Below are 71,678 nucleotides of genomic sequence, written 5' to 3' on the forward strand. Positions count from 1 at the left end.
TTAAACAAGACAGGAGCAATGAGTAGACACTGTAAACCACTTGACATATTTGGGGAAATTAATTGGGACCGGTTGTCATCCCACAAGAATATATTATTACCCTTCACTTTGTCATATGTTCCTTACCAGAGCCTTGCCCTGGGCCAGGGGACAATGCCAGGCATCAGGAGCCCTGCTTTCTAGCTTTGTGGCTATCTTTGTGCTTGGTTGGGTCATGTCACATCCCTGTGCCTCAGTTTCCCCTGTTTGTAAAATGTTTCTCGCATTATGAAATGCTTTGAGATCTTTTCCGAGCATAGATAGCTCTTTAATATAGCAGAAAAAGCATAATGAGATCCAGCCATTGAAAGTGGGAGTGAGACAAATTCAGACTAGACAGAAGGCACGAAGTCTCAGCTGGGAGGGTAATTAACCATTGGAACAACTTAACTTACTTTGGCATGTTATAGCCTCGCCATACCTGGTGGGCTTTAAATGGAGACTGGACAGTGTTCAAAATGATATGATGTAGTTCAAACAGATGGTCTTAATGCAGGAATTATTGGTTAAAATTCTCTGAGCTACCTATGCAGGACGTTGAACTCGATCAGTGTTTGTCAACTCGAGGGGCAGGGGCACATGGTGACTGCCTAAGGAGGGTGATGGGACTGGTTTGGGGGGATTGCAAGCAGGGCTGGAGTTAGGGGCAGGAAGCAGGGCAATGCCTGGGGCCCCTCACCCCAGGGGGCCACGTGAAGGTAATTTACTTGTTTCAGCTCTGAGTGGGGGTGGGGACTAAAGCCCCAAACTCCACAGACGCTCAGCCCCATGGGGGTGGGGGGCTGAAATCCCAAGTGTAAGGTGGAGGGGTTGCCATTTTTTTTAATGTGGGGGGGGGTCACTTTTTTTTTTTTAAGTCCAAAGAGGGTTGCCAGCACAAAAAGGTTGAGACACACCAGACTAGATTCTCATAATGGTACTTTCTGGCAGTAAACTCGATGACTAGATGCGCCAAGTAATAGCTAAATATTGTTCCTGGCCAAAAGCTTTGCTAAACTGACATTACTAGATATCAGTAACTCTCAGGTGCAAAAACTTTGTCCAAACATTGTAGTTGTCCCTACATAATAGAGGCTCAACTTAAATATATACCCCAAATTAAAAAACATAGTAAAAGAACTAAAAAAGAGCCACTGTGGCTTAACAACCAGGTAAAAGAAGCAGTGAAGATAAAAAGGCATCTTTTAAAAAGTGGAAGTCAAATCCTAGTGAGGTAAATAAAAAAGGAGCATAAACACTGCCAAATTAAATGTAAACATGTAATAAGAAAAGCCAAAAAGGAGTTTGAAGAACAGCTAGCCAAAAACTCAAAAGGTAATAACAAAAAGTTTTTTAAGTACATCAGAAGCAGGAAGTCTGTTAAACAAGCAGTGGGGCCCCTGGACGATTGAGATACAAAAGGAGCCCTTAAAGACGATAAAGTCATCACGGAGAAACTAAATGAATTCTTTGATTCAGTCTTCATGGCTGAGGATGTTAGGGAGATTCCCAAACCTGAGCCGTCTTTAGTAGGTGACAAATCTGAGGAATTGTCACAGATTGAAGTGACACTAGAGGAGGTTTTGGAATTAACTGAGAAACTTAACAGTAACAAGTCACCGGGACCAGATGGCATTCACCCAAGAGTTCTGAAAGAACTCAAATGTGAAATTGCAGAACTATTAACTATGGTTTGTAACTTGTCCTTTAAATCAGCTTCCGTACCCAATGACTGGAAGATAGCTAATGTAACGCCAATATTTAAGAAGGGCTCTAGAGGTGATCCTGGCAATTACAGACAGGTAAGTCTAATGTCAGTACCGGGAAAATTAGTTGAAACAATAGTAAAGAATAAAATTGTCAGACACATAGAAGAACATAAATTGTTGCGCAAAAGTCAACATGGTTTCTGTAAAGGGAGATCAGAGTTCTTTGAGGGGGTCAATAAACATGTGGACAAGGAGTATCCAGTGGACATAGTGTACTTAGATTTCCAGAAAGCCTTTGACAAGGTCCCTCACCAAAGGCTCTTACGTAAATTAAGTTGTCATGGGATAAGAGGGAAGATCCTTTTGTGGACTGAGAACTGGTTAAAAGACAGGGAACAAAGGGTTGGAATAAATGGTAAATTTTCTGAATGGAGAGGGGTAACTAGTGGTGTTCCCCAAGGGTCAGTCCTTGGGCCAATCCTATTCAACCTATTCATAAATGATCTGGAGAAAGGGATAAACAGTGAGGTGGCAAAGTTTTCAGATGATACTAAACTACTCAAGATAGATAAGACCAAAGCAGACTGTGAAGATCTCACCAAACTAAGTGATTGGGCATCAAAATGGCAAATGAAATTTGATGTGGATAAATGTAAAGTAATGCACATTGGAAAAAAGAACCCCAACTATACATACAATATGATGGGGGCTAATTTAGCTACAATTAATCAGGAGAAAGATCTTGGAGTCATCGTGGATAGTTCTCTGAAGACGTCCACGCAGTGTGCAGCAGCAATCAAAAAAGCAAACGGGATGTTACAAATCATTTAAAAAGGGATAGAGAATAAGATGGAGAATATCTTATTGCCCTTATATAAATCCGAGGTATGCTCACATCTTGAATACTGGGTACAGATGTGGTCCCCTCATCTCAAAAAAGATATACTGGCATTAGAAAAGGTTCAAAAAAGGGCACCTAAAATGATTAGGGGTTTGGAACGGGTCCCATCTGAGGAGAGATTAAAGAGGCTAGGACTTTTCAGCTTGGAAAAGAGAAGACTAAGGGGGGATATGATAGAGGTTTATAAAATCATGAGTGGTGTGGAGAAAGTGAATAAGGAAAAGTTATTTACTTGTTCCCATACTATAAGAACTAGGGGCCACCAAATGAAATTAATGGGTAGCAGGTTTAAAACAAATAAAAGGAAGTTCTTCTTCACTGAGCGCACAGTTAACCTGTGGAACTCCTTGCCAGAGGAAGTTGTGAAGGCTAGGACTATAACAGGGTTTAAAAGAGAACTGGATAAATTCATGGAGGCTAAGTCCATTAATGGCTATTAGCCAGAATGGGTAAGGAATGGTGTTCCTAGCCTCTGTTTGCCATCCAGGACTAGCCCTCAAGGTCTGCTGGTGGGTCTCTAGCGGCTTTTCTTTTTTGTTCTGTGGACTGGCAAGGCTGGGTTGTTTCTTTTTTCTAAAGCTCCCCTGAAGATGCAAGCGTACGCTTAGTGCTGTAGAGATGAAATGTCTTGTTAAACGCCAGCCAGCTGAGCTGGTGTGTGTTTTGTTGCCCCTCTGTGATACAGCAAAGCACATGCCGAATGCCTCTTGTAACCATGTAATCACTTTGCAACTGCGGCAGCTGGAGGTCAGAAAAAAAAATAACTATTTTTTTTTACTTGGGTTCACAACATTGCTTCTAACCAGGTGGCTCAGTGAGCTAAGATGCGTACCCAGAAGGAAGGATGGCTTTTTGTTATTTTCTGGCTGAGACACACTTGCCAATACAAAATACAAAATCGTTTTAACCAAACCCCTGGGGCACTAGCACAGTGCCAAATAGTTTGCTTTCCACTGTGAGGATGAAAGCAGTTCTCTGCCTTCTTTCAGGGCAGCGACAGCAGGGATGGAGAATTGTTAAAGCTAGTAATAGGGTTAATTAAGGGCCCAATCCTGAATACACAGACAAAGGTGAGTATAGGGGACTACTTGTGTAAGTAAAATTACTCATGTCCTTGTGTGGCTGAGACTCAGGCCCAATCAGAAGGAAAGGTCAGGTTCAGAATCAGGAAAAACTTCCTGTCATGAAGAAAGTGGAATAGTCAGATGGGGGAAGCCCCATTGTCGGGACACTGAAGTCTAGGCAGAGCTGGGAAAATGATCTACCGAGGGCAAGCCTGCATTAAAAGACCCTGGACACAACTGCATTCAGCAACATGCATCCCCCTCCCCCCGCCAAGAGATTCAACTGGCTATCCTCACATCCCACCTTAATTGTCTTCTGTCATGCCCATAAATAAACCCAGGTGTTCTCAGTTGCCCCATCCCCTGGGAAACCCCATTTCACCTAGCCCAGTCGGAGCCGGTTTTCTGCTGAGCACTGGGGGAAGAGCAGAGCAGTTGAAAAATCCTTCGCTAATCCACATCAGTTATCAGGCTGTTACTAACCAACTAGCAAAGCAAAAGCACCCACCTCCTCCAGCATGAACCAAAACCCATGAACAGCCCCCACCACCCAAAGGCCAGAGCGAGATCACCCCAGGATATGATGTTCTCAAAGCACATGCCAGCAGGTGCTTCACTATTAACTTCAATGGGGCCCAATAGAGAAAGCCACAGCAGATCACTCTCTGAGTCGCCCACTGGCTCTCAAGCATCTAATCTCCTGGGCCAGAGATTTTACACTGGGGCCAAAGCTTGTGGCATTTTCATTGGGAGGCTTTTTGCAGTTGGGGGCAGTGGAGTCAGGTGGACGGGGCATTGACTGGGGAATGGAAAGGACACCAGTTCTCTTCCCAGCTGACTGTCTGCTCTCGCTGCTTCCTTTGCCACCCATTGTCTGTCTTGGCTAGACTGAAAGCTCTTAGGGGCAGGGGCTCTTAGTATTGTATGTATCTGCCCTGATTCTTCTCACCTCTCCTTTTACTAGACATAGCCCCTGGCTGTCTTAGTAGGGTGGTCAGGTGCCTGGTTTTCAACTGGAAATTCTGCTCAAAAAGGGGACTTGACAGTGTCCGGTCTGCTCTACTGACCAGCTACCCAAAGTCTGGTTACTGCAGGTGGGGGAAGCCGGGGCCATCACCCGCGCCAGCCTCTACTCAGCTGGGGTCACCTCCTACCTTCACTGGCTGGCTTCAGCTCCCAGCCCTGTCTCTGCAGGCAACTCCCTCCTGACTTGGATGGGGCTGGGAGAGGAAAAGTAGCGCGCAACAGGGGAGAGGGAGGAAGAGGTGTGGATTGGGACAGGGCCTCCGGCAAAGAGGTGGGGCAGAGGCAGGGGCTCAGTGGGATAGGGGAGGGGCTTTGGTGTGGAATCGGCGGGGTGGGTTGGGGTCTCAGGGGGAAGAGATGAGGCAGGGGAGGTTCCAGCACCCCTGCTGGAGTGTCTGGTTTTTAAATATTACCAAGTTGGCAGCCCTATGATTTAGCTGTAATGTTGGTACAGTGATTTGGAGAGGTAAAGCACCGTATCAGTCCTAAATAGTACTAGTCGCATATGCTCATGTTCCCATGGGAGCTGCTAATGTGCAGCCATTTTGTGATGACATCAAAGAGGAACTGGATTTGTAATTATACTACTCCTGCCTGGAAGCCAGGAACCATTGGGTTTGGTTGGTTGTGTGGGACTTTTATGACCCAAATCACAGAGTCCTTACCTTTCATCTCAGTGATCTAAAAGAGAACGTGGAGGAAAGGAAAATGAAAGCACTAATCCAGCTGCAGTGTACTTCCTTTTGTTGTAGAGCCTGTAGTAGGCCATTGGAGGATAGACGTAATGTAATTCTGCTTGCCACAGCCCCTCTCTCCCCCACCTTGTACCTCCTTTCCTGCCATGATCCTGATGCCGCCACCAGTTTCGCACCAGCACGCTGTTCATCTAGGCGAGGGAATTTTCTGATGGCTACTTACAGCTGGATGCTGGTTCCTTTGTGGCACCTGAGTGATGCAAAGGGCTTTGAACTCAGTAATGGATCTGATTGTCTTCGTTAAATGCTTTTTTGATCCTCATTTGTCACCCCCCCTTGCCGGAGTTCATCCCAAGGTTGTTGGTAAGATTGTCTGTGCAGACTGACTTGAGGGGAGACCCTTCTTTCTTTCTTTTTCTTTCTTTCTTTCTTTCTTTCTTTCTTTCTTTCTTTCTTTCTCTTAGAAAATCTAGGCAAAGATTATTTACAGGAAAAATGGCTCCATGTTTGCTAACTTGCTGTCCATCCCCTTAGAATTTATGGAGTTTCCTTTTTATGTAAAAAAATCTGCCTACCACAGTGAACATTTTAAAATATTTTCTGGTAAATTAAAGTGGTGACATGTTTGTAGAGTTCATTGTTAATTTAATTTCCTTTGACTCTGCCAGTCAGACAAACCGCCAAGTCATTAATCTTTGTTTAAAGGACAATCCTTTGCTGAACAATCATGAATGATCTTGGTAGATTTGTGAGGAAAATGAATGATAATCATTTGCTGATAGACACAAGCCTAGCAGGGAGGATAAATAAGAAAATACACATTGGCATGATTAATAATGTCTGCTGCCAATGGACCGTGTATCCATTATAATTCTGAGTGCAATGCAGTCTTGTTCAGCTATTGCCATTTATCACAGGCTCTGAGCAACAAGGATGTACAAGGCCTTGCAATGCAGACAAGTTATTCCGTGAGAAACGCTGGCATGGAAGATAAAGCTTTACCCTTCAAGGATGGATCTGTGTGTATTTTTCGTCTCTCCTTTTTCGTCATTCCCCCTTTCCTATGCCACTTGAACATATTACATAGAGGTCCAATTGTACTATTCTCTAACCTGGAGCAATTCTCTGTTAAAGTGTTTCTGAAGCACGCACAGGCTTCATCCGGGCAGTATTCTGCAAAACCACAACTGCTCGAGCTCGATCCACGACTGGTGTAAATCCACATAGCTCCTTTGATGATAGTGGAGCATTGCCAATTTGCACCAGCTGAGCTACCGAAGCCTAGGTGAAAATAGCTCAGATCTCAGTGTTTGCAAACACACTGTCCTGTGTGCTAGCCCCGACGTGTGGATCACAAAAAGCTCCCGCCAATCTCTGCCCCAGACGTTTAAGCACTCATGCGTCTTCCTCTGTAAAAGCAAAAGTAAAAGCATCTCTACTGTCTTGGACATACAATGTTCTGAGAGGCAGAACGCCTCCGTGTTGCAGTGACACTGGGGCTTGTGGTGTGTCCGAGAATCTCTATTACTGCCCAGTCGTATTTATTCCTGCCTAACAATCATGCCACTGGTGAAAGACATGCTTGGGAATTGTATTTTACAAACCTGTCACACACGCTTTTAAATTGCACAAGTCTTTCTCCACTCATCGTTGACTCCTTATGCGGTCATACCTGAATCCCGGCCATGTTACCTTGCCTTCGTCTGAGCTTGTGCTAGGGCCAGTACTCTATGTACCAGCCCCAGATAAGATAGGAAAAGAAAACACACCATTGCATGGCAATGCTCTGATACTTGTAAGGATGGCCTGTTCCATCCACCTCCTAGTACGACTGAGAGGGCTCGCATGGGCTTATTGGCACCAGTGGCGGCGTCCTTGGCCCCCGCTGCCGTAACACAGAGAAACCTGGCACAGATGCAGAATTGGCACTCGGCTGCTAGGAGGCCACCACAATGCTAGATGAGTCCCAGAGCGGATGGTCCTGGTTCCCCAGTGGGAGTGCTGGCTGCAGGGGGGCTCAGTGAGCTGCAAAGCCCCTATGTGCCCATTCCACAGAGCAAGCATTTCACACTGTCTCTTAAGTAAGGCCACCCGAGCGCAGCGAGAAGTCTCAGCAGGGGGGCCCCCCTTCCCCCCCACCCCCGGGATTGCAAAGCCCGGCCCAGCAGCCTGTGCAGTGTCACCAGCCAGCACAAAATATGCTCATTTTAATATGAAAAGCACAGGCCCTAGCCCACCTGTCTGTGATAAGCATGGTAGCCCAGGAGACTGTCTGGCTGCAGCTCTGGCCCTGGGTCTGGCTATATCACACTGGTTGCAGCATGTTTAGCTGTGAGGCCGGATAAGTCGCTTCATTCACCATCACAGTGCTGACAGCAGCAGGAAACAGACACTCTAAAAACCCTCTTTTTTTTTTAAGCTCCATTATTTCCAATAGGGAGTCTTGGTAATTAAATAATGATGCAGCCCTAGACAGGAGTGTGACCCCCTTCTCGGGAAGCCCCACAATACCGGCTGGCTGAGGGCCCCCCACACTGTAACTCACATCAGGTCTGACACATTAATTGCCCCCACAGTATAGGTGAGTATTAGAATCAGACTCTGAGGATGAAGGTATTGTAGGAAGAGAGCCTGAGACATAAGCCTTTTTATTAGAGGCTTGGTACGAGGCAGGACCTGCTCTCAGAATCTGGCAAGAACAGGGCAGATATTGTAGAAATACACATTCCTAAGAAGTCACAGAGTACTCACGCAAATACATCCCGATATCAAGTGGTACCAGAACATCCCGATATCAAGCATGGTACAAAAACATTCCCCCAGGATAACAGGAACATACTGACCCCTCCTAAAAGATAAGGTCAGGATGACAGTACATAATAGAAATGTTTTGATCGAACCAACATGTGCAAGGTAATGGGTAAAACTAACTATGTCAGGGGGCAGTAACTAACTGTGTCAGAAGGGCAGTATGTAAATTGTTTGTATCAGGGTATAAAGATATATCTCAGAAGGAATATTTTTGTCTGGCACAGGAATGGAAAATCCCACCGTTCACTGACCTGGTCCATTGTTATGGGCATACATATATTAGTGGTCTGGGATACTGGTACCATGCTTCATTGACAATAAACCTGGCTGAGTGCCTTTGTCCCTTACCGGATCTTGTGGTCATTGGGTGGTTCGATTGAGGTCTGCCATGCCAGCTGTCTGTGCAGGTCTGGGGTGGCACACAGAGGGAACTCACACACGCAGCCAAACATCTATCAACAGCTAACCACAGAAGGTACAGATAATAGTGCATTGCTATTGCCAAGAGCAGCAAGAGAAAGGCAGATCCACATCAGCCAAAGACAATGAGGAGGAAGTGTCACAGTTTTTCAATCACACATGCATATGTTTGTCAGGAAAACAATGCCAGAACTGAAACAAAAGGTAGCCCTGAAAACTGCAGAACTGTTTTATGGCTGTACTATTCCCTTTTCAGTGACTGAACAGCCACTTTTTTCAAGCACTGATCAGCTGCCTAGGCCAAAGCACCCAGCTGAAAGCAGGTAAATGGTTAGATGCAGTTACTGATGGCTTAAGGGTGGAAACACACAGCAAATTATATGGAAAAGCAGTTCCATGACTAAAAGATGGCTGGCATAACGTGCGCATTGTCCCAGTGATAGCTGACTGTGGTTTCCTTAGCAGCAGTTGATATAAGAAGACTGGAAAGTATTGTGCTACTCTGATAAGAGAAGCCAAGGCATTAGCAACGAACGGTATAGTTGTGTTAAGAGCTACCCGACAGACAATGAGGAAAAAATGCCAAGTATGGGCAGTGATTTGGAACAAGCTAATCACACTTTGGCTAAGTATGGATGTGCATCACATTGGCTCAATCTACTTGGACAAGCCCTTATACAGAGTGCTTTGAAGAAACATGTTGGCGATTTACAAAAGTATTTTCATAATTACCTGGAGCCTGGTTAAAAGACTGTCAAGTTCTGTAAATCCCTGGTAACACATATTGGAACAGTCAAACAACATGTCTGGAAACATATATTCAAAAACTGGCCACATTATCTCAGGATTATGAGTAAGCTAGAGGAGGAATTTAAAGATAGAGTGGTCAGTGAAATTAATAATCACAGGATTTACCGAGAAGCAAATAACTTGATCAATCAGTTCAATTCAGTTTCTGTGGCACTTGATTCAGTGTAGCAGCCGTGTTAGTCTGTATTCGCAAAAAGAAAAGGAGTATTTGGACATGAGACGGATCTACTGATAAATGAAGATCTTGCCCCACATAAAGCAGACGTACCAAAGAGATTTCATGAGGCAATTACAAATGTTGTCCGACCTCCTTCAGCCAAAATACAGAGGCAAGAAATGTGTCATCAGAACAAGAAGAAAATCCCGACTTTCTACCATATTTACTTGCATTTAACATAGAAGACTCACTGCAGCTAAAATTGACGTTTTCATCTGCTACAAGGAAAAAGATTTCCCCTTTAGCATGGTGGAAAAAAATCTAAGAATGCCAAGATTCTTTCTGATGTCACAGAACCGGTGGTGCAAGTCCATCGGTGTTCAGCAAGCATAGAATTAATCTTCTCAGACTTTGGATACATCCATTCAAAACTGAGAAATAGGTTCAGTCTACCCACTGCATCAAAGTTCGTCTGCTACAGCAGGCTCCATGGCCAACCAGACCTGGACAGGTTGTCTGCAGCGCTGCATGCTTCTGATTGCTTAATGCTTCATGGCTACAACTCTGCATTATTGTCATTGAAGGCTTTTGACTTTAGGTTATATAATATAGAAAACTGAAAGTTGTCATGGCCTGTATAACTTCCTGGAGAAAATACCAAACTAAATTGTCTACAGACATTCTGACACTATTCTCATTACATATATTAGTATTATGCTCACTGCAATTTTACTTCTTTATTTGTACAACCCTAAATTAATCTCCTAATCTAGTGCCTTATTTGACTATGTAATGCAATTTGAATGTGTAACTACAACTAAGTGTGATGTGTGTGATAGTAAAATAATTTTAAAAATAGAAAATATCATAAACTGGGCCCAATTAATTTTTCCCTAGGTGACAAAAAACATGATTTTACCTGATAAAAACGCTCTCTGGTAAATGCTATGCTATCCCTGCCCACTAGGTTTGGTCTTCTAGATTGTAAACTCTTTGGGGCAGGGAATTCCATTTACTGTATGCATGGCATCAAGAACAATGTGGTCGTGACCTGCTTGAGGTCTCTAAGCATTACTGCTATATTCTAAATCAAAGCCAAGCCAGCCTGTCTGCAGCCCTGTCTTCAGCCAAAGTATCCCCACAGAAAGACGTTAATAGCTAGCAGAATTATAGCATTAATGTTGCAAACAATCTTTGATAAGGGTTTTTCCACAATGCTGGTGAGTTTCCTTTCCAGGACTGCTTTCTCTTCGTTGGTCAGTGTGGGTCCTGGGCTGCTGGAGATCCCGCAGAACCAGAAATATAACTTCTTCCAGCAAGGAGGGCTCACTGCTGTAGGAAATACATACAGAGAGGGGGAATTAGTCCCATATTCTAAACGCTGGGGTATTCCACTCGCCTCACCTCTGTCCCATGCTCTAAATACACCGTGTCACCTGTCTGCACAGCTCCCATGCAGCACTATTGCTTGAGGTGTACAGGGTGAAAACCAACCACACTGAGCCACATCCTCAATGGAAGGGAACGCTTCACCCTCTCAGCTGATGATAGGTCCAGGAACCAATGGCTGCAGCTCAGGAACGGCTCTGTGCAGGGGCTATGCCCACCCCCTTTTTACTGGCCGTAAATGCGAGTGACAGGGGGAGGGGTGGAGAGGAATGAGAGGGGGAAGGGGGGGGTCTTGGGGAGAAGAGGCAACACGAGGGAGGGGCCTCATGGGGAAGGGGCAGTGTGAGGGCGGGGCCTTGAGGGAAGCAGTGGTGCAAAGGCGGGGCCTCTGTGGAAGGGGCAACGTGAGGGTGGGGACCCAGGGGGAAGGGGCAGCATAATGGGGTAGGGCCACAGTTCGGATGCCCATGGATCCCCCCCACTTTTAGGGACATTCCGGCGACCCTGGCTCCGCATTAAAGGATTCACCCCAACCAGAGGAATTAATAGTCCAAAAATGACCATGACTGTGGTTAAAAAGCTGTTCTCTTCTAAGAGCACAGAGCAAAAGCCAGACCTTGTCAGTGCTGCAGAGGAAGTGAATGGGTAAGCTGGTTAAACAGCATGGCCCTGTTCACCCTCACAGCACAACTAAGCTAGCTGAAACCCAGATGAAAGGACATTTAAAATAGCACATTACATCAGTAGCACTTGATATGTTCCAAGAGCTGGGCAAGCATGAATCAGTCCTTTTCACTGGCTGGAGGTAGCCAAGTGAGTATAACGTTGTACAGAAACTGAGCTGCAAAGAGGTTAGGTGATTTGCCAAAGTGGCTGCTGATTTTCCGCACCTACGTTTTTGGATGCGCCGCTTGAACCGTTTCAAGAAGTTCCACATGCCCATATCTCCCAGAAGCTGACCAGACGCTACAAGTACTCAGCTACTTGGACAATCAGGCATAAAGAATCTCAACGTGAGCACCCAAAACCAGTGGTCACTTTGGAAAATAGTTGTCCTAAATCAGTGGCCCAGCCACCATTAGGATTGAGATGTTCCTGGATCCCAGCCCCGCACTCAGGCCCCAAATCCAACCTACCCTACTTGGCCCCAGCATTCTTAAAATGAAACTAAAAATGACAATGAAAATCTGTTCTCCAAAGAGGTTAAATAAGCCCTGTTGATTGACATATGAAGTATTTGTTGTTTAATGAATAAAAACCCTTCTTATTTCTCCACCGCCCAACTTCCACCAAGCTCCACAAAACTTGTAGGATTTCATGGTCTCCGACACAGAACTTATGGCTTGTTTATCAGGAGTGAAGCGCTGTGTGAATTATGCCTTTTAATTGTCACTTGCTGTTCCTTCCATGCTTTGAAAGGTAGCATGTCTTAACAGCTTGAAAAAAACACGTTACCAAAATCTCATTAAACTGTTGTATAAACTGTTCTGCATTTCCTTTCCCATCATTGCTAATTACCAAATTACCAAGACGTCAGGCTATAAAAAGATGAGCTGGGTCAGGTATAATAAGAATTGATAAGAAACAACATCAGCACCCTGAACAGCTACACTAAACTTGAATCCCAACTGCCTCCTTTTCAAAAAAATGGAGGAGAACTTTTGTAGTTTCTCACTTCTTCATTCTGAGGCTGTGGTGAGAACTAATTCAAGCATGGCTAGTCTAGACTAAGGAAATGTAGAAAAATCTCACGAGAGAGTTCCCATCTTGCGAAATCACCAGTTTTGTGGACTCAGGAGAGTTAGGTTCAAAATGTGCACCTGAAATTTTGGATGGTTTTCCAAAGGAAACCTCTGACCATGTTGAGAAGGAGCGGGGGGCAATTTTCATTCTAATAAACAATAATTAGAAGTGTGCTAATGAAATTTGCTGATACAGTTGGCAGGCCTTGTCAATACAGAGGAGGATTGGAATATTAGACAGGACGATCAGGCTGACCATGAAGGCTTGAGTAACAGAAACGGGATGAAATTCAATAGTGCAAAGTGCAAAGTTATGCATTTAGGGTCTAATAAGAATTTTATTAACAAACTGGAGGCTCATCAGTTGGAAGTGATAGAGGAGAAGGAAGACCTGGTTATGGGGGTTGATCTCAGAATGACTATGAGTCACTAATATGATGCAGGTGGAAAAAAGACCAATGTGCTCCTAGGATGTACCTGGCGAGGCATTTCCAGTAGAGACAGGGCAGTATTAATGCCATTGTACAAGGCACTGGTAAGACCATATTTGGAATACTGTGTACCATACTGGTCACCCGTGTTCAAGAAAGACTAATTCAAACTGGCACAGGTGCAGAGAAGAGGATGATCAGGGGAATGGAGGACCTAGCTTATGAGAAGGGACTGAAAAAGCTTGGCTTTTATAAACTAGCAAAAAGAAGACTGAGAGGGACTATGATTACTCTCTGTAAATACCAGGGAGGGTGAAGAGCGATTTGAGCTAAATAGTTGGTTAAGCACTGGAACAAATTACCTTGTGGAATCTCTTTCACTGGAGGCTTTTAGCAGCAAGTTAGACAAACATCTGTCTGGGATGGTATAGATCAGCAGTTCTCAACTGAGGGGGGGATGTGAGCTATTTCAGGGGGAGCCACGGGACCCCACAGATGAAGCCTGGTGCCCCAAGTCCTGGAACCCCAAAGCCTCAACAAATTACCTAAAATGGTGTGTCTGCATCTAAAAATGTCCTGGTTTTAAAGTCCATATCTCAGGCCCTCTAGGGCTTAAAAGCAGGTGCTTGGTTGGTCTGTCTCAGTGGTTCTCTGGTCCCCATCATTGGTCTATCTCAGGCTCTGCTGGGAAGTTTCCACATTCAGCTGGCCTGGCAGATGCAGGGATCTGCCAGGCCAGAAAAGCTGGGATACTTTTAAAGTCTAAAAATGCTGTTGCTGCCCCTGGCTCTGAGGCCAAGGCCATGTGGGAGAAGGAAATTCCACATTTAGGGGGAGAGAAAGGAAATATGTCTCTGGAAAGTTGGGGTTTTTTTTTGGTTTTAAATGGAAGCTCTCTGGAATGAAACAGAGGGTTGGAATGTTAGAATAAACCCGAGGGGGGATGGGGTATCAGGCAGAGTGCAGGTGCGGTGGTCAAAGATAAATTAATTTAGCATGTAGCTGTCACCGCCACAAATGTGGTACCATCAGATCCATGGGACGGATGCCACTGAAGCCACTGGAAGGATGCTGGTGGGTCTTGGACCAGGTCCCCTACACCCACACATGCATATATTTGGAAGACCCAGCTAACCTACCTCCATGTTCTTTGCTCCCTGAATCCATGTTCTCCCACGCTGGTGCATCCCCATCACTCTCGCCCACTGAAGGATTTACCTCCGCCGACTCACTCTTGTAGCTCACCAGGTCAATTGCGGGAGGTTTGCTGTGTCTAGTCCACCACGTCAGGCTAGCCAGCTAGATGCAGCGATGCAAAACAAGACAGGGAAAGCAATTTAAACAGCTGTCAGTTCATCGAACAAGACCAGTGTTGGTGACTGGCTGGCAACAGGAGCTGAGATTAGAATGGAGAGGGTTTGACTTCACAAAAATTTGTGTTGCTTTTTTCCAATAGTTCTTGTATTTTCAGTTGACTTGTGCCATTTTAATCCTTTTGAGACAAGCACACTTCTCGATGTGAAGGCTCCTCTCTTTGGGAAATTACATGATCAGTACAGGTCGAGATCTGGATTGGGGGCCCAAAAGATGTATGTGTTGATGATGCAGGCAGGGCCAGTACACTTTGTAGTCATATATGGTGCTCCCTTCTCAGACACTCCCTTCTCCCCAAAATATGATCTAGTTAAAGGAAATATTCAGCTTTAATTAATTAAGTTGCTGATTTCTGTCCGTCCCCCCCGCAATCTGCCAAATCACGGTCTACGGCATAGGTTATTAACTGCTGGTGAAGCAAGCTTCCAGTACAATAACACAACCGGCTGGATCTTCATAGAAATGCAAAGGGACAACAGCAGTATCCAGCACCTCAATCCTACTGATATGGAATGATCTTTCACAGTGAAACCCCATCAAAGGAACCAAGCCCAAATCCTAGGCACAAAGGTCCAGAAGCTTAAGGTTACCGCAAAGGAACAACCAATGGAAGGAACAACAACAGGCTAGGGCATGGCAGAGACAGGACCTCTACCCCTCCCACACCCAGGGCATTGGGCCAAGACAGACCTTGACAACATCATGTTCATTCAGGGTCCCTTATTTGGGCACACAGGAGAGAAAGAGAGAATGTCCCTCAGATCCCCTGCCTGGCTTGTGACTCCAGCTGCAATATGCCCTGCTGTGATGGGGGTGGAGGGCGAGGGGTAGGGAGCGGGGCCAGCCCTCCCTCTCTTTCTTGCTGGCTATGTGCACTCCTCCCCTGGAGCAAGGGGAAAGCAGTGGGGAGGAAGTGGGACTGCCTGAAACACAATCCACTCTCTGCTAAGGCTAGGTGCTGTCCCTTGTGCAAGGCAGATTATAAAATTACAGCGTAGGTGTCCCAGTTCAGGGCAACTTCACCTGTATTCCCCATGGTCCAGCAAAGGCACCCATTCTAGGGTCCTGGTTCCCCCACCATCACCTCTCTTGGGCAGAGATTTGTGTGTCTCTGTCTCTCCCTCCTGATCCAGACTTTTCCAGGCTGCGCAGTTCTTTGTCTACACTGTGCTATTCCTAGCAAGCAACACTAGCTAACTGGGCCAGCGTCTGCACTTAGCTTTCTATTCAAAGGCTTACGGATAGCATATATGCCCACAGTTATAAGTTACCACATAGCCTTTTCTAAGCAAGCACATTTTATTCTTAAGGTGAAAGCACAACAGAGAAATCGTTTTAGAAACAACAAAAGAACCTACATGCATGCTAGAAAACTGATGAGAGACCAGCTCCCCCACTACAAGCTCTGGTAGGTATCAGTGCTTCCAACCCTTCCTTAAGAATTTGGGGTCCCCTGGCCCTTGGACAAAAGATCCTGTCCATTTGCTGGATCAGAAAGCAGGTCCTGTGTCCATTTAAATGCTGGCTATTAATCCACAAGTCTGCTGGCCTCTGTAGAATCCGGTTTGACTAGTAAAGGTGAGCCTCGCCAAGAGGTGATACAATCTGAGTCAATTTGCCTAATTCTCTCTCTCTCTCTCTCTCTCACACACACACAGAGGTCACCTGCCCCCCATGGAATTATATACAGTCCCTGGCCCACAACAATACACGAATGTAATGCAGTCAGATCTCCCAGACATATTGTAGGAAATTGCCATATCTGCCACACTAGGCCTCAGGGAAAGTCGGCAACCGGGACAGGGACCTGGCACTATACAGATCCATGGCCATTCCCAGCAAAAGGATGGCAGCGTTGGCATCACAGAGGATGCTGCAACTGCTCTTTGACAACTTGCTGCGGAGGAGTTCTCTCCTCCCTATCTGTCTGTGGCACCCATCCAGGTCCAATATGCACCCAGGGATTCAAGGCACCCTGGCATTTTGTGCTAAGTTCTGAAAAAGTACTAATAGCCGTAGGAACCGATTGCAGAGAAAGGAGAAAGCTGCATCATCACTGTAACTTTACAGAGCAGCGTCTTGGCCTGGCACTTTGCATGTGCATTGACTTGGCACAAACAAAAGAGACATTCAGATAAGCAATCTCTTGCTTTCAACAGAGCCAGCTGATGTCTGCCCACCTCCTTTTTATGAAAAGCCCGGAGGTTTTACACTCGCAGCCTAGGACTTGCCACTTCCCCATTTCTCACTGGCTTTTGGCAGGCTTGGGAGGCCTTCTCCTGCCTCAGTAAGGAGCAGAGCAGCGGCTGACTCCAGAAACGTGTGCTCTCATTCACCCTCCCTTTTGAAGCACACGGCAATGCCAGGATAGTCCAAACGCTCAGCTCGTAGCAAGAGACTCGACGCCTGGCTCATGTGTGTGGTGTGTAAGCTCAGGAGTCAAAAAGTCTGGACCTTCCAGGGAAATGCAGTGTGGGCTTGAACTGGGCTAGGATTTTAATGGACCTGGGTCCTTAACTATTAACACACTGTGGTTTATATGGTCATACCCTACACAGCCTATTCCCAGCTGGAGGTGTTGGTGTTTGCACTTGCAATTTCCTTCCCATTCTGTCCTGGAGTGGTGGGGGAAGGGAATTGCTGCTTTCCTTTGGCATCCCTTCCCAGGTAACATTACTGAGAGAGAGATGGTAAAGTTAATTCTGATCTGCTGAATTCCCATGTGTTTGTGAGAGGGGAACAGAAGCCACTGGGAGCAGCTGACACTGGCCAACCACACCCATCGGAGCGGCTCTTCTGCCAGACAGCTCAGGAGAGGGCAAAGTCACTCATTTCTCCCAACAGCAGATTTCTCCTCTGCCTCCATGGAAATTAAGTTCTCCATTGGGTTGCACACACAATATCACCAGTTTAAATGTAGATTTTTTTTTTTGTAAACACGCAAAGTCTAGATGGCAATTTCCAGCTGACACAAAATGTTCCAGAAGATTTATAGCTTTATTTAAATCATTTTCAACCAAGATGAGCATCAGGCAAGGCTAATCTTTCTTGTCACATTTTGCTAAATTACTTTGATTTGATGATCCTCATCTTTACTGAGCATTTTTTTTAATCACTTAGGAAATGTAACTGAAATGTTGCAAAGTTTCTGAGCACAAAAGAATTCAAGATCCATCACCCCCACTTCCTCCCCAAACACAAATGGCTGCTTGTGCATGAGGTTTCTCTTGGAATTAATTTATTAAGGCCAGAATTTTCCTAAGAGCTCAGAACTAATCACCTATTTTCAAAACAGGCCCATTCCAATTTAGGCCTCAAAATATGGCCAGATTTTCAAAAGAACTTGGTAGACTGGGAGCTAAGGCCCAGATCCTCAAAAGTAGGCTCCCAACTTTCATTGAAATCAGTGCAAATTCAGAGCCTATCTTTGGCCTGAGCTCTGGCTATGCTATATACCTCTTTTGAAAGCCTGGGATGGAGGGTGTGTGTGTCTGAAATCCTGGCCCCCCACTGAAGTCAATGGGAGATTTGCCCTTGATGTCAAGATTTCACTCCTGACCTTTACCTCCCTGCCTAAATGAAAGCGAAGCTTTGTGGAGAGCTGCTGGTGCTGAACACTTGAGAAATCTGATTCTCAATTTTTGGGAAGGGGGGAAACCCAGTTTGGTAGAGAGGGGAAGGAAGGGGAAGTTACGGAGCAGAGCCTAGATATTCAAGGTGCATTGAGCTTCGTGCTCCCCCCCAAAAAAACTTTACTTTCCGAAGTAAAGTTTTTACGGGGCAAGAGTTGCAAAGTCACTAATGGGAGTTCAGTGCCTAACTCCCATGGCCAGTCATTTGGAATTAGGCACCTTGAAAATCTTCCCTTTCAGGTTTAGCTGAGTTGCCATGAAATGCCTTCCCCTGCATCCCTGTGCCCCAGTTCTTCCTCCACCTCTCATCTTTACATTCAGGAGTTTGTCGACAGGCTGTCATGTTGGGGACAAGCCCTTATCGTGTGTCCTACATGCCCAGCAATGTCCTAAAAACTGCAACGGTGGCAGCTTGCCTTCAGCACTGACAAACCAAGGACACAGCAGTGGCATATCTAGTGAGCTGTAATCTCATTAAGCTCAGTCGGCAGGGATTTACTAAAGGGAGATCATGTCTAACAGGACAGCTATTTTGGAGTAAGCAAAAAAAACCAAACCAACAACTGCTGACGGGGGAAAGTTAGCAGCATAATTTACATGGACCTTAGGACAGTATTTGACTTAATAGACTGGGTGTAGCAGAAGAGCTGGAATGCAGAGAGAACAGACTTGAATACTGAAGGCAGGTGGTATTCCTGATTGAAAGCTGGGCATGAATCAGTAAAGCTACAAAGAGCACTTTGTTTTAGCATCACGGCAGGGTCTAGATCCGCTCAGGGGACCTAGATTCAGTGTTGCAGTGCCTTGCTTTTAGGCCCCCTGCCACTTTGTGGAAGCTGCAGCCCCACGTTAGACACCCAGGCTTCCTACACATGACATGGAGGGCGTTAGGTGCCTGAGAACGGGTTTCACAAAAGCCAGCACAAGTTGAGTAGGAAACTGCCTAAGCTAGCCAACAGGAAATGCTGAGGAGAGGGGCATGACTGAAGCTCCTGCCAGAAGGTGCCTCCCTCCACTTAGGATTCACAACTGTGAACCTTCTCTGGGAGTTAGGCAACTAAGCCAGGTCAGTCCTGTCTCACAAATAACAAAAAGGAGTTAGCAGTGCCTGCCTTATACTCAACGGCCCAGTGGTTTGCTCACTCACCCAAGCTGGGTTTAAATCCTTCCTCTGCCAAATGTAGAGGAGGGGCTTGACACCAGGTCTCCCAAGCGAGTGCCCTAACAACCGGGCTATAGCATGTTCTCATAGGGATCTCTCGCTCAATCTCTCCCGTGAAAGCTGGTCTATACATCTCCAGTCTGGGAGCATTTGGATCCCAGACTTTAGTCTGAGCCTGTGTCTCTTCTGCACACTTTGAAGGGCTGATTTTCAGAGGAAAGGAGCATTTCCAGTTTCCATTGGCTGCACCTGGCACTGTGGGAACTCAGCAACTTGGAAAACAAGCCACCTAATGTATCAATCTCACTCTCTGGAGCAGAACAGTTGAAGTTCCTAGTGCACTAGGCCTCTAGAAAAGCAAAGGCCCTGGAAGTGTTGCAGGCGATCAGCCCAGGTGGCCCTGTTCATTTGCAGAATGTTGCCATGTTACTGTACCATTTCCTTCCCTCCTTGGCACCTCTCCCCCACGTTCTCCTTGCCCGAGAGACTTTGAGAGAAGTCGGCAAAGTGAGAATAAATCCTTCTGTTCCAAAATGCCATCTGGCACCTGACAGTTGCATTTCAGCTTCACCGTCTCAAATTTAATTGTAAGCTTTTTTGCAAGGTTTTCAAGGACGGTGTGACACAATATGGACTACCTACAATGAAGACATATGAACTTTGTAGCATACCAAACAAATTCTTTGCATATTTGTTTCCAAGCACAGCATCAATCACCCACAGGGATGGGACAGTGTCCAAAACAGCAGGGAGAAATGCTACTGCTGGCAGTTCTTGGATTGTAATTCATTTAAAGCCTCAGCACATTAACTGTACCACTCTAACATCAGCTACAAATTGCTCTTTCCCCTTCTATGTGTAAAGCATTGAGTCATTAAAGATGGCTGGGCTACATCCTCCACTGGTGTAAATCGGCATAGCTTCACTGAAGAGCTGTTCTTAATATTTTAAATCAATGCCGCTATGCCAATGTACACCAGAGCTGAGAGTCTGACTCGTCGGTATTTTTCTTGGGCTTTTTGGTGGCATGTCTTTTTTAGTTCACTTGACAGAATAATAATAATTCCTAGCTCTTATCTGGCAGTTTTCCTCAGTAGATCTCGATGCATTTTACAAAGGAGCTGAGCAGCAATCAGAGCTCTCTCTAATGCATCACACTGCCTTCCAGTGATACTAGCTGGGATGGACCTGGCAAGGAGATATGAAGCCCTTTCATCACAAGGTTATCGGTTCAAACCCATGCCAGGCAGGGGGCATAAAAAAACCTCAATGTTTAAATAAATTTTTTTTAAAAATCCAGGTTTCTAAATTGTTATTTAATTTAAATTAAAAACACATTTATTTTTATTTTTTTTAAAACCAACCTATTTAAAACAAAATTTGAAATAATGACAACCTACGTTAAGGCCTAAATTTGTCATGACTCTTTAAAACATTTAAATTAAATGCAAAAAATAATAATATTGAGTAGTATAGAATTGGTGCCAACTTTTAAAACATGTCTGGTGGATGTCACTGGCTAAGAACCTGGAACAAGTGTATGAAGTGCGAAACCAGCTTTTGACAGCCGTAGCCTTTTCTACAAATGCAGAGAGAATATTTTCTTCATCTCAGTTTATTCAGCTAGCTCAGTTCAGTGACTGGTTCAGTCAAAGTTAAGAAACCAAGGAAAACCTGTGTGTCTCTTTCAATCAGTGAATAAAAACTAAGTGTGAGAGGACCAGATCAGCTAGTTCTAAAATCTTAAAGGATACAGTGGCAAGAAATAATCAGTTCAGTTCCCTAACTACCGATAATGCAGCCTTTGTTGAATAAAGTAGTTAGTTTTAAATGCAAAACCATGTTTTGATAAACATTTTTCGTACATATCCAGCACATGTAAGGTAGCTTTATTTAATAATAAATAATAAATAAAATATCATCATAATACAAATTAATAATAATACAAAATTTAAAATGCTGGTTTGGAGCATTTTAACTGAATTTGAATTTCCATCCAAATAGAGTTTGACACAATTCACAAGTAAAAAATGAATAATCATCTAGCAAATAAAAAAATGCATCATTTTCTAACATAATGTCCAAATTAAGAATCCGAATAAATGCACGTTAAGCTATATAATTAAGGCTAAGTTTTTATCATGGGTATTTTTAGTAAAAGTCAGGGACCGGTCACGGGAAATAAACAAAAATTCATGGCAGCCCATGACCGGTCCCTGACTTTCACTAAAAATATTGCTGACAAAAGGGAGAGGTGGGATCAGCACCCACTGTTGCTGGGGCTCCCAGGTCCCCCTCTGATGCAATGCCTGGGAGCTTCAGGGTTCCCCTGCCCTGGGGCTGGGCTGCTGCTGGGTGCCCTCGCCTGGGCAGCTGGTAGCTACAGGGTCCCCCAGCTGCTGACTCTGGCCAGCTTATTTAGCCTTCAGAAGAGAAGAGTGAGGGGGGATTTGATAGCTGCTTTCAACTACCTGAAAGGGGGGTTTCAAAGAGGATGGATCTAGACTGTTCTCAGTAGTGGCAGATGACAGAACAAGGATCAATGGTCTCCAGTTGCAGTGGGGGAGGTCTAGGTTGGACATTAGGAAACACTATTTCACTAGGAGGGTGGTGAAGCACTGGAATGGGTTATCTAGGGAGGTAGTGGAATCTCCACCCTTAGAGGTTTTTAAGGCCAGGCTTGACAAAGGCCTGGCTGGGATGATTTAGTTGGTGTTGGTCCTGCTTTGAGCAGGGTGGTTTTGACTAGATGACCTACTGAGGTCTCTTCCAACTCTAATCTTCCATGATTTATGGGCAGCACTGATTCTATGATTTATGCGCCATGGGTGGGCAGCTGTGCGGGGTCCCCCCCACTAGGTTGGGGGCTGGGGGCTGCAAGCTCGGGGCTGGGTGGGAGCTCCAGCCCCAGGGCAGAAAATGTCACGGAGGTCAATGTCATGTGTCATAATCACAGCCTTACATATAATTGATTAAATAAATGTGTTTAAGTTTGGTGCATCCTGGTCAGCAAAAATTTCATGTAAAGGCTATATTTGCAAATTGACATGTTTTAATGGTTATCAACCAATGAGAATCAATAGGAAAATAACTAAAATGTATAAATGCAAGACTCAATTAAACATCAGGATTTAAATCAAAGTTTCCTGCCTACTGATTTAAATCATGAGTAATGTTGGTGATTTCAATCACTTGGATTTAAATCTATCCCCCTGAAGCCAGGTTGCAGTAACAAAAAGTCACTAACATCTGAATACTGCTCTATGGGCGATGTCCAGCCAGTGGTCTCAGCTCAGTGAGCACTGCATAGGCAATTCCATCTCTAGTGACACTTCCCATGCCATCTGCCCAGTCTCAGCACATAGCCCACAGACTGACTCTGACAGGAAAAAGCTCCCTTCTGAATACCCCTGAAGCACCAGGGTGGGATAACGTAGGGAAGCAGTCAACTCTGTGCAGGGCTGTTGGGCCACCACCCATCCCAGTGAAACCCAACCGGACTGCCCTGGCTGAGCCCTGCTGACTCAAACCTCTGGGAATGTCACAAGGGCCATGTCATGGGATCAGAGGAGGCACTGGGTAGAAGATTCACCATCCCAGGGGAGGTCAGTGGAGATGAGAATGAAACGAGTTAGGGGTCGAGTGTCACAGCCCTGACCCAGCCAGGTAGAGGCCCTGCTAATTCCCCAACTCATTGTTATACTGGCTGCAGCCTAAATTCCCACGGTGAGCAAAAGGGTCGAGGGGGGGCAGTGAAGGAAGAGCCCTGTCTGCACTGCCCCCTTACTCACTGGCCAGAGTAGCTGGCCAGGTGCACAATGGGGAGCCACCACAAGGGCTCCAGAGCAAAGGGGTGAGGAAGTGAGGGACAGGGAGGAATTGGGACTCAGAGGGTAGAGATGCGCTGGAGATGAAGGAGACTTACCTGCACTAGCTCTGCCAGAGACAGCATGCTAAAAATAGAAGTGTAGCTGTGCCAGCAGGATCTAGCCTCTCCAAGTACGATCCCATCCGAAACTGTAGGGATGTACCTGGGCGATCAGTCCCTCCTGCTGCAGCTTCCCTTCTAGTTCTAGTGCTCTAACTAGTGTGGGTATATCCCCTAGAGCTAGAAATGGCCCCTGCCAGCCCCTGTGTTTCCTGGGGCTCCATTCTTGCTCTGCTCTGCTCCTGCCTCAGAGCACCACCCCTTACTCGGGGCAGATTGTAAGGTTACCTTTTAGCCCATCATGTTGATTCACTCGCTTCTCATGCACAATTGCCATAAATTCTGGCAGGATTTACACTCAAGCATGGAGAAAAGAATGAAACGCCATGATGCCTCAGAAGGGTGGATTCTTCATCACTGACCACTTTGAAATCAAGATTGGATGTTTTTCTAAAAGATCTTCTCTAGGAATTATTTTGGGGAAGTTCTATGGCCTGCGGTCTACAGGACGTTACAGTGGTCCCTTCTGACCTTGGCCTCTATGAAGGTCATTTTATCCTCCTCCACATGGGATCAAATTCACCCCCACTTAACTCTATTGAAGACAATGGAGATACACCGGGGCTACATGTGGCCCAGATAATCTATATATCCCATACCCCATTCAGAAATTCGTTTAAAAAAACACTCATGGAACATGGTTGCACCTGATGGTTTTTTTTCCTTTTCCTGACCCCAATTTTTATGCAACTGCTCAGTAAACCAAACCTCCTTAGACCCTAAACTACTTGACAGTATCTCTTTAAGCTCACTCTCAATAAAACCTTAACCTTTATGCACAGTTCTGTTTTAATACGTAAGTAAAAGAAAGTTGCTTTCTTCTGTACCATGCCATTATGTTGTTAAATGTAATTTAGGCTGGAATGTTATTTCTCTAAATGCCAGTGTTGCAAAGATATTAATCTTGTTTGCTTGCAAGATTGATGGGGGCTTTGCTGAAATAGGGCAGAAGCTTCAATTAGATCCATTTAATTCCTTCTCAGCAACATACAGTAATATGATTTCCCCCCCACACACACTTGTTTTCCTTCTCTCCCAGATATGATGTGCTGTGGTGTGTGTGTGCAGAGCTGAACACACACCATGGGAACTCACACTCCATTTCAATAGTTCATTGAGCCCCAAGCAATGTTAATACTCTGAGCCTTGGAAAACAGAAGGGCTTGGGAAAGGTGCTTCTTTGTAGATGTGCACTATAGGCCCTGAGACCTCAGCAATAGGAGAGACAGGGCTGTACAGATCAGAGAGTCCTCTTGGACCCTATGATGGGGAGGGGCTTGCAAGGTTTGAACTGGAGAGCCGCTTACCTTTTCCTCTGGGATTGGTGGGGTGCAGAGACTAATCAGGATAATGACGATGCCCGTGAGCACGCAGAGAATGAGGGCAAAGTACAGGTAGTGCACATCCTTTAGGACAGCTGGTCTTGGGTCCTCCTCACCACAGGATGGCACCCCATAGGAAAACTCCATGATCATTCGAATGCCACCTACTACCAGCCCAAACAGGAGGCCCCAGAAAGCACCCTGTGAAGAAAACATGGGAAGAGATGCATAAGGAAGTGGGGGATAATTGAAAGCATCTTTGTGTGTGGGGTTTTTATAGTCCCTTTCTGGGAATGATCCCTTCTCTCCTGGATGGAGTCAACAGAGCAGGACAGCAAGGGAGGGGAATTCATTCTTGCTCGATACCTTTAATGGCCCTCAGAACTTGTAATCCACACATCCCCCCCCTTCTAACTGCGAGACAGACACATCAGACCCGAGTGACTAAGGTCCTTCCATTGATTTCAGTGAGGCTCTCTGTGGGTGCAAGGTTCCACTGAGGTTCATCTCATTGCAGGATTGGGACCCATTGGTCTATCTAGTCCAATGGTGTGTCTCAGACAGTGGCCACCCCACATGCTTCAGAAACAGGGGTAAAAGCCCTTGGAAGACTCTGCAGTCCTTCCCGGGGGAGACATTTGATTCTGGCCACACCATAAACGGGGAGAGACCGAACCATAAGAAAGGTTAGAAAGAAACCTTCCTTAAAGGTTTTTAAGCTCAGGCTTGACAAAGCCCTGGTTGGGATGATTTAGTTGGGGATTGGTCCTGCTTTGAGCAGGGGTTGGACTAGATGACCTCCTGAGGTCCCTTCCAACCCTGATATTCTATGTTCTCTGATGGTTTGAGCTTCATATGGGGCTGTCACTGGAAAAGGGAGGGAGGGTTCATTTTCACTGCCACCTTGTTTTCAAGGGGTCCAGCAAAAATGTCTGATTTTCCAGAAATAATTGGGACCCTGAGCTAGGGTCAGAAATCCTTTATGGGTTTTTTTCTGCCTCAAAGGCTGAGCCTGTGTCTGGAGCAGAACCAGGTCCCAGTGGAAATTTCAAAACAATGGGATTAAACAGCCTCAGTGATGCTCCCCCTTCTTGCTGACAGTGGAAAGAAGAGGGCACAGAGAGACACAAGGGAACGGTGTAAGTCTGAGTCTCCACCTCTGTATATTGGACTGGAGGGAAGCCAAACATGGTAGGTGTTTTATAAATGAATTTCGAGCTATTGAAAGGTGCTGGATGGACAGACTTCAATGGAGCTAGAACAAGTTTTACCAGCTGAGGATCTGTCTCCTAGAGACTAAGGCCAGATCCTCAAAGTTATGGGAGTTAGGAACCTTTGAAGATCTAGGCCTAAGGCCCTCTCTGTACTTAGAGCAGTTACAGCACAGACAACGGGAGTTTGCCCCTCACTGACTTAGACCTAGAGGGACCACTTCTAGGAGTACAAAGCTAGTTGAGTTTCCATGGCCCCTCTGCTGAAGCTGCCAGTTAGCCCGAGTTGTGGTGGCTTCTGCGAAGCTGACACCCATCCAATAGAAACAGGCATAAGGCCCACTAACTCATGCCACTAAGTCACTTGGTGATAGTCACAGCTTTGCTGGGCTGGGTTTGAATGGGTGACCTAGAGATGAAAGGTTCTATAGATCAGTCCCAGTCCCCCAACCATCCTGTCCTGTGAAATTTCCTGTTTAAAATCATTTTATTGTTAATCCCAAACAACTGAAATCAGTTCTAACTCCTCTGATTTCTAATTTTTCTACTTAGTGGTAAGCAACAATCCACTTGAATGTTTACTAAGAACACAAACACGAACACCCACACACACCCTGAGGTGGTACTGCTATTCATACTGGCCCAGTCACTGATTCCTCACTTACGGGCTCATTGATCCTCTTGCAGAAGATTGCCAGGATGAAGAGGGCAGTAATTGGTGGGGCCAGATAACTGGTTATGGACTGAATGTAGTCAAAGAGTTGGCCGCTGTTGGATATCTGAATGATGGGAATCCAGAGAATACTGATGACGATGAGAATGAGAACAAACACTCTGGAAGACCGGAGATTGGAACAAAGAGTATTAGCTCTGCATGCTTTAGAATCCTCCTGGAAATGCAATCCCCAATCAAGAGACACTTCCTTATGTTTTCAATGAATTCTAGGGAAAATCATTGTGCACCCTGAGTGAATTCCTCATCTGAAGTGAAATCTAGGACAGGTTTCTCCTGGTAACCTCTCCTAAGGAGGATGGCTAACAACCCTTTGCTGAGATCTGATCAGAGTGCACAAATTAAGCTGTGTGGAGCCTTGTAAGGACCTGAATGGGAGAGATCAAGGAGAATCCAGAGTGCTGCAAGAAGTGGTGCAAGTGGTTCTGTGCATGGCAATCTCAGGGCTAACTGACCCATTACTGCCCCAGTAGCCTGACACGTTTTTAGTAGGAACTGTTGGAGGCATTGTCTCTTGGATGAGACAGAGACCCTGACAACTTGTGATCATGGAAATCCCACAGCCACCTTTCAGAAGAGTAGAGGTGTTTAGTGCCTTCACCAAATTTCAACTAAGTCATTACCTCCTACTTAATAAAATTCCCATCGAAGTTTCAGCGGCATAAAATATCCTCCTTCATTTCTGCCTTGAGCTGGTGTGCCATGTTGATTTCACCCCTCTCTATCCTTCACCTAACTCACAGGGATGTTTTGAAGCTTACTTAATGTGTTAATGTGTGTGACCTCAGATAAAAGGCTCTACAGACATGCCGATTTTTATTAACAGTGTTAGTGGGAAGGGAACTGTTTTACAGCCTGGGTGTAATGCAGTATTGGAGTCTGCCAATAGAAGGTGCCTTGATTTCACTATGGATCGTGTTTAGGACAGGAGTCTATGATACATTTAGAGAACACAGAAGAAATAATCTCTCCAGGTCAGTGGCAAATTGAGCCTGTCTATGTAACTGAATCTACTCCACGTAAAGTTGGGAAACATAACTCATCTCAGGTTTTACTTTTTTCATTAATATGCATGTTAATTTTCACCTGTTTTTTCCCCTCCCTCTTAGAGATACGCTCTTGTTCAAATAAGAATTGATTCAGGGCAGTTCTTTGGCCTGTACTGTACAGGAGGTCAGATGAGATGATCACAGTGGTCTCTCCTGGACTTGGAATCTATGAACCCCGGAGCCCAGATTAGGACATTTTGGAGAGTTTAAGACCTGCCATCAAAATAACAACAAAAAATGGTCTCAGCCTAAAACACGCAGCGAAGCCATAAGGAAGTGAGAGGACCTGCCAACAATCATGAGCTCCTGCTCTGTGGCTTTCTTGCGGAGCCGCTGCCAGATATCTATGGCGAAGAGCGTGCTGCTGCTGTTGAAGATCGAGGTGAGGGAACTCATCAGGGCTGCCATCATCACAGCTATCATCAAACCCCGTAGTCCTGGGAAGCCAACAAGGAAAATTTGGTTCAGATCGTTGGTCTTTTAGCTCCTGCATTATGTGCTGCATATGAACATAAACAGAGTCCAGAGAGCTCTTTTTTAGAACTAGTGTCAGGGTTCCTTCCCCACTCTGAACTCTAGGGTACAGATGTGGGGACCCTCTTGAAAGACCCCCTAAGTTTATTCTTACCAGCTTAGGTTAAAAACTTCCCCAAGGTACAAACTTTGCCTTGTCCTTGAAACTATGCTGCCACCACCAAGCATTTTAAACCAAGAACAGGGAAAGAGACCACTTGGAGACGTCTTCCCCCAAAATATCCCCCCAAGTCCTATCCACCCCCTTTCCTGGGGAGGCTTGAGAATAATATCCTAACCAATTTATTACAAAATCATCAAAGACCAAACCCCTGGATCTTGGAACAATGGAAAAATCATTCAGGTTCTTAAAAGAAGGATTTATTTAAAAAAAGAAAGGTAAAAATCATCTCTGTAAAATCCGGATGGAAAATACTTTACAGGGTATTCAGATTTAAAACACAGAGGATCTCCCTCTGGGCAAAACCTTAAAGTTACAGAAAACAGGAATAAACCTCCCTCTTAACACAGGGAAAAGTCACATAAAACAAAAGATAAACTAATCTCTCTTGCCTGGTTTACCTATACTAGTTGCAATATTGGAGACTTGGATTAGGATGGGTTGAAGAAGATGGATTTCTGTCTGGCCTCTCTCAGTCCCAAGAGAGAATAACCACGTAAACAAAGAGCATAAACAAAAGCCATCCCCCCACCCCCTAGATTTGGAGGTATCTTGTCCCCTTATCAGTCCTTTGGGTCAGGTGCCAGCCAGGTTAGCTGAGCTTCTTAACCCTTTACAGGTAACAGGATGTTGCCTCTGGCCAGGAAGGATTTTATAGCACTGTATACAGAAGGGTGGTTACCCTTCCCTTTATATTTATGACAGATAGTCAACATTTAAGGTCAAATTCTTTTTTTTTTAATGTCGTTTTTTCAAAATAAAAAATTTCCAGGAACATTTTTTTTCTTTAGAATTTTAATCTTTCTATTAAAAATGTGAAAACTAAAAAGTTTAGTGGAAAAATTGGAAAATTTCCATAACATTTTTTGAAAAATATGTTGATTTTTTTGGTTTCTTTTGATATTTTGCCATAGCAAACACTTTATTCTTTTCCATGCAATGCGTCTACTTCTATTTATCCATCTATTTATCCATCAGTTTGTCAAACACACACATACACGCTTGCCTGCTACATAATGGAAAAGAAAACTTTGCTATCTTTTAATTTGTTTACCAATTCAACTGATAGTTGCATGACATTAGTTCCTCATATTGTTAGCTCAAAAGGCCGCTTCATTCCAAAGACACAGCTGTTCAGCACTAGTACAAGCCCATCCCCCTAGGAATACAGCTTTCTCACCTACAGGCATGAGTCCCATTACGAGCTTAGGATAGGCAATGTTAGAACAACCCACTTTTGCTCCACAGACGGTTTCACAGACTTTCGGGTCCACACATCCCACTTCATCTGAAGCAGAAAGGAAAAATTAGAAACCGGATAAGCCATCTTAAACCTCCTTTGTGGCATATCTACTCCAGCTATTGGAAACTGTCTTAAAGAAATTGATTTCTTGATACCTTATTATTTAATATAAGTCAGTAAAATAGCAAGAACAGTTTTCCAAGCTATAGCAATGGGAGCCAAAGAACATTTTGGGTCCCCAAATAAAGGTGGAGCCTCATGATGACACACTGCAAACTTGGCTCAGAGAAGATGGAACGCTTCACCCCTAGATGGTTTGGTGGCAGCCGGGATTGAACCTGGGACCTCTGGTTCTAAACCCATGAGTCTTGACTGACTATGCTAAAAGAACCAGCTCATCCATCTCTCTCTGTGACCCAGCCATCACTAGAGGGGGACAGAGGAAACATGCATTGCAGCCCGACTTGGCTCCCCCTGCACCTAGTGCATTCACTGCAATCCTATCCAAAGCAACAGTGAGAATCTGAGGACTCACTGGGTCTAATACAGCTTGGTCTGGGTGGCGGAGATGAGGGGAGATCTTGCTTCTTTCCACAAGAAGAATCTCAGCCTGGCAGTTGCCTACCCTGCAGAACCCATGACAAAGCGGGAGGAAGAGGGGTGATTCAGGTGAAATACTTTTTACTATTACATCAACGTCATAACGGAACAAACCAGATTCCATGTCTGACTCAAAAGACCCGCCCCTAAAGTCTGTATGGGTCTGTCTACACTGCATTGTAAACTCAGGTCTGTGGGACCTGGGCTGTGGACTCAGTGTTTGCAAGCCTGTGTTGAGCACCTACACTGCATTGTAAACCTGGGCTTCCAGTTGCTGGATGTGCTGACATGTCCATACTGCATTATGCAGACCTTCCGACTTGGGTTTGTGGCTTGACCTGCCTCCACACTACAAATTGACAAGGCTAGCACCCAGGTCACAGCAGGATTTGGGCTCTGATCCACTCCCATAGGAGGTTTCTAGGACCCGGGTCCTGAGTACTTCTTGACCTGAGTCAGACAGATTTGTGTGTGGACGGAAGGGGGAATTGGCTCAAATCTGAGTCAGAGCCTGGCCTTAGGGTGCAGTCTAAACATACCCTATGTCTCCATGTCTCTCTCTAGCCTACTCCCTTTTGTCTCCTATTAGATACACGCAGTGTCCACAAGATGGTATTCTGACACTTGCCCCTTGCAAATTTCCCAATGGCTTCTGCCACAGCTGTCCTAAAGCAGCACCCCAAACCTGGAAGTGAAGTCAGGGGCTGGGAAGCTACATCTGAATAGCTAACGGGTGTGAGCACTATCTGGAGATAAACCCTGGGACAAGATTGCTGAGCTCTGGCAGGTCTGCAATGACACAAGGACATTGTATTCACAACCCACGAACAGTCCAACTGTAAGGAACAGCAGCTTACCTGGGTAAAGAGCTCTGCTGATCATACCAGGCATGACAATGAAAAACATCGAGAGCATTTTCAAATAACCCGCCAGCACCGATCCACCCTTGGCATGGGAGAGGTTCTTGGCAGAGAGAGACCTTTGCACTATAACCTGCCGTCAGTAAAAATGGAAAGTGTTAAAAGAAAACCCTGCAGAGAGAAAACAGAGTCATCATCTAATGCAGGATACTTTCATCTCAAAGGATCCCAAAGCACTGTGCAAGCCTATTGGAAAATTCTCCTCTCTGATCTGCACGGCAGATCTCTGTTGCATGGTTCACTCTTGCTGACACCAGCGAGGGTCTGATTGCAGGAAATTTTCCCTTGCCCTTCACAGGCATCACTGCATGGTGATGATAGCTGCTCCCCACCATCAAAACAAGCTCCCCACCCCCAACACTCAGAAGCATTGAACTGCAACAGGAGCTGCACGAGCTTGAGTAGCGGAAAAAATGGGCAGGTTGGGTCTATCCCAGTCTGCAGCGGTGGAGACCCCCCAAAGACTGACAGATGGATACACACATTCGTCATTTCACTGACTCTGCAAACAGTGCAGCAGCCTGGAAAGGAAGATACTGGGATGAAAGGCGGAAGGAGAGAGAAAGAGAGAGAGAGAGAGAGAGAAAAGAGATTTACTTTACCTGATCAGTGCACCAACACCAGGTGGCCAGCACAGAGAGGCCGAAGATAAGCCCAGGCCAGGGAATGTCCCCAGTGACAGGGTTCCTGAGCATGTGGAAGGCGTCAGTGCGGGGGAGGTGACAGGTGGTGTTTGGGACGATGACACTGGGTATCATGGTGCTGTATTTCTCTTTAAGTCCTTCAAACCAGCCGACTTTTTCAAACCCTGAGAAAGAAGCAGCCAGTGGTTTAGGTTTGATGCCCTGCTCCAAGGTCTTTCATCCATCTTGTTCTCTCCCCTTCTTGCTTTTTCCCCCCCTCCTCTTTTTCTTGCTGTCCTCTCACATAGGTTTTGCTGGCCCAGTTGGCGTGTGCGGTGGGGGTAGCAGGATTGCACCCAGAAACGCTGGGATGCTAATGGGGTCTGTGGAACTCTGCAGTGCATTCTGGGTGAGGCAGCACCACAGAGTTCCCTTAGCAGTGGCATCATTACCCGGACTGGCAAGAAAGTGCCACTAGAACCCAGAGTCGCTGATCAAAACCCTCTGGAAGAGCCTAGGCAGGAAACCACACAGGAGGTAGCATTTGGGTTACCGTTTGGTAGGCAGGGCTTAGAGCAAAGTGCTAAGGGTCCATTTTTGTTTCCAGTGATTCTCTGGTAAATCCAGAGTAACTCCACTAGAGGAAAGCAGAAGAGATGGCTGAAACTCAAAGGAGTTACGGGCACCAGAGCAGAGTTCGACTCTGAGGATCTGATCCAGCAAGCCGCCCCGTCAGCTCCCAAAGGGAGCAAAAGGCATTCAACACCTTGCACAGCTAAAATAAGCATTTTGGAATAGACAAGGAAGCGGAGGAACTAGCTTGGTTTATGGGACCAGGTGCCCATTGTGCCTGTGCCTCCTGTTATTAATATTAAATGATGGGCCTCTGTTGAAAGAGGGGGAAAAATGCTCCCTAGGGCCTAGCTCAACATAAGGAACCTTGTTTGACTCAGACTGTAGGTAACACAGTCCCTCGTTCCTCTTACCTATAAAGGCGAGAACCGAAGCCCCGAGTACCATGATCACAGTCTGCAGCACATCTGTGTACATCACAGCCGTTAAACCACCTGTAGGGAGAAGGGCAAACAACAGAGGAAGAGAGAGCCAAAGGGTGAGGTAATATCCTTCCAACAGAATTTGGTCAGTTACAGATATTACCTCACCTATCACATCCTTCAATTAACATGGCTACAATCAGAGAGTAAGCAGGTCACCATATTTATATAAATGGCAAACTCTTCTGTGTTACCTGTGGGGGAGCTCTCCCCCCTCTGAGGACTCCTTCCTAGGTCTCAGTTCTGTCATTCTGAAAGGGACAACCAGGAGAGTCCTAGGTTGGTATTTATCTGGCCCCAGTTATTGCACTGCCTGACCTCCTCATAATCACCAATGGATCTGAGTCCCACAACACCTCTGTGAAGCACAGGAACATCATCTCCAATTTACCAGAGGGGAACTGAGGCACATATTAAGTCCCTTGCCCACAGTCACACCGGGAGTTGGTGGCTGAGCTGGGAACCCAGGTCTCCAGAAGCACAGTCTGGTGCCCTACCCACTAGACCATCATCAAAGGACCGGCAAATAATGCAAACATTTGGGCTAGGAGTTTTCAGCCTTCTATGGAGACCAAGGGGCCTTTAGACCTCAGAAGCACACTGCGGAAATGATCTGTTCCTAGAGCTCTTCAAAGACTGACTTCCAACTTGGGGAGTCAGGAAGAGCAGGAGAAGTGTTTGCATCTTGGAGCCAAATGTTCAAAGGCTCATGCAATGGTTGAGCCGTGCAAAATTGATAACAATTATTATATGCTTGTTTCATATGCTGCTCCCCTCCCTCTCTTTGTGCAGTCCTGCCCTGGAGAGGCGTAACTGAGCCCTAGCATTGCCCTGTTGATCTGCACGTAAGTCCATTACTAGGGAGCCTGATCTAAAGCTCAAAGTCAATGGAATTCTGTCCATTAACTCCAATGGGCTTTGGATTGGGCCCAGAATGCACAGAAGTAAAATGCATGGGGGAAGTGAGTCTTCACCAGACTCCAGATCAGTGTGCTGCTTTTAAGGCAGTATCATTACCAGCTATAGTGTAGACTGCTGTCACTGCTAGCAAGATCACGGTGGACAGGTAAAGGTTCCAGCCCAGGGAGACTTGGATGAACAGTGCTCCAGAGAAAATATCTGTCTGGAATAAGAGCAAGAAGAATTTGAGTCTCTAGTGGGTTACATTTATCAGCACTTCCCTGACATAATCGCCAGCCCACCAGAAGGCTCAAAACGTATTAGATGGGCAACCAGAAGGGAGGATGCTTTGAAAACGAGGGAGGGGGAGACAGAGGGGAAAAGGACAGACACAAGAGGATCAAGAAGGTGCACTGGGCTGTGGAGAGCATGGGGCCTGATTCAGTATTGCACTGTGGCTCCGTGTGCCAGGCCCGAGACACGTAAAAACCCTCCCCCTCAGGTTAATACCCCTAGTGTGGGGGGCCTTCTGGGGTGAGATCAGGTTGGCCTGTCCCTCAGCAGCTCTATACCCATGCAGTGGCTTGCAGAAGCCATTACAGCACAACTTAGAGCAGCCTGCGAGGGTTGTAAGTGGTTAGCACTTCATTCAGACGGGGTCAGAACTCCCTGCGTTCTAAGTGGGAAACGGCTCCTGGCATTGGAAAGGGCAACTAAATGAATACACGGTCAAGAGCATGAGTCACTGGGAAACAAGGGAGGGTCCCAAGTACTGTGGGTGTCATGAATGGTTAGTCTGAGCTCACTTTTCTAGTAGGTGGGGTCATCGGCATCTGTTAAAACTGAACATCTTGGTATCACCCTGGGCTTGGGAGACTACATGATCTAATGGTCAGAGTGATGGACTATCAGCTGGAAAGACCATGTGTGAGTAGCCAATGTCTTGTGCTTCAATCTATCTATTTCAAAATGGACCCTAGTCAGCTCCTCACTGGCATAGATCAGGGCTGCTCTAACTTCAATAACATTAGGCCTATTTATGCAGGCTGGAGATCTGAACTAGAGCTGCAGAAGCTCCTTGGGTTTTACTTTGTGGAGGGGGATAGTAAACGAGGCCAAATTGAAAAAAGCAGCATTAAAATTGAGATGCATCCATTGTAAATACAGAAGGTGGCACATAACAAGTGGAGAGGTTTTCTTCTGTATTAATCAATCCAAAAGCAATCTGTAAACCTGGGATGTGGAAAGATGCAGGCACTGTCCATGGGAAAGCGATACAGAATGGAGTGGTAAAGAGAGTGTTCCTCTCTGCCCCCAAATCATCTCCCTAAAATCCAGCTTCCATTAGACCGCCTGATCTTTACAGCCCTTAGATACACGAAGTGGTGAGGGGGCCGGCGGGGTGTGTGAAGAGCCTCCTGTACATAATGGAGTATGAGCTTTGTCTTCCCAGCAGGAAATATAAAGAGAACTGTGTCCACACACTTTGACCCCATCTCTCACTCAGCTCTCCGCTCTTCCTGGCAAGCAGGAGGATTATGAAACTGAGCAGCAAAGTTATTAACCTACTTTCCAGCAGGAAGTGCGGCATGAAAAATCCCCCTCATAACCAAACCTCCTGCTGTCGAGCCAGCCACTAAATACGCACTCTGAAAACAAAAGGTGTTACCTTAGAGAAAACACCTCCGAGACCAATAAGCTGAACCAGACACCCCTGTCAGATGCGTATGAATTAGCCTTAGAAGAGAGATCTCTGAGAATAAGCAGTGAACACTAAGTACACACCACTGAACCAAAAAGCATTGAAAAATACTGCTTCCCCCAAAGCCACCTTGTAGCTGTGATGAGCCTTGGGTAGCTGTAGGCTCCCTCCCTCCCAGTATCTGGTACCCTGCTGTACAGAGGAGCCTGCAGATGACTAGGCTGTGGTTAAGCACGGATGGGGAGGTGAATGTGAGCTCCATGTGCCAGAGTCCTCGGAGCGAGGCCTTTGATGCCACAGGACCAGAGCCCTAGAGACTGAAGTTCTGTATTTGCCTATGGAATAGGCATGACACAGGCAGCAGCAGTGCAGACTGCCCCACCAGTCTGGTCCACCTCTGGCCTTTAGGGACCACTTCTAGGGTGAAAATATAGCCCTGTGTTCATGGCCCATTCATTCCTACTTCTCTCAGCCGAGTCTGCTAACCAAATTGCTCCTACTCTGCGGATGGCACCTACAACATACTGTACTAAGGCCAGCAACTCCTCTCACAGAAGCTGACCAGAAGTCATCAGCCCAGAAGGGCATTTGGGCCCAGATCTTCAAAGGTATTTAGGCTTCAGACTTCCACTGGCAGAAGGATCTGTGAGGATCCGGGCCTTAGTCACTACAGATGTGGGCTGAAAGTAAACTTAGAGATATTGGCTTCGAGACAAAAGACTGTCGTTCCCGTTACCAGTCCCTTGAACTAGCTAGTCCCCTGGGTAATGAATATCTCCTGTGCCTAAGAATTTGCACTACAATCCTCTCTCTGGGTGCACAGGTAACTCCCGTTAATGCACTGAGCATTGAATAAAAGAAAAGGAGGACTTGTGGCACCTTAGAGACTAACAAATGTATTTGAGCATAAGCTTTTGTGAGCTACAGCTCACTTTCTTTGCAGCATGCAAATGATCGGAAGCTGATATTGCTTCATGTGCCATAAAATGCTACTGGCTTGTAACTAATAATGCTTTAAGAACCCTGTGCTTTGCCTTAAGGTGGAATACATTTCCCATTCATCTTACAGATTGAAATAATAGAAGCAATTCATGACGATGGAGGAACTAGAGATAACACCAGTTGTTTCCTTAAAATATAATTCTTAAAACTAGAAATTTCAGTAAAGAAAATAATCATAGAAATACTATTACTTTAAGATTATTTTGCAAAGAATTTAATCAACACAAGATGCAATGGATCAGATCCTCAGATGGTGTACATTACTTTGGTGTACATGGAAGTCAATTTGGAGCTAAGCCAATTTACACCAGCTGAGGATCTTGTCTGATATATGGGGAGGAGTATTGGGGGAAGCAAGAGGGCATTTATGGTGCATAATGTGTTCCTTAATTATTTGTAACGTTACTGTAAGGTTCACAGAGTGATTACCCTGCCTCTGTCTATGAAGCCAGCTTGCTGTAGACACAATGTTGCTTTCCAATGGGATACATACTGATATCTTGGTGAATATATAGAGAATGAGGGACAGTACGGACATGTAGATTTGAATCCTCTGTCCTCCAAATCTCTTCTTCAGGTACTCGGGCATTGTGACAACTCCTGCAGCAATGTAAACAGGCACAAAAATCCAGCCGAGGGCCAGCAGCGCCCAGGTAGCCTGGCAATGGGGAGGAAGGAAAAGAAAGTGCCATAATTAAACACATGTGACAGACTCTCCACAATGGAAATTCTCTGTACATGTCATGAGAGTATCAGACAGCATGGGAATATGGTATCTCTAAGGGAGAGTATTGCTCTGCCATACAGACAGGAAAATCCAGGGACTTGGGGGTTACAAGGTGGTAGATGGGTGAATGAGAACAGGATGAGCATGGCTGTCAGTACAGTGACAAGCCTTTGGAGATCTCTTGTCTCTCTCTTTTTTATAGGATGTCAGATCCTGTTCCACTTCCTTGTCTCCTTGGCAAGATTTCCAATTCATTGCACTAGGTCTATAAAAGGAAATGTAGTATTTGGTGACCTTTGGTACCAGCGGCATTACCCCTATGCCAAGGATCTAAGGCCCAGGAAGTTAGGAGCCTAAATACTTTTGAGGATCTGGGTCTAACTGACCTTCAGGCTCCCAGCTTCAGAGAAGCCTTCGAGCATCTCATGATTTTTGCAGGATGGTATGACTCGGTTAGCAGATGAGGATGCTGAATGAACAGAATCTTTCTGAGCAGCAGATAGAGAAGCAACAGGAAGACTCTGATGGACTTTTGGACAACTTTCTGTGTGATTGAACTGGATTTGCACCTGCACATGGTAAAACCAGTGGCAATGCAGATCCAGCATGACATGGATCATTTGTTTTGGATGAAGTGTCTTTTGGGAGTTTAAAGTTCTCTCTCCCATCATACTCTGCTGCTCCAAAATCCAGCCCAGGCCAAAATGGAGAAGTTAAAATGAGTGGAGTCATGTTTGCTCTCCATGATCATCAAAATATATCAATATGTCTGACGGTGCACAGGTCTGCAGGTAGACGCCATGTTTTCCTGAAAGGGCTTGTTAGTGCAAATTGGAATTCGCAACGGGACCCAAATCCCAACTCCCGTAGGCACCTTGAAAATACCAGCTGCAGTGAAAATATATACAAGAAAACTGATCTTGGGTGGATTCCTACTTGCCTCTTGGGGAATCAGTTGGCACCATTACCAGGCTCTGCTCAAGGGAGGCCTTGGAATGGAACAGTAGAGATTTTGAGTGATCAGATTGATGAGTATTGCAGGAAAACTAGCACCAGACTTACTCCTAGCCAGTGCAGCTAGTAATTCCTCTTGAGTTGTACATGCTACACCTAGTATTCATGCTCTTAGAAGGGTCAGCGGCTAACCTCCAATTGATTTCAATAGGCCCCAATTCACACCAAGTTGCTGAACACAGAAACACACATTTTGGAACCTGAAATGTTATTACAGTGTTGCTAGCTCTTGTGGTTTTATGGTGAGTCTTGTGTGTAGGGTTGCCAGCAGTCCCTTATTACAGGGGTTCACAACCTTTTTCTTTCTGAGGCCCCCCCCGACATGCTATAAAAATTCCACAGCCCACTTGTGCCACAACTGTTTTTCTGCATATAAAAGCCAGGGCCAGTGTTATGGATTAATAAGCAGGGCAATTGCCTGGGGCCCCACACCACAGAGGGCCCCGCAAAACTAAGATGCTCAGGCTTTGAGGGTCCTCAGACTTCAGCAGGGGCCCAGACTTCAGCCTTGCATGGTGGGGCTTTCACTTTTTGCCCTGGGCCCCAGTGAGTCTAATACCAGCTCTGCTTGGTGGCCCACTAAAACCTGCTCGTGGCCTGGATGAGAATTACTGCCTTGTTACAAGGGATGTCCCTTATTTTTTCATCTCTGTACAACAAGATTGGGAGTTGATGAGCACTGCAAAAAGCAGGACTAAATACCCCTGGCAAATGTAGGCAAATACTGCTTATTATTAATTATAATAAAATAATAAAAAATAACAATAATATCAGGAGGAAGGGTGGGGAGGGGGTGATAACACAGTCCCTTATTTTGAAATACAATGTTGGCAACCCTACTTTGCGAGACGTGTTGTTTTCCCTAAAGCCCCAGGTCCTGGAATCCTGTTACTATGTGAGAATCTCAACTTTTATTTTCTAAAAACTTAGTTTCTAGCCTTCACGGCTGCAAAGCACAGCCTAAAAACGTGACGTGGGAGCTCCCTGAAGGTTCAGTAAGCAGCAGTTTAAAGAAAAAGAACCACAACATTGACATATTTTAAGTCTCGTGATTTTTAAGACAATCTCGTGATTTTTAGGGGGCCTGATTCAGGAGTTGTGAGCACTGCGGGGGGTGGGGGGGAGGCTTGACAATACTGTTAATAACAGATTCATGGAACCCACACCCTGCCCCCTTGTAAACTGTAACTCCAGGGCAGCCTGGATTCTTACATTCCACTCAAAGCCCCCGACGGCGAGGCCCCCAGCTGCTCCTGTGCCTGCTAGGCCGATGAACAAGCCACTGCCCACGTTGCTTGACATCAGGGAGGCTCCAATCTGGAATACACAGCACAGGCTGAGAATGCAGAGAGTCATTGCAAGTAGTTTCTAAGCAACATAAAGCTCTTCCCTATGGCCCATCCTGCTGTCACGTCGGAGCTGTTGTCTGATGAATTTTGGGTTTTTTTAAAGGATACCGTGCTTTGACTTCTTAAAGTACTCCAACGTATGTGAGTCTGCCCCCTGGTGCCGGCCCTCATCCAGTCAGTTTTCATTCAGTCATGGACTTCAGTGGGAGTTTTCCCTTCGACAGACACCACTGTGGAGTTGTCTTCGTGAACGCCGAGGAGCTCAGATACACCAGTGAGAGATACCCACAGCAGTTACATAGGTAAATGGATGGATAAGGTCCGAGCACAGATTCAGGATGGGGCCCATTTGAAACAAGCCCTTGTTCCCTTTTAAGTTTATGTATTGTAACCATGTACATTATTGTGGACCCTCTTTATGGCTTATTCCAATCTATGGGTATTCCATGAAGTGCAAGGAATACATTTACTGCTTTGCCCCCAGAGTATCGATGCAGGTTGCGGGACCCACCCCAGACACTGTTGCTCCCTTGGGATCCATCCCACTGGAGATCCCCTTCCTCAGCTGCAGCTGTTGCCCTATGTGCCACCCTAACAAAGTGGGTGAGATGGAGTCGTGTTAACAGGGGTGCCCCCGGTCCACCTCTAAAGGGGATCCCCAACCACAGCAGAGTCCCCAGGGAAGAATGAATGCAGCTCCAGGTGGTGGCATGTTTTCTGGATAAGGTCTGCAAGCTTGGGGTGGGGGGGGTGCATGTGTGAGAGCAATTTGCATCCTTAAGCTGCACCTATACCTCTCTTGGCCTATTCAGTCCCCGCCCCCTGTGCAGGTCCCGCCTCCCAGACTAGCAGAGGAGCTAGTTGCAATGTCTGGAGAATGGGCTGGCACCATGGCAGTGTCTGAGATGCCCTACAGGGAGGGAAGGCCCCCTCCATGTGTGATCAGAGTTTGAGTTTAGCTGCTGGTTTGTAAAGCACTTTCAGCTTCAAAGTGTGACATAAATGCATCATGTGCTATGTATCCTCATGTGATCACTCCTCGTGCTTATGCCCAGGGCGTGACTCTGCTCCTCTTATTCGCGAGGTGCCCCATGGAAATGCAACCCAACGGGAGTGATGAATGCAGAACTGCCCACGTTTGTGAGTGCCTGTCACGTTAGCAGGTGTTGGACTGATACCACATCTGCAGGGCAGTGCCGCTCGAGCTCCCTGGGCTGTGTTATTGGCTGACGTCTGTGCGGCTCAGCAAGATAACCTGAGGGGCAGTTATAAAAATGTCCATTCAGCGGAGGTTATGCAAATCAAACACTCCTTCGCAGCTGGGGCCCTGGCTGGTGACAGCAGACACCATGCCCCTGGGGCTCCTTTAAGCTCTGTTCCTTTCCTCACCCTTTGTTAGCAGAAAGGCTCACGTTTGACAAAGATCGATGAAACGCAGGAGGCTTGGATACGCGGAGTGAAAAGAGAGGGGCTTGCGGGCAGAGCTTATTCAAATCTCCCTGCTCTCAGAATCTCACAAAGTCAGGGGGTGCAGGCACTTGGCACTTTCCCCTGGAAATACTGTGAGACCAACCCCCTTTCTCCCAGTGGGCCAAACCCTGATGCCCTTACAGGCCCAGATCCCCCTGCCCCGGTCAGATCTACACAGGGGAGGAAATCTCTGTGAGGATCCCCCCATTGAAACCCCACCTCCCACAGCATTTCTCTTCCCCCCACCCTTATCCCCACCCAACAGCCTGTGAAGACCTGTCCCCAAATCTAGCATCTCTCTCAGGAGCAGGCCCTGAGCCTCTGCACTGGCCCTTGTGCCCCACCCCAGCTTCCTGGCCACATGGATCTATCAGAGCTGAAACAACAGAGTGTCCCCATTGTGCCCCAGAGGGAACCATGCCGAGATGACACAGTTTCAGCCTTAAACTCCAAGGGATTAAAGGGATGACATTATGTGTAACCTTCTCACGGGTCCCCTCCATCTCCACCCTGTCCCTGCATGGCCCCAAAACCCACGGAGATGCCATTGCAGGGTCTAGGATGGGGGTAGGGAGGAGACGGCAGCTGGGATGTGGCTGAAGCAAAGCAGGGGAGCCTCACCCAGAGTGTGCCCTCCATCTATGGGGCAGCTGAGGATCATCTGGGCCTTAGTTTTTCCTCAGGAAAACGCCAATTGACTTCTGACCAAGTGGGAATGGAGGTGAAATCCTGTCTACATGGAAGTGAACGGCAAAACTCCGACTGATTTCAATGGGAACAATGTTGCCCCCTGAGTAGTTATCATGCCAGTATTCCCACTGGGGTAGCCAGGATGTGAAGGCTTGCAAAAAGAAAAAAAGAAAAAAGGATTTTTGCATTTATAACCTGAGAGAATCCAGTGCCTTTCTATAGGCAAATATTTACACTCCAAGCCCGGACCTTGAGTGGTTCAAGAAACACTTGCATGGAAAGAATGTTGCATGTATCTTAAAGAATGTGTGACCCTGGGAAGGCTGCAACCCATTCATAAATGTGGGTTCAAACACATATAGATGGAAAACTGCAGCAATCTGGAAAATGCTATCACCTCGGGTTAATTTAACATTGCCCCTAGCATGGTCCAGTGATCCCTTAACTAGATGAAAGCAAGGTACACTGCTCTTCCCATAGAATGAAGCACCCCTGGCTTTAAGTATCACTCTCCTTTGGGACAAAGACTTGCCATGCCTCTACATCGGCCGAATTCATCCCAGGTGGCCACTGACATCAATGGAGATACACCAGGGATAAATCTGGCCATGCATTGCCAATGCTTTGGCTTCCCTCCTGCGGAAAGTTTGCTTTCAAACCACACCTTGTCAGAACAGCAGATTCCTAATATGAGCTCTGAGCAAAGAGTAAGAGAGTTTGACCCGCTTCTCACCTTCTGAGAAAGTTAAAATATTAATACTGCATGAAGCCGGAAGCCATGGCCAGAACGAACACTGCCCTGCTTCTCCATATAATAAACGGCCGATTAAAAGGCTGACTGGTGTAACGTGAAATCATATCTTGGGTAAATATACTGACTCCCAAGGAATGTAGAGCAGGGAGACAGTGGCCCTGTTATTTATTCTGGTAGTGCCTGTGTCCAACTCACAGAAAGACACAGACGCTCCAAGAAAAATAATCCTGAAACCCTGGAAATGGTTGTCTGCAGTTCCATGGCCCATCACGAGACCATGGGGAGGGTGCCCATTTGACCCTTGTCGCCACTGTATTTACCCTATGGCTTATCCCAGGGTGGACAAACTTTTTGGCCTGAGGGCCACATCTGGGTATGGAAATTGTATGGCAGGCCATGAATGCTCACAAAATTGGGGTTGGGGTGCAGGAGGGGGTGAGGGCTCTGGTTGGGGGTGCAGGCTCTGGGGTAGGACCAGAACTGAGGAATTCAGGGTGCAGGAGGGGGCTCCAGGCTGGGGCAGGGGGTTGGGGTGCAGGGGGCTGGGGGTGCAGGCTCTGGGGTGGGGCTGGGGATGAGGGGTTTGGGGTGAAGGAGGGTGCTCTGGGCTGGGACCCAGGGGTTCAGAGGGCAGGATGAGGATCAGGGCTGGGGCAGGGGGTGAGGGCTCCGGCTGGGGGTGCGGGCTCTGGGGTGGGGCTGGGGATGAGGGGTTTGGGGTGCAAGAGGGTGCTCTGGGCTGGGTCCAAGGGGTTCAGAGGGCAGGAGGAGGATCAGGGCTGGGGCAGAGGGTGAGGACTCCAGCTGGGGGTGCAGGCTCTGGTGTGGGGCTGGGGATGAGTGGTTTGTGGTGCAGGAGGGTGCTCTGGGCTGGGACTGAGGAATTCAGGGTGCAGGAGGGGGATCAGGGCTGGGGCAGGGTTGGGAGCGCAGCAGGGAATTAGGGGTGCAGGCTCCAGGCGGCGCTTATCTCCAGCAGCTTCCAGAAGCAGTGGCATGTCCCCCCGCCAGCTCCTATGCAGAGGCACAGCCAGACAGCTCTGTGCACTACCCCATCTGCAGATGCCGCCCCTGCAGGTCCCATTGACCACAGTTCCCGGCCAATGGGAGCTGTGGGGGTGGTGCTTGGGGCAGAGGCAGCGTGTGGAGTCCCCTTGCTGCCCCTACACATAGGAGCCGGAGGGGGCACATGCCGCTGCTTCCGGGAGCCGTGGCATGCGTGTGCAGAATGGCCCCCGACCCTACTCCCAGCTGGAGCACGGGAGCGTGGCAAGCCCCAGACACTGCTCCCCAGCAGGAACTCAAGGGCCAGATTAAATCAGCTGGAGGGTGGGATATGGCTGGTGGGCCGTAGTTTGCCCACCCCTTGTTTATCCTCAGACCCCATTCCAGGTCCCATTAAAGTCAATGGAGAAAAACTTCAGTGGGAGAGGGATCATGCCCTCTGTTACACTAATGTAAAATCATGAGTAACATCATCAAACTCAATGGAGATACACAGGGCAGGGGTTGGAATCAGTGATAGAGGAAAGGCCGGTTCTGTGGGTCTGACTGCCTTCACTGAGGGTGGTTTTTACACAGAGAGGACTGCAAACTTCGCTGGAGTTACTCCTGATTTATATTGGTGGAAGAGAACAAAAGCTATAGGCCAAAATCTTCAAATCTGGCTTCCTACCATCAAGCTCCTAAGGCCATGCTTAGACATCTAAATAAATGAGACTTGACCTTCAGGGTAGCTGAAGCTCACACCTCAGTCAATGGGAACTTCAGGGCCTCTAAGCCTGTGAAAGGCCACATTGATTTAAGTGCCTGAATCTGGATTCAGGAGCCTCATTTTTCTTCCACCTTCAGGCTGCTATGGGATGGAAATACTGTAAACAAATATGGGCTCTGTCAGATCAGGAGGGGAGATTAGTTCCAAAGTTGGGGGGGGGGTCATTAGTTGGAAATGCAGTTTGGTTAACCAACCCTTTTGGTTAAAATGGAGGGGATATTGGCACCTCAGCTGATCTCAGCTGCTGTGATATCACATGAGAGGCCTGCCTTGGAGACCATCTCTCACGACCAAACCCGTTAGGGTGTTATAGCTCAAAGCTGAAACCCTGAAATTGCCAGAATGTTGCCACCCAAACTGGAATTTAGCTGGGACGCTGGGGTTAACCTCCCAACTCTTGCAAAGAGTGCCGGGATGCTTCAGTTATCAAAAGTGGTCAGAAGACAGCACCTTCAGCAGCAGAGCAGACCTCCTGCCATGTTGCATCATATGTTTCCCTCAGGTGTCAGTATTAAAACAGTCACACCTGGACTTAAGTGGGGCTCAGCACCTCTGAGAATCAAGCCCAAAGTATCTCAAGTTGGGCCTGGAAAATAGATGCAGGCAAACTCAGAGGCTGCTTTTGACCTAAGCAACTTGCCAGATAGTGAATCAGTAGGAGATCCAAGACTGGAACCCAGCCCTCCTAGCACCCACTCATGTGTTCTAACCACTTGGCCATATTACCTGCTGGAGTAGCCCAGCCACCAGACACAATGAGAAATAAGAACAGTAAGGATCCTGGGAAAAGCCAGTTTCCTTTCAACATCTTTTAAACCTTCCATGCTCTAGCCACGAAAACACCCCCTATGCTTTTCCCTAAACGTCACCAGGGAGAAATTGGAGCACAGAGCACATTAAAGCAATAACAGTTGCTATATATAAGTACACCTCTCCAAGAGAAGAGGTTGAAAACTTAGCCTAGAGGATTTATGGGCACTGTGTACACAGAGAAAGAAGTTTTTGGTTGAAAACTGTATTCCGATACCAGCGACTCACTAGAGAGAGATACGGCTGTATATTTTGCAACTGGAAAAAAAGGTTATTTATTCCTGTGACACCTTTATTCTTTTAAAACGTTTAAATTACTTTTAGATGTATCTTTCACTCCCACAAAAGTGTGCCCTTTAAGAGCTTTGTTCCTTTCTCGTGAATCATTTTGGAGATTTGTATTTTTGTGGTTTGGAGCCGAGTTTTAGTCCTCGCACAGTCAATAGCATAGACTTTCCTCCACCTGGGGAGGGTAGAGGCAAAGGGCTCTGCTATACGATTGTTCTCTTTGTAGTTTTTACATGATTTTTACGCCATCATACAGACCTGAATCATTTAATGCTCCCGTGGCTGTTCTGCAGCTGTATGTGAAGTCAGTTGGGAACGGGGAGGATCTAAATCCAGCTCCGCATGGGCAGCTAGGGCTGCATCACAGAAGCCACATCACCAGGTATCCCCTTGCCTCTGACTTGAGCAAAAAAGCTAAGAATTGAAAAGCCCAGGGAGACTGAACTGTCTGTTTCCTCCAGGTAAGGGTCTCTGTAGCTCAGGGCTTAGGCTTCTGGGCAGAGCCGTGGGGGGAGGGTACTCTGTGGTTGGGAGTCCCTGTAGCTCAGGGCTTAGGCTCTTGGGGAGAGCTGTGTGGGGTGGGTACCGCCTTGCTGTGCCTGTCCCCAGACCTTTCTATCAAGTACCTGGATTCGCTTGAAACCCAATTTTTAAGTAACAAGTGGAAGCATCAGACTCACAGGCAACCATGTCATGGACCGTCCAGCCAGGAAATACCCTCCAATTGTCCCCCGGCTTGCCCGTATGGATGACTGAAAAACAGAACAAACATTAAGTGCTTCCCCCACACGGGTTCCTGTCCATCACACTGACCCCGCTCTCCAGTCGTCCTGCCAGCAACATGCTGGGAGTCATCCCAGATCTGCCCTCCCAGCAGCTGCTAGTATTGACTACCTCCCCGGGTCCAGGCCATCCAGTGCTTTGGCTTCTGGAGGATTCAATAAACCATTTGGCAGACGCTCACGGTGCAGTTAAAACAGGGGAATAATGCACAGTGCTCCAGTACCGTCCAGCGGGGCGAAACCTCCGGCTGTAGCCCATCCATTCCTGGGATGTTGGCGAGCTCACATTGTCGGAGACCCCAGACTGCGTACTACAGTGTGCACATGGGATTGCACTGGAGCAGTGAAGAGTTGCCCCATTCTAGGGGGAACTCTGAGTGGAATTGAGCCTTAGGAAGACCAATCCTTCCCGAGCTTCCCAGGAGACGTACAGCTTGTCCCCTGCGTTTTCCCAGCCAACACTTCTGGCCAATGAGAAGGGGAGTGCTTTCCTGTTAGCTCATTATTAACACTAGCCTGAGCTAACAAGTCTCTCTGGTTTCTGAGCTGGGGGCCTGCTTGTTACTTTGCAAGTCGGAAAGCCCCTCGGTTTGTCAGGACATTGCACCCAGAAGTTACCAACCAGCAGTGAGTTGTTGCTCTGCTCTGATTTGTGCAGCAATCTCATCTGCATCTTGGTACCCAGGGTGTGGAGCAGCATTGCCACTCGGAGGAGTCAGAAGGTTTGGTCAAGGCTTGCAGCAGATGCATGGGGAACCAGAGACTGGGGGTGCGGAGTGAAGGCCTAGGTCTTCCATTTTCCTTCTCCCTATTCCTATGCATGTTGGCTGCCGGTTTGGATAGAAGCTGCCCTCTGACTGGGTCATGGGGCTTCTGATCCATTTAACAATCTCCCAGTGAGTGCACATGTGAGGAGTACAAAAAGACTTCCCCAGCCAGGCCGCTAGGCCACTCTTCCAAGTAGGCTGGGTCAAAGAAAATAGGGATCAAATAATCATCTTTCCAAATTTTCCAGTGCCTGATTCAGTCCTTTTCTCTTCATTCCCTCTCTTACGCCAGGCAAGTCTCCCAACTCGCCTTTCTGCAGCCATTCCATGGGGAGCCTCACCCCTTCTCCCCAGTCCATTATGGGATACTTTGCAATTCTGGTGGTACTAGCCTTCCCTCAATGCTGTTCAGGGGATTGCAAGGAATGGAATCAGAGCTGCATGGGATTGTAGGGGAAAATGTTCCTACTCTCAACCCCCTAGCGTACCAGTCAAGGCCTGTTACTATCTGGCCCTACATAAGTGCTATGTACAAATAAAAAAGCAGGCTAATTATAAGCAGATATCTTTGCACACAGGCGAGCCCCATAGCTGATTACACACACTGCCTGTCTTCTTTCCCCTAATGGAAGCGAATCATTGAGCTCCCGGACTCACCCATATCCCAACGGCAAGGACGAAGACAAAATAAATGATGACAACAACGATGTCCACAACCTCGAAGGTAAGATTCCTCTGTCCAGGCTGGCCAGGTGGCTCTGTGGTAGCCAGGGTGGGCTGGCTCATGGCTGCAAATGAACTGCTGATTGTCTCTCTCTCACACTGGACTTTGATGTACGTTTTCCTTCATTATTCTCCTTTAATAATTAACAGGGTTGGGAGAGTGTCAGTGGGGGAAATCGAGAAACACAGGGTGGCAGATAACACTGTTGGCACACGGGCAATTGGTGGATCCCTGCCCGCAGCTTGGCATAGGCATCCTGTACTGAGCCAGTCATCTCAGTCCTGCCTTGTAATATGCCGAGCTAAGGATGGGCAAACCCTCACAGGGTTTGGAAGGTGGCTCAGATAAGCGAGTTCAGGGAATCAGGATTAAAGGGATTTGAAAGACCTCGAATTAATGAATAAATGGATTTAGGATATCAGGTTTATTTTGATGGGTACCAAACAGGAATCACTCCGAGAATATGGGCTGGGGAAATATAATTGAACCTACAACATGCTAGGACTAGATCTTCCCACAGCATACTTAGATTGGGGCAGGGGCCAACTTTCTGCACTCTGAGGTGCCATCACAATACAAAGAATAAATTGTACAGGGCCTGTTCCAGCTAGGGTTGCCAATTGTCTAATCACACAAACCCAAACATGCTGCAGTTGTTTGCAGGGGTGCGGGCTGTGGGAGGGAGTTTGGGGCAGGAGGGGGTTCTGGGCTGGGACAGGGGGTTGGGGTGCAGGTGGGGGTGTGGGGTGCAGGCTCTGGGAGGGAGGTTGGGTGTGGGAGGGGGCTCAGGGCTGGGGCAGGAGGGGTCGGGGTGCGGGCTGTGGCAGGGAGCTGCTTACTTCGGGAGGCTCCCGGTTGACGGTGCAGCGGGGCTAAGGCAGGCTCCCTGACAGGCACTGTCCCTGCAGCTCCCACTGGCCGCAGTTCACAGCCAATGGGAGCTGTGGAGTCAGTGCTGGGGCAGTGCGCAGAAACCCCCTGCCCCCCCAGGGGCCGCAGGGATGTGCAGGCTGCTTCTGGGAGCGGTGCAGAGCCAGGGTAGGCAGGGAGCCTGTCTTAGCCCTGCTGCACTGCTGGACTTTTAGCGGCCTAAAAATCTCACGGATTAGCTTCAGTAGCCTCCAGGAGATAGGGCTTGATTTTGGGAGACCCCTGGTGAAACTGGGAGGGTTGGCAACTCTAGTTCCAACTGCTGTTGAAGTGACATTGTCAACACTCATGATTCTATCCCCAGCTGCTGGAGTCCCGTGATTAAGTGAGAACAGCAGCAGTTATTATAAAAAGAGGACATTTCCCGCCATCGTGGCTGCAGAGAAAAGCTTGAAAACATGACCCAAGAGTGATTTATAGGCTCAAAAATTAGAAGAAAAATAAAGAGAACCCAAGCGTTATTATTTTTTTAAAATTCATGATTTTAAAGACAAGCTTATTTTTTGTTGGGAGAACGGGGGCTGAAGTGATTTCGGAATGCTTGTGGTTGGCCTTTCCGTTCTACAGGAGTTGGATCAGGCTCAGGGCCCTGAAAGCTGCAGAGTGCATATTTAAAACAGCCACACAGGGTCCGGGACCCAAATTCAGCTTTTTTTTTTTAAAAGACAATCTCCATCAACTTCTTTTTTCAAATAACTGGCAGGTGAAATAAAAATGTACCCCTGAGTGCTGCTGGCACGTATTCATACATGGCACAGTGCCACCTGGTGTACAAAGAGAACAGAGAGTTGAATTGAACTAGAGTCCAGGACCTGTTATTTAGATAAACAAATTTCTTTCAAGCCCTTTATAAGCAAAGAGTCTTGTTGGCAAATTCACCCAAGTTAATGAGACAGAAACCTGAGGGCCTAACCACCTGCAGTCATTAAAGATCCCCTGGCACTGTTCTCCACAGCAGCGCCATACATCCTGCCTTAAACTGCTGTGTGCTGATTTTATGTGTTGCGGAAAACTGCAGCATTCCATGCCAGAACTAGCTGCATTTCAGCAGCGGGAAAAGTATTATTATGACAATTTATTATTAAAGTGATTTCTGTGCAGTTTGCAAGGTGCTTCCTGAGCTCTCAGGAGGAAAATTGCTATATGTATAAATATAAGCTCTTAATTATTATTGTATTCTGCTACCTGACATCAAATCAAACCGCACACGGCGACCCTGGGCCGCTCGATATGATCTTCTAAATTCCATTCCCATCAACAGGAATTAAATGCGGATAGCAAGGAGTAGCATTTGTATTGCCCTATCTAGGGAGCCTGTCACATACATATTTGGCATTGACAGAGTTAACTTGCCTGACTTGCATGAGCATCAAGTACAGTCACAGGCAAAGAGCTGGGGAATGAACCTGGGAAAGCAGCTGTCTCTGGGCATTAGTAGGGGGAGCAGGCATAGATCACTCTGGGTTTGTCAGGGAGCTGTAATTGCTCTAAGGTGTGGCAAGCTGGTAACTCCAGTTCCTTCACTACATCCTATCAGTGCCATGTGCCACCTGGTGCAGCTCGGGACATTTCCTGGCTGGCAGGTGGGACTTCTGCATTTATGGGTGTGCAGCCCTGTATCCTGTCAATCTCAAGCCAAGCAGGACCTGGCTGCTGCTCCCATTATCTTCAGGGTAGCCCTCCCTGCAGGGGAAAGGAACAAAAGGAATCCAACACATTCAAAGAGCAGCTGGTTCCTGCAGCTTCTGGAACTGCCCTAAAACATCTGCTGCTCACACAAGGAGAATGAAGGCGAGGGAGCAGGGCTAAAGGCTAGAGCAGGAAACCAGCCCTTGGCATTCCTGATTCTTAACAGCTGTGCCACTGACAAAGGGGGAGTCACTTAAATGGGTTGCCTCAGTTTCACCAGCTGTAGGCACGTAGGGAGAAATAAGGAATGTATCTGAGGCCCTTTAAGAGCTGCCCGGTTCGAAGTGAAGGGAGGAAGCAAAAAGAGCAGGGAGCTCCTGGGGCGTGAGACCATAAAGATGTGGGAGTAAGTTGCTGGGTGTGTCGCCTTTACACCATCATAGATGTCAGCTTGATTTTTCACAATGGGGAAGTCTCCCCAGACATCATGGAACTGATGGGCTTGTGTGACAGCCTGGCCACCTTCTTGGCTGACACATCATGGAGTGAGCCAGAGACCTCCAGAGCGTCAGTGTGAGCGGCTACAGCTTGAGTGAAAGAGTCAAGCCACTCCAACGAGGGCCGTAACAGACTCACATCCTCTGCAAATGAGGCACAGAGGGGCCACCCGGTAACATGCACTCGAGAGTGGGTTACACTTGCACAGAAGATTTTCACTGTAGTGATTCAGAGTGCCAACAAAACCTCTTCCCTAGCACCTCACTGGCTAAGAATAAGGTCTTGTCTGCACCCTGGCTTGAACGCCGGCACCTCCAATTAGCTCCATGACTGAAATGACAGTGTTCAAAGATGTCCAAGTTGCTGTGTCAATCCAGTCTCCAGTGGCTACTTCTCCTCCTCCCAAAGTCATGTAACACGGATACCACGTAACCCACATCTGGGATGTGACTGGTCAGGGGATTTGGATAAAATAGCAGGGTGCTGGGTCAGGATGTAGGCATATTGACAGAGCTCTCACACTAATGTGTGGTTAAAAGAAAAGGAGTATTTGTGGCACCTTAGAGACTAACAAATTTATTAGAGCATAAGCTTTCGTGAGCTACAGCTCACTTCATCGGATGCATCCGATGAAGTGAGCTGTAGCTCACGAAAGCTTATGCTCTAATAAATTTGTTAGTCTCTAAGGTGCCACAAATACTCCTTTTCTTTTTGCGAATACAGACTAACACGGCTGCTACTCTGTAATGTGTGGTTGTAGCCAAGAGGTACTCAGCCCTTGTTTTCAGGAGCTCAGTCCCCAGCACTTTTAATCATAAGAGGTCCAGTTGGTTGCTATTCCAGATTTGGGAGCTTCCCTCCCAGCAGCAAAGATAACCTGTAACTTACCCTACCACAGCAGGGGTTTTTGCCTGCATAGAATGAGAAGAGTTTACTGCTCTGGCCAAGTAACGGGGAGTGCTGGGGGAGATACTATTCCTGTCCCAGGAGGATTTTCAAGATTTTGAAGTGTTTCCCATCCTGAAACAACCCCCCCCCCACCCCAAATCTCCATCCAAGTGTTTAATTTCCATTTCAACCTTTTACTTTTTTTTAAACTATAAATTAAATTTTATTGTGAAACAAAAAAATCATTTTGGATCCTAAAAGTGGGTTTCAAAATGGGACGTTTCAACAATTTTGAAACTTGAAAAAAAAATCATACTGGGGAAGTGGTCAGAGCTGACCTTTGCCCAGGAAAAAGATTTGGTTCCGACAAATTGCCCTTTTCCGGCTAACAAATGCTTGCTGAAGAATTCCCGACCATGGAGCTGCTCCTTTCCTGCAGGTGGAAGAGTCTTGTGCTGAGGTCTCTGGGTTCAGGATCTGCCATGCCTCTAGAGAGATTGCCCCAGAGGCTTGAATTTTCAATAGTGCCTGCAAACTTTTGTGCATACCTGGTTGTATACAGGGTCCCTGCTTGAGTCTGCACATTGCGCAGTGGGCACACGCTTGCCAGGCACATTCTCTCTCTCTCTCTCACACACACAGATGCACATGCACACACACTCCTTAGAAACCCTGTCTCAGAGTGTCCAGGTGAATAACAACGATCCCATACACACTGGGTGGCTCTAAACTCCAAAGAACCAGTTTCTCAGCACATAGGGCAAAATCCAGCCTGGACATAAGCGAGTACCATTCAATTGGCTTTTGCACAGTTGTGCCTGAGGATACCAGGGCTGGATGGTGCCTGTAGTCTTCAGGCACATAGACTCTGCTATGGCCAAGCAGGCCACTGAGAGCCATGCAGTCCAGTATCCTTGCCCCAATACCCATTGAATACACAGCATTCCAGCTCCAGAATGCACTTTGCTAACTGGGCAACACTAGACAATCGACCAAGTGGGTGGATTTCCCTCCTGGCCCCGGCAGGCAACTCTAGTGCACCCTTGTGCATGAGATTTGAGTCCATTTATCTTATGCTGTGCATAGGGGCCTAATCTGGAGACATGCCAAGCAGTTGCAGCTCCCACTGAATTAAATCCTGTACCTACAGCGCCTAGCACAACGGGGTCATGGCCCATGAGCAGGGCTGCAAGGCACTACAAAAACCACAAAATAAAAACAAGAGTCTACCCCAAATCAATAGACTTCAGGAATTGGCCCAGAGTGGCTCCCCGATGCTCAGCATCTCTCAGGACCAGCCCTTTCCTAAAAAGAAAGGTTCCTCTGTTGCTCCATTACGGATGTGACCCCTCTCTAAGGGTAGCCCATTCACACCCACAGAGCCCTAGAGCAGGGCAGGCTTTTCCCAAGCCCAGCGTTACAAATGGCAGTCTGCTGGCTCAGGGAGTGGGATGCGAGGCTGGGCTTGCTAACCCCCTGCAGGGCCCTCAGCTCTGGAAGGAGCCCTCCCCAAAGAATGAGAACACACCCTTGGCATCTACACTCTTCCATTGAAATGCCATGGTTGCTATTTGAAATTAGTTTCATCTGATTGCAAATGGGTCCATCGCTTGTTTCAAGGAGGTGTTTTCTGCCGAGGAGCTGAGCCGTGCCAAGACAGCGCTTGCCTGCTCTTCTCCTTCCTACGAGGAGCCATTTTTGGCAGCACGCTAGTTCTTCGAATCTGTCTCTCCCCCACAACCCCCATCCCCATTACACCATGGGCTGACTCACACCTACCCCACTCTGTGCCAATATGCTAACACCTCAAGATCACTTAGAGCTTTGTGGTTAGTTTTCTTGGAAATGCAGGCTGCTAATCAATTGCCTTTTCCCAATAAGCCTCATTTGTATAACGCTTCCTAGCAAAAGCAACACCCCCCCCCCCCAAAAAAAAAAAACCAAAAACAAAACCCACCAACCAAACCCATTATCCAGAAGAGGCTTTTCAAGCATAAGAGATTCCAACCCACTGAAGCATAATGATTTTCAATTACACATGCAGGGCTAAGACCCTCCGCTGGTGAAAACGGGAAACTCTCAATTGACATCAGCATTGCTACACTAATTTACATTGGCTTGTCTAATGCCCTACACTAACAGGGGAGCACAAGGTGCAAAGACAATAGCATTGTGATGCATAAAGTTCCTTCCTGATCCACAGAGGAATTCTGGTAATTGTTAATATGTCTCAAAAGTGTACAATACCTTGAGCCAGTCTCCCGTGGGTTTTCTTCTGGGACTGTGTATTCCCATAACCTCCGTTTTCCTTTTGGTTCTTGATGCAGAGGTGGAGTGCCCTGAGGGAGGCACAGCAAAACAGTGGCACACCCATGAGGCAATCCAGTTTCCCTCCTCCTCCAGCACTGGCCGTGTGACATGAATTTGTTTTGCTCCACATTTGCTTTGTCTCAGAGTGTTTACATTCACGTTGCCAATCCATTCCAAGCCACCCATCCAGAAAGACGGCTTATTGTGTACACATTGAGCAGCGAACCTTAACCTGGGACTTCTGACAGGTTGGCTTTGTCCAGCGGTAGTATTTATCTCATGTTCCCTGGCTCGCCTTGACATTAAAATACCATCTGAGTCAATTACCTGAGCAAATGTGTGGCCCCCCCCCCGCATCAACAGAGGCTGAGGATGGTAATCAGTGTTAATTTCACAGGCACCGGAAACAGTAAAAGTTTAGCAAAGCTAGCATGTGAGGGGGTAATATAACTTCCATCACCAAGTGCAACTGTGTAAGACATTGACACAAATGTTATAGGGCCAGTGCGGGAGTGGTGTAAATCAGCCCGACTTTATTGACTTCAGTGGATCTGCCTCCGTGAGGTCTTGCTAAACCAACACAACTATGTTTAATATTATTTGCTGTCCTTTCACAGCAGCAAAACTGGAAGGATATTTGTTTCCTCTTGAGGAGTATAGTTTTCAGCTCACATCACAGCAGCAGAGAAATAGACCTTTGAGGGAATGGAAATTACAAGTATGTAATTTCAAGAAGTGCAGCTAAAAAAGTGCTAAAGAGCAAGTGTTTCAGGGGAAAAGGATGTTCGGTTAAGTGACAGGCAATTATTTTCCATAGGTTAACAAATACATGGGCTTCCTCTTCATTATGGAGCTATTTCAGAACCGTCAGCAAATAGCTCCAGTGATAATTAGTGGCTTTATAAACGTATGGAGAACTAACATATCTACAAATGACAGCATAGCCAGGACAATCCAAGAGGACAATTGCACACCTAACGTCCTACCTAAGGCATTATTATTAAATCCTTCCTTTGGGTTTTTCTGGAGTGTTGGGCAGTTCATCCGACCTTTTGTTTTTTCTTAGTCTTTGCTCATTGGGAGTTTAGCTTGAATAAAATCAAAGTCCACTCTGGTGTAAATTTGGTTTACATCCATAGCAATTAAACTGAAGTGACATCAGTATAGCTGAGCTTAGCATCTGGCCCTGATTTAGCTCAGTTTTAGCAGACAGTAATTTAGCAGGATCAGACCCTTTATTAAGTTAATACCCTCTTAATAAGAAGAGGAAGTTGCGATGGGCTTGGTCACGTCAGAAGAATGGAAGGAGATTGTACCTCTAAGAATATTTTGTACAGTGAGAAGAAAAGGAGTACTTGTGGCACCTTAGAGACTAACAAATTTATTAGAGCATAAGCTTTCGTGAGCTACAGCCAGTGAGCTGTAGCTCACGAAAGCTTATGCTCTAATAAATTTGTTAGTCTCTAAGGTGCCACAAGTACTCCTTTTCTTTTTGCGAATACAGACTAACACGGCTGCTACTCTGAAACTTGTACAGTGAGGTTTGTGATGGCTCTAGAAAGTGGGCTTGCCCTTTATGGCAGTATCACAGTGTGTGTAAAAATGATATGAAGTCAATGTGGAAAGCTGGGAGGAGCGCACAGAATCCTGTTCAGCCGGGCGGGAACATCTTGCACTGGGCGCAGCTCACCGTGAAGCAGCTTTGACCCAGACGATGGAAGCAAAGCGAGAAAGAAGAAAGCAATGTGCTGTAATCTTGGAGTCCAACTCAGATAATACACGGATCAGTGAAACTTGTAACAAGCGGCGTTGCTCTCGAATTGGGCTTGTCAGTCACAAGCAGATTCATCATGCACCTGGCTAGGCCTCTTATGCATATACCGTGATCCAGCGATCGATGGTTGTCTCCCAGATCCTCTTGAGGGGGTCATCAGAGAGCAGAATGAAAAACCTCCTTCCATCCTAGAGGGGTTACATGAGGATCCTTAAAGAGCAGGTGGTGCTTGGGCCATCAAGCCAAGGCTCTTGGGGTACATACATCTACACGGCCCGTGGCAGCAAGTGTCCCAGCCCGGGTCAACAGCCTTGGGATTGTGCGGCTTGTACTAGTGCTCTAAAAATAGTTGTGTAGATGGTGCTTTGAAGTTGCAGCTCAGGCTCTGAAGCCCACCACTCCCACTAGGATACAGAGAACTGAGTGCCAGTTCGAGTCACAACTTTGAAGCATGGTCTACACAGCTCTTTTTAGAGTGCTAGTGCAAGCCCAAGACTGTCAAACTGGGCTGGGAAGCTCTCAGCTGTGGGCTGGGTGGACGTGCTGTAGGAGGTCCTTCCTACAACAGGAAAGGCCACGAAATTCAACAGGGCCAGCTCCAAGCCAATCCATTACTTCCTCAGCAGTCAGGCTCAAAAACAGGGTGGGGTGGGGGTGGAGGGGGTGATTCCTGGTCATGGTAGCTCAATCCAGGGAGAGTCCTTGCTGTGAGCACCAAGTGAGAGAACATTACAGCAATCAAGCTTCATGGTATTAAATCTACACCATCATTAGCGCTTAGTTTCCCCTCATTATATAGAGGTGCCAAAGTTTTCTCCAGTGTCTCACTGTACAGGCTGGCCAGGTGCTGAAATCAGAAAGTGACTGCCAGGGTATTATTCCTGGAAACACAGTGTGTCCCCCAAACTTTGGGCATCATTTTTCTGGCGGTAAAGTGCCTGTAAGGCATCCAGGATCTCTCTCTCCCTTCGGGGCATGCTAATGGTCAGAGGCGATGCCAGCACAGTCAGCATGCAAGGCAGTCTTTCCAGGCCTATCTTGCCCATATAGCCGCAGACATGTCCATCTGGCACGTACAGTGCAAGGTCAGCATGTTTCCTCCAGGAGATTGTCATGGTCACTAGCAAAATGCTATCCACAGCCAAAAAACTCAGAGGGGAACTAAATGCCACTAGATACTATTGGTCAGAACCTGTGCTGGGGTAATTTGTCACAGCTCCATTGATGTCAGAGAAGTGAATGCAATTAAAACATCCTCTTTCTGCTCTCTGCAAGCCTCATTCTGATGTGAGCTATAGCTCACGAAAGCTTATGCTCAAATAAATTTGTTAGTCTCTAAGGTGCCACAAGTCCTCCTTTTCTTTTTGCGAATACAGACTAACACGGCTGCTACTCTGAATTCTGATCTCAGTTATTGTGCATCAGCATAAATATTCAGTAACTTGATCAGGGTTGATTCTGGTCTTCCTTGCATAGGGTGACCAGGTGTCCTGATTTTATAGGTTTCAGAGTAGCAGCCATGTTCGTTTGTATCTGCAAAAAGAAAAGGAGGACTTGTGGCACCTTAGAGACTAACAAATTTATTTGAGCATAAGCTAACAAAATAAATTTGTTAGTCTCTAAGGTGCCACAAGTCCTCCTTGATTTTATAGGGACAGTCCTGATATTTGGGGCTTTTTCTTATGTACACATCTATTATCCCCCACCCCCTCTCCCGATTTTTCACACTTGCTATCTGGTCACCCTATCCTTGCACCAGTGTAAATCAGGTATAACTCCATCAAGCCAATAGGATCACACTGGCATAAACACGGCATGAGACTAGAATTCAGCATGCTGAGTTCAGTGGTGTTTCCCTGGATTGACTCCACGTAACTATCAAGATCAATATTTCAGTGAAGTCCCTCTGCATTGATTGTCATGTAATTAGGACTGTGGAGGTCAACTGAGTCACTCTAGGTTGGTGTAACTGAGAGGGAAATCTGGCTCAAACATGTGACTTCCACTCCCATCTGCTCACTTAGTGACACAAACAAAGCACTGCAGAGCCAACCCAGCTACAGGTGACTAAATTGGATTCTACTCTGCCTCATTCCCCACACAGCGAAGTCTTCATTACTGCTCATAGATGAAGGAAGAAAGGACGCAGTCAGAGTTTCAGGTTGAATTTGCAGCAGAGGCCAGCTAGAAAAATCATTTTAGGAAAGAGTAAATTTAGCTTGGTTGAAACTGAGAGGCAAAGTGAGTGGGAACCCATCATGTCGTATTTACGGAGCGATTGCTCTGTCCGAGAATGAGCCTTTGAGAGACTGGTATTTAACAAGAGCACAACGTTCAGTGACTCAAGAACAGGGACACTTGGTGTGATGGATGCCACTTTGCCTTTCACTCACTCTCTTGTGTTTAAGCCCTGCAAGGATCTCAGTGGAGTGAGAGTTGTCACAGGACATAACATACTCTAGGTGCTAGCCTCCAGAGAGGGGATGTTATGGGTATTTATAACCTCCATCCAATAGTTGCATCCGATGAAGTGAGCTGTAGCTCACGAAAGCTTATGCTCTAATAAATTTGTTAGTCTCTAAGGTGCCACAAGTACTCCTTTTCTTTTTGCGAATACAGACTAACACGGCTGCTACTCTGAAACCCATCCAATAGTTGTAGCCCTCACCCCTGTAGCAAGAGGACGGTGCCTGAAGAGAACAGACATGCCTTTGGGGCCCACCGTGGGGTCTGCGACAGACCCCGGCGCTGGTGATTTCCCTGGTAGCAAAAGGGAATGGGAGGGGGATGCGACAAACCCCACTCCCAGTCACCCTGTCGCCCCTGAGCAGAGGGCAGAAGACAGCCAGGCAGATGACAAGCAGAGTCCCAGGTGCTTGGGAAAGCAGGAAGGAAGCTGTGAATAGTCTGGCTTTCCCTCCGTCTGGGAGAGACCAGCCGGGGAGCGGAAAGGAGAGGCGGTCTCCCTCCAGCACTTCCAGACCCAGCAACGGGCCTGCTGGAACCTCAGCCTGCAAAAAAACCCTAAGGAGAGGATCAGCTGTAACTCCTGCCATCAGCCTGCCAGCAACAGGAGACAGCCTGGCTCTCCTGACACTGCCTGCAGCCTGCTTGCCCTGCAGCCAGTCCACACCAGATCTGGGATTTGGGATCCAGAGACCTGACCTCCTTGCCACTGAGCTCGTGGGTTCCAAGCTTTAATGACTGTCAGCACCATCCCAGAAGCAGGCGAGCAGTTAGTCCCACTCCAGTGATCCCCAAGGGGGAACCTGCTTTGCCAATTCCCAGTATAACAAAGTATGTTTCTAACAGCATTTCCTTACAGGCCTGCAGCGTCTCTCCATGCACACCACCTGGATACCTGAGACATGGGGGGCAGACAGAACTGAGGGGAGGAGCCACTTTTGTTTAGGAACATCCGGGGGGTGTCACATGATTGCCAGCTTATCCTTTAGTCATTCAAAAGCATTATTAATATCTCTAATCATTTTAACCATTGGGTATTTTGACTGATTGTCTATGTCTCTGTGATCAAATCTTTACAGGGAGTTTATAGGTCTTGTTTTAATTTGTTTGCAAGGGTGAGTTTGAATGATTTCTGAGTTCCTGTCCAGCGCCCACAGCCTCAGTGTGGTTAGCCCCTTGTCTCACTGGAGGCACCGTCAAAGTAGCTTTTTTCTTTAGCATACCAGAAGGGGTCGAGCAACTACCAGCAACGCCGTGAAATGAGTGCAGGTGACAGAAATTTTGGAACTGTCCAAAGAGTGTGAGGTACCTCTCTCCTGTATGCACATCATACAGGGACTGAGCCAGCACTGAAAGATGGGTTACACAATGTCAAAAAATCATAAGGCAAACAGGGCTAACAGAAGAACGAGACACTACACAATCTCCTTGCCAGTTACATCCTGGATGGGAAATCTATAAAGGAAAAACAATGCATTTGTAGCTCTTTTTATGATATAGAAAGAAGAACTTAGTTTTTTTTAAATAAATTTAAAAGTCTGCTTGTTTTTAACATTAGAATTTCATATCTTGTTTTTCCTGGAAGACTATGGATGACTGTGGAACTAGAGAGATTATGAGATCGCACGTACCAAGAACAAAGTGAAAATTGAGCAACTCAGCTGGGAGGCATCTTTAGTCAGACTGTTCAATACTTGCTGAAACTTACTATTTGTTTTACAATAGCATCCAGAGAATCCACTTAGGTGTCCCATTATCCTGGGCACGAACACAGTCAGAAACCATCCTTGTCCTGAAGAGTTTATAACCTGTTGTCCCAATCCTGCAATCTCTGTGGGTGGAACCCTACCACAGTCTACTGGGTTCTATGGGAGTGCAGGAGTCAATCAGTGTGGAGCTCATTCAGGATCAGGGCCTGAGTTAAGACAAGAGGGATGGCTAGCATCACTACAACAGGCTGACTAAAAACGGTGCGCATCTTAACGTATTTGTTGTCTCATTGTGCCTACCCTGCCCCGGCCCATTTGATTGTGTCATCCCACCTTGTCTTTTAGACTGTATGGTCTTTGGGACAGGGATTGTCATTTACGATAGTGTTATGGGTCAGGCTAAACCTCATTATGGCTTTGGGGTGGCTGCCACCTGCCATTCAGAACACATGTAGACAGGCTTTATAATCAGGAGGCAGAAACAAGGGCCGTTGCGCCCAAAAACCCAGGCCCATGGAAACGCTAACTAGAAGCGGAATATCATAAACCCCGGTTTGAGAATGCAGGGGCTGGGGCTTTGATCCGTGGAAATGTTTTGCATGTGTTTGCATGAGACTGAGAGAAACAGGATAAGCTGCAGGAAAACAGAGGGACAGCCTGGAGAAGCCCAGCGCATAGGTTTGCCAACCCTCCAGGATTGTCCTGGAGTGTCCAGGAATTAAAGATGAATTTTTAACTAAAGATTATGTCTTGTGATGAAACCTCCAGGAATATGTCCAACCAAAATTGCCACCTCTACTAGTGCATGATCCTGGAAGAAGCTATGGAGAGGGCTAAGGCTGCTGCTGGCCGAAGCAGCTTGGGGCTGTAAGCCAAGACGCTCAGCCCTGGTTTTGCTTCCTCCTGTGTTCACAGAGGCAGGACTTCATACATTCCTTGTAAATAAAGAAGACGGCCTCAAAGAAACTACTGGAGTCCATTGTCAGTTTCTACTCCCACCTGGAACATCACCAGGGCCCTGACTAGCCACTCAGCTCAAAAAGGTTTGTGCAGCACTGCCTACCCTGTCTGGTTTTGGGCTAGCGGCTGCCTCTGTCTCTCCTAATCCAGGTCAGATCTCCTGACCTTCCAGCCTGGTTTGGTTGCTGCAGTGACGTGGCCCTCCAGCTAAGTCATTCATAAAAAAAAAGCCCACTCTTTCCAGAGTATCCAAGGCTAAAACAAACACAGGGTCTTCCACTCTTGCCCTTACCTCAGGGTCCGTCTTCTGTTCAGCCCACCCTACATGCTCAGCTTTCCCCGTCAGCTCATCCTGGGCTCCTTTTTTGTCTCTCCCTGCTCTCTACCAAGCACCAATTCCAAGGGCTTCATACCTGGAGTCTCCCCCTCTGTCTTCTCTCCACCAGGAAAGGCCTGGTTTAGCTGCATGTCTCTCATGTGATTTGGATCATTTTCTCCACACAGGAAGATGAGCTAAGTGTGTTACAGGTGGGGCTGGACCCTTCTCCCCTTAAAGAGTCTGTCAGCCTGTAGTGAGCTCCTGGCACAATCCATCCTGGCTGCTGTGGCCTTTAGGCACTATTGCAATATCAATGTTAAATAATAATAAACAAAGCGAGGGAGTGAGGGAGGGAGGCAGGATAGAGCGAACTGGGACAGGAATGTGTGGGGAACAAACAAGAAACACTGGTGTTCCCAGGGATCCGACCTGGATCACTATCCAGAGAGACGCTAAAGAGAAACAGCAAATTTATATTACTTTATATCTGCTTTATATTATTGCAAGTGAATAAATGCCCAGCCAAGGAATGACTGATTGACTGACAAGCAAATACCTAATCCAGTCTCCTCCTATCTAGTACATCTCAGTTGGTGGACCCCACATTGCAATGCAAACCCCCAGGTATGAGACCCCAGATGCTCAGGTACTACCATGCTCCCGGGTGGGTCAGTAGCAGGGCGCCCGGGGCCTCTACATCAAAAAGCCATGATTCACCCTACGGCATGTGTCAAAAAGTGGGAGGATGAAATAGGTTTCAGTTGAGGAATGGATTAGGAACAACACGAAGGGAGCGTGGGGAATGTGTCAGCACTTTTTTCACTCCAGCAGCATGGCTAGGCTTGGGTAAGCATCCCCTCCGACAGGTCTTCCTCTTCTGCTTTGTGCTCAGCAGAATGATTCTTGACAGCCCAATCCTGAAATCTCTGCTCCCGTCGCGTTCCTCTACCCCTGCCTGGTGCTGATCAGACTGAGAGATCTGCACGCTTTGTGTTGTTCCCCTAATTAGGGAGAGAGACTTGCGGGCAGGCGGCAAATGCAAAATGAGCATGTCTGAGCCCCAGAGGCAGGCCTGAGTCAAGCAGCACCCCAGCCATCTGTGACAAGGCGCACCAAGCGGCGTCTGTTCTGAAGGACACTTCAGTCTCCACTGATGAGATGACACATTAGCAGCATCCCGTAGCGTGCAGCCATTACTGGGGCCAGCTTTTCCCTTTGCAGAGAGCGCAACAGCTCAGAAACATAATGTTCAAGTGTCTGGAGGGCCTCATTAAAGACGTTGCAATGTGTTAGTCGGCAGCATGCGTGGGCACCACTGCCCTCTACTGGAGAGACTATCGGTCAATCCCGTTCCCCTTGCGAGCCCACAGAAACTTTCAGTCCCAGTTCTACAGAGCCGGGTGGGGGGAAGAGCAGGGGTCATGTAAAAGGAAAAAAAGTCAGTTAAAAAATCATCTGAGATTCCTGGTGCTTGCCGATACATTTGGGATCGGGCTAATCAGCTGTATTCTGGATGACCAACCCCCAAAGTTCAAAAATCATGAGTTTGGCTCCAGAATCATGAGGGTTTTTTTTAAAGATGAGGTTGTGTTTGGGGGCTTTTTGATTTTTTCAATGCCCCCCGCCCCCACACAGCGTGTGTGTGTTCGTGAGTGAGTGAGTGAGAATTCATATTGCCCACCCTCCGGACTGTATTGGATACAGCGATTTTGGCTCCTAGCCCAAGAGCTCTCCCTAGCTGCCTGATGGTGCTGAGCTTCCAGCTTCTCCCCAGACCCCAACATTCTAATTAATTAATTCTGTGGGTGCCCCCCAGCCCCACATCTGTCTCTCTGCAAGGCCAGCAATTAATTACACACTCCTCCCAGCCTCCACATCAGTTCTGCTCCCTACCCCAGCCCCACATTTGTTCCTCATGGATTTCTTCATCCCCCACCACGGGGGATGGGGGTGGGCAGCTGCAGGGATTCATTGCCCTGCCCCCTCCCTTCCCAGGCCAGGTGCTGCAGGAGGGTGGAGGGAGGAGCAGAAAAACCACCCTGTTGCTCACTGGAGGGGAGGAGGGAGAAAAGGGGAGACATCTTGAGCTGCGGGGCACTTTCTGCTCTCTCCTCACTCCTGAGGATGGCTCCTGAGGACAGGACTCTACCTGCAGCCGTCCTGACTGGCTGTCCGTTCCCAGGAGATGAGCAGTGAGAGCTTTTGGGCAGAGTGCTGGCTGGAAAGAGGGTTGGAAGTGTGAGCAAAGAAACTCTCTCCTGTTCATCTATCTAACATCCTCCCTGGACTTTTAGATAGATGGCAGAAGGCAGCCAAAGAGAGGGGGTTTTCCCCCAGGGCAGAGGTGACATTTGCAAGAGGACTCAAGCGTCTTGGCGCATGGACAGATTGACTCCAGCCCCAGCAACACTTGTGAGGAAATCACAATAGCACCCAGGGGCCCCAACCAAGGTCAGGGGCTCCTTGTATCAGGCACTGTACAAGTACTTACAGTCCCTGCTCCAAGCAGCTTACAATCTAAATAAAGACAAGACAAAGGAAGAGTTACGATAACCTAACTTTATAAATGTGGTATCAAGAAAGGTGTTACCCCTTTCAGCCCAAGTAGTTAGTCAGTATATGGGGGGTGAGGGGAGGGGTGGCGGTTGTTCCTGTTTGACAGAGTAATTGATGATGGAGTCAGGAATTTCTTTGTTTCAATCCTATTTACAAAGAATGTACAAAGTCGTGCTGTGTTCAGGAAAACAGCAGATAGTTTCTCTGTTCCAAGCCTCTTTCCAGCCAGCACTCTGCCCAAAATCTCTCTCTTAGATTTTTCTCAAGGTCACACTGCAAGTGCTTTTCTGGGGCTTCCTTACCACTTATTCTGTGTTCTCCTGCCCTTTCCCTCTCTCTCACACACACACATAGCTCCACCAAATAATACTCAGCCCCCCATGTTTACATTCAGACCCCAAGGAAAACCCCTCAGACCACATGGCAGAAGAACTCTGACTTCAGCCTTGCAAGTGGCTTATGGGTTTCTATTTTTGGTGGGTTTTTTTGTGGGGGGTATCTCCTATTGTTTCAACTATCTATTCCATCAAGGAACTTCATTGCTTCTTACATTTATCCTAAATGAGGATTGGCTGTTACACTAACCAGCTTGCAACTGGTTTCACCCAACCTCCAGTATAACAGAGGGCTCAAGTGACGTGCCCATAGCCACACAGGAAAGCTGTAGCACAGCAAGGAATGGAATCCACATCTCTTAAGGTGAGTGCCTTAGCTACAAGACCATTGTTTCATTTCTAGCCCCAGCCTTCAGTAAGTCTGGTCTGCCCATCCCCAACTCAAACAATCTGTGCAGTGGGCAGGACAGATCAGATACCCTGCTTTCTTAGCTTGTCTTAGTATACTTAACATGAGATCTTTTGAAGGAACCTTAATTTCTTAGGATTAATCAGTAAATAAAATAGGTGCATAAATAAATTCAAAGACTTTCAGAGGCTGCTGAAGCCAAGAGAGTCCTGGGCATAATTGCATGTGACTAAAAAAAGCCGTGAATGAAGGACCGGCCAAGGCTGGTGCTGGAAGAATGAAAATCAAACATAATGAATTCTTACAGCTTGTGGGTGTGAGAAAAATTCTGGAACAGCCCAAGTTGTCAAACTGTGAGGTAGGGTTACATTCTCCCCCCTCTGCCCCCCCGCACCCGCCCGTGGGCTGTCCTGATTAGGTGAATGAACTCAGGCTCACTACAGGGTAATCAGTCTTGCTTGCTGTAACCTTGCAAAAGCTAATCAGCATCCAGAAATGACAGCTCCCTCCAGGGTGCTATTTCTGTAGAAAAACGGCCCCATGGCTGAGTTTAAATCCTGGGAAAAAATACTCTGGCATTCTCCAGTTATAGTCCCGAATGCTAATCAGCACTGTGATCGTAATAATAATAAATACTCCTAAACAGTGCCTGAATCCAGAGGAATACGTCAAACTGCTTTTCAAAGTTGATACACAGCGATGAACCACCACTCAAGTATAAAACTGTCTAGGGTAGGCTGTATAAGCCCTAGTTCCTAGTGCACAGCATCATTGAAGAAATTTAGAACAGTGATCAAGAATTCCATATTCATTTGAAAGTCCAAGAGAAGATTTTAAATAGACAGAATGGGATCATCCAAATTGGGATTTGGCCAGGACACCGGGGTTAAGACTTACTCTTGGGGAAAGTGTCATGGGAGCTCCAATACTGCCAACCCAAGCATTCCAAAATCACAAGTCAGGCTCCAAGAAAATACTGATAGATAGGAAGATGAGTCTTTTTATTTGCCTTCTGATTTCTTTACCTTTAGTGGGCCCTAGGGGCACATTTTTAAGCTGTTCTCCACAACCATGAAGGGTAGAAATTTCCTTTCTTTTTCATGCAAGCTGAGCATCTCACATAATCACCTGATTCCAGGAGCTGGGGCTTTAAGAAAAAAACACTGAATATCACGAGTTGTGTGATAAATTTCTAAATGCAGGCAACGCTAACACTTTGATGAGCATAAGTGGTCGGAGCTCAGTTTCACATCTTGTCTGAAAGATGGCATGTCTTACAACACAACACTCCCAAATGCTATGCTAATGTAGCCCACTGTTTTGCACGTTACATAAATTTGTCCTCCCACTCCACCCTGGTGGCTGGCTCACAGAGCTAGAGAAATTGTGGAAATCCATGATGGTACTAGTATACTAGAGCTTTGAGAAAAATGGCACCCAATGAACCCCAGTGCCACTTCTTGCAGGGCCTGGGTTTTTCTTTTTGCATCCAAGGCACAATATCTGAGACTGGAGAAATTCACCGAGAGCCAGCTGAACATCAGTGCAGCAAGATCACAGATCAAAGTGCTGTTTGGGACCATTTGTGCGGTATATTTTAGTGACTTATATTTTACTGACTTAGAACAACGCTTCCTCAGCTCTCGTCCCCTAATGCCCCTACTCTATTTGCGCTACATTGATGACATCTTCATCATCTGGACCCATGGAAAAGAAGCTCTTGAGGAATTCCACCATGATTTCAACAATTTCCATCCCACCATCAACCTCAGCCTGGACCAGTCCACACAAGAGATCCACTTCCTGGACACTACGGTGCTAATAAGCGATGGTCACATAAACACCACCCGATATCGGAAACCTACTGACCGCTATTCCTACCTATATGCCTCTAGCTTTCATCCAGATCATACCACTCGATCCATTGTCTACAGCCAAGCGCTACGATATAACCGCATTTGCTCCAACCCCTCAGACAGAGACAAACACCTACAAGATCTCTATCATGCATTCCTACAACTACAATACCCACCTGCTGAAGTGAAGAAACAGATTGACAGAGCCAGAAGAGTACCCAGAAGTCACCTACTACAGGACAGGCCCAACAAAGAAAACAACAGAACACCACTAGCCATCACCTTCAGCCCCCAACTAAAACCTCTCCAATGCATCATCAAGGATCTACAACCTATCTGAAGGACGACCCATCACTCTCACAGATCTTGGGAGACAGACCAGTCCTTGCTTACAGACAGCCTCCCAATCTGAAGCAAATACTCACCAGCAACCACACACCACACAACAGAACCACTAACCCAGGAACCTATCCTTGCAACAAAGCCCGTTGCCAACTCTGTCCACATATCTATTCAGGGGATACCATCATAGGGCCTAATCACATCAGCCACACTATCAGAGGCTCGTTCACCTGCGCATCTACCAATGTGATATATGCCATCATGTGCCAGCAATGCCCCTCTGCCATGTACATTGGCCAAACTGGACAGTCTCTACGTAAAAGAATGAATGGACACAAATCAGACGTCAAGAATTATAACATTCAAAAACCAGTTGGAGAACACTTCAATCTCTCTGGTCACTCGATCACAGACCTAAGAGTGGCTATACTTCAACAAAAAAGCTTCAAAAACAGACTCCAACGAGAGACTGCTGAATTGGAATTAATTTGCAAACTGGATACAATTAACTTAGGCTTGAATAGAGACTGGGAATGGATGAGTCATTACACAAAGTAAAACTATTTCCCCATGGTATTTCTCCCTCCCACCCCACCCCCCCCACTGTTCCTCTGATATTCTTGTTAACTGCTGGAATTAGCCTACCTTGCTTGTCACCATGAAAGGTTTTCCTCCTTTCCCCCCCCTGCTGCTGGTGATGGCTTATCTTAAGTGATCACTCTCCTTACAGTGTGTATGATAAACCCATTGTTTCATGTTCTCTGTGTGTGTGTATATAAATCTCTCCTCTGTTTTTTCCACCAAATGCATCCGATGAAGTGAGCTGTAGCTCACGAAAGCTTATGCTCTAATAAATTTGTTAGTCTCTAAGGTGCCACGGGTACTCCTTTTCTTTTTGCGAATACAGACAACACGGCTGCTACTCTGAAACCTATATTTTAGTATTAGTTTTAGGGTCTCTGTTTGGAAGATCATAGTAGGGTAACCCTAAAGCTAAGCTCAATTGAATACAAAACACTGGGGAAATACTAGCAATATTAATATCAATTGTACTTTATTCTAGCTTTTTTCAGATCTAAGGTAGCTGGAAAGGAAAATAACATATTGTTAAGGGGATCAGTTGAGTTGCCTTCTCTGTCTCTGGCCCCAGTCCAGCAAAGCTATTAAGTGTGTGTCCAACTATAAACATGAGATTGGTCCCCTTGAAGTCACTGAGGTTGCTCAGATGCTCCAAGTTAAGCATGTGCTTGACTGGATTGGGAACTGTTTTCTTTCTTAAGAATTGTTCTACTTTTTCAGGAATCTCCCTTGCCATTGTGATCTAGATTCCTTCTGCAAATCATATGGTTAATTTCTAGGCTGCATTAGGAGCAGGTCTATGCTGCACTGTAAACCCAGCTCTGTGGAACCTGTGCTTGTGGACTGGGTGTTTCTAAGCCCACACTTGAGCATCCACACTGCATTGTAAACCTGGGTTTACAGTTGCTGGAGCCAGGTCTCACAACCGTGCTAATGTGTCCACACTGTACTACACAGATCTCCTGATGGGGAACTGGGGTTCGAGCTGCATCCACACTGTGAAATGACAGTGCTTGGACATAAGTCACAGTGGGACTTGGGCTCAGACCTCCTCCCCAGCAGGGTCCTGGAACCCAGATCCTGAGTGCTTGCTGACCTGTGTCAGAATATCAGGGTTGCAAGGGACCTCAGGAGGTCATTTAGTCCAAACCCCTGCTCAAAGCAGGGCCAATCCCCCATTTTTGCCCCAGATCCCTAAATGGCCCCCTCAAGGATTGAACTCACAACCCTGGGTTTAGCAGGCCAATGCTCAGCCACTGAGCTATCACTCCCCCCTTATTTGTGTGTGGACAGTATAGGGGGCTTGGGCTCAAACCAGAGTCAGAGCCTGTGCTTAATGTACAGTGTAAACATACCCTAAATGACCACATAGAAAAAATATGAATGTACCCTGTCCCTGTCAGTGAAAAAAATCCTGCTCTCTACACTTGACAGCAGATGGCAGTATTGGCTCATTAAGTTCCTCTTCAATAAATGGAAAGTGGAAAAGCCTGGTTCGTTCCCCCATCTGCCTGTCTTGTATTCTGGTACAAATTCGGACCTGGGTCATGCCATTCGCAAAGCGCAGTGGGAAGGGAACCCTGCTATATATGGATATTCCTGCTTGGGCATATGGTCAAGGGTCTGCATGACAGAACTGGTCTGGCTGGACTGCAGGAGTGTGTTGGCTTGTAGGCAGGAGTAGATGGAGTTGGGGTTAGATGAGCATCATGGGGTCACTCTTCACACTGGCACCTCCTGCTGGGCATTTCAGGAAGTAGCTCAGTCCCAGCAGGTGCACCCTCGGGTGGTGATGGCTCTCCCGTCCTCGCCTCCGCCTGCAGACCCATTACGGCTCCTTCCTCTTGGCGTCTGCTTCATGGCACAGCCCTCCAGTTGTGTCACCATCCAGTTTCCCCCCTTCCAGGGGGACTCCTACACCAAGAGTCCAGCCAGTCCTCGCAGTGGCTTGGCAGTCCCTAGCCAGGCCACTCCTTCAGCAGTTGGGAGGGTGGGGGGGGGGGAGGAGAAGAAAAGGCCCACCCACTCCTCCAGGCCCAGACCTGGGACCCTGCAACCACCAGCTTCTTGCTGCCTCTTCCTTCCATCTCACTGTCTCTATTCCCTGGGCCATTTCCCCACATCCTCCAGCTCCAGCTCCAGCTCCAGCTCCAGCTCCAGCTCCAGCTCCAGCTCCCTCTTTCTGTAAATCCTAGCAACCCACCAGCAGCCCTCTGGAACCAGTCTTCTCCCTAGGGCTCCCTGCATCAGACTCACTCATGCTGGTCTGCAGCTTCCTTTTATATGGGCCGGCTGGGCCCTGATTGGCTGTTCCAGCCACCACCCTAATTGTCTGCAGCTGATGCCCTCATTGGCTGTCTCCCCTGCAGGCCCTCCCTTTGGCTGCCTGCCACTCAGACTCCCTAGGCTGGTTTTAACCCTCTCAGGGCCAGAGCAGGGCAGGCGCCCCATCACAATGAGCATCATCCCCTCTCCAGTCCCTATGGAAGCCAGTCAGCCCCAGGCTGGACTGTCTATTCCATGTTCCGTCCCTCATCCCCTCAGGAGGTCTAGGCGCAGCTGTGACCGGTTGGCATCATGCAAGGGGAGCTCAGTGAGGAAATCCTTGTGGAGATTTCAGTATGGCCAACCCCCAAAGTTCAAAAGTGATTGCCCCCCAAATCATGAGATGGTTACAAAAGGTGATACTGTGAGGTTGGGTCTTTCAGTCATTGAAATCCCACCCCACCCTCACACACACACACTCCCACACAGCATTTGACAATTAGTGTTATCGGCTCACCCAAATTTATTGAGCAAGGGGATTCCAGCCCTTGCTGCAGGAGCTCTTGGGTCTCCTTGGCTGCCTGATGGCTCTGATCTTCCTGCGTCTCCCCAAATCCCAACATTTTACTTAATTAATTCTGGATCCCCGCCCCCCAGCCCCACATCTGCCTTTCCCCAAGGCCAGCAATTAATTATACACCCTTCCCAATCTCCACATCAGCTCCTCTGCCCCACCCTGCCTCACCTCCTTCTTCTGCAGCTCCAAATGTCTTCATACTCCCACTCCCAGGCCTGGGGGAGGAGCAGCTGCCACGGGGTTCTGTTCTCCCCCTTCCCAGGCGGTGGGGGTGGAGGACATGTGCAAGGATTTGTCCCTGCCCTCCCGCTACCAGACAGGGGCTGCAGGGGGAGGGGAGGAGCAGGGAGCAGACTGACCTTGAGCTGCTGGATCTTTTTGCTCCTTCACCTCCCTATTCCCTACCCCAAAAGTCCTCTGGCCCTTACGGGATGGGGGAGAGAGCTCTGATGCCCCGTAATGCTTAGGAATGGTGTTTGCATGGTCCAGCACAAGAAGGTGGGGGGGATAATACAAGTGTGGAAGATGAGTGAATAATGGGAACATAGTGGATAGTCCTTGGAGAGGTGAAATGCCCCAAACAGCTGATGTAAATGAGACGGAGGTGGAAGACATGGTGACGGGTTGTGCATATGCATGCTTACCGTACGCAGCATCTAATAAAGCTGTATGAATTCTGCCGTGCCCCCCCACATGTGCCTTCAGCTCTGGAGCAGGGATCGTATGGATGCGCCATGCTTGAAGTACAGTAAATCAGCAACAAGCGGCTTGACCCCCGTGACCCGCATTTTGTCTAAGTGGCATGCAAGGGATTTATGTGAAAAGGGTTCGGAACGTTCACTTGGACCCTAACGGAAGTGTCCTAGCACCAGCTTCGGTGTCTATGGGAAGACCACCCTGCAGCGGGATCCTCTGGTGTCATGTAGCTGGAGCAGTGACTCCTATGCCCCCTCCCTCTCCCCCTGCCTGTTGTTGGTGTACGGGGCGCAGTCAGGAGAAGGAGGCATAGCCAGGACTTCCTCACTGATCATTAACTGCTGCCTAAATCCTATTAGCAACCAGCATAATTTGAGCAGCTTCAGATCTGGACCCAGGCCCGACCTGCCCAAGGTTGGGGGAATTCAGTCTTTGCATCCCTCTTCTGAGCTGTGCCGTGTATTTTTCAGCCATAGCTGAGGCCCTGGGGATAAATATACTTTACACCATTTCTTTCTGCTTGTGCTTAACTCAGTTTGGATAATGAAAATAACTTTCTGGTTCTCATGCTCTAGCTTGAGGCGGTCAGGTTGGAGGGAAAAGTAAGGAGGGGTACCCTCTTCAGTCTCTGACCTCAGTCCCAAACTGTATCCCTAGGCCCAGAACACTTGCTAAAGCACTCAGTGAAAGAATCAACAAATGCTGACTTTTGGGTTGTCATCATTAGATTTCAGAGTTAGTACTACATTGAGATAAATTGGGACAGTTCACACCTTTTCCTCCACTGTTGTTGTCAACCGTTTATTCTAAGTTATTCCTTTGAGCTTATCAGTGTAATTCGTATTACTACATGCACAGTAATAAGGGCCTCAACCAAGACTAGAGCCTTTTACTTTGCAAGACACTGTACACATATAGTAAAAGATGGTCTCTGCCTCCAGATCTTTCAATCTAAATAAACCAGACAGACATAGCTGAACCCAGATCTATCGAGTCCCAGACCAGTGCCTTAACCACAAGACTATGCTGGCTGTATTAGCTCTTTGCA

The 71,678-nt window shown here is 47.1% G+C and overlaps 1 protein-coding gene across 2 annotated transcripts; it reads right to left on the reverse strand.

The window, feature by feature from the left end:
• Positions 1-8,037: 8,037 nt before the first annotated feature.
• Positions 8,038-53,854, reverse strand: SLC5A9 (solute carrier family 5 member 9). 2 transcript variants are annotated; one of them, XM_043490935.1, is made up of 15 exons: positions 53,725-53,854; positions 47,466-47,665; positions 45,940-46,011; positions 39,337-39,441; positions 36,877-37,041; positions 33,797-33,902; positions 32,711-32,791; positions 31,704-31,909; positions 31,039-31,174; positions 29,519-29,626; positions 27,931-28,081; positions 26,528-26,696; positions 24,637-24,852; positions 14,313-14,472; positions 8,038-10,940 (listed from the first exon to the last, which is right to left on the reverse strand). In XM_043490935.1, exons 2-15 carry the CDS (start codon positions 47,592-47,594, stop codon positions 10,735-10,737), a joined length of 2,010 nt encoding a protein of 669 aa, XP_043346870.1. In that variant the 5' UTR covers positions 47,595-47,665; positions 53,725-53,854; the 3' UTR covers positions 8,038-10,734. The 2 variants fall into 2 exon arrangements, with proteins under 2 accessions (XP_043346870.1, XP_038269022.1); XM_038413094.2 differs by having other exon boundaries at positions 8,038-10,943; positions 53,725-53,853.
• Between the last annotated feature and the right edge of the window lie 17,824 nt (positions 53,855-71,678).

Source organism: Dermochelys coriacea, chromosome 8 (assembly GCF_009764565.3).
Source record: "Dermochelys coriacea isolate rDerCor1 chromosome 8, rDerCor1.pri.v4, whole genome shotgun sequence".
In the NCBI taxonomy this organism is placed as follows: domain Eukaryota; kingdom Metazoa; phylum Chordata; order Testudines; family Dermochelyidae; genus Dermochelys; species Dermochelys coriacea.

Excerpts from the sequence above, each read along its gene's own strand:
- SLC5A9 (XM_038413094.2), bottom strand. The coding sequence starts at position 47,594 with ATGAGCCAGCCCACCCTGGCTACCACAGAGCCACCTGGCCAGCCTGGA. Across the intron at positions 28,082-29,518 it reads AATGGGACTCATGCCTGTAG|GACTACGGGGTTTGATGATA; the intron begins GTGAGAAAGCTG and ends TTGGCTTCCCAG. Across the intron at positions 24,853-26,527 it reads GCAAGAGGATCAATGAGCCC|GGTGCTTTCTGGGGCCTCCT; the intron begins GTAAGTGAGGAA and ends TTTTCTTCACAG.